At 43.0% G+C, this 57,091-nt stretch overlaps 3 protein-coding genes across 5 annotated transcripts; 2 read left to right on the top strand and 1 right to left on the bottom strand.

The window, feature by feature from the left end:
• Nucleotides 1–4,211: 4,211 nt before the first annotated feature.
• LOC111955672 (triosephosphate isomerase A) lies at nucleotides 4,212–16,136 on the top strand. The gene is made up of 6 exons (XM_023975924.2): nucleotides 4,212–4,458; nucleotides 9,636–9,759; nucleotides 12,248–12,465; nucleotides 13,025–13,110; nucleotides 15,103–15,190; nucleotides 15,550–16,136. Exons 1-6 carry the CDS (start codon nucleotides 4,218–4,220, stop codon nucleotides 15,666–15,668), a joined length of 876 nt encoding a protein of 291 aa, XP_023831692.2. The 5' UTR covers nucleotides 4,212–4,217; the 3' UTR covers nucleotides 15,669–16,136.
• Nucleotides 16,137–17,493: 1,357 nt separating this feature from the next.
• LOC111955666 (gamma-enolase) lies at nucleotides 17,494–38,352 on the bottom strand. Of its 2 annotated transcripts, XM_023975911.1 has the most exons (13): nucleotides 38,267–38,352; nucleotides 35,480–35,669; nucleotides 28,170–28,255; nucleotides 27,876–27,971; nucleotides 27,694–27,752; nucleotides 27,216–27,285; nucleotides 26,921–27,054; nucleotides 26,458–26,680; nucleotides 22,461–22,658; nucleotides 21,840–22,041; nucleotides 20,989–21,097; nucleotides 20,759–20,817; nucleotides 17,494–18,174 (listed from the first exon to the last, which is right to left on the bottom strand). In XM_023975911.1, exons 1-13 carry the CDS (start codon nucleotides 38,274–38,276, stop codon nucleotides 18,105–18,107), a joined length of 1,506 nt encoding a protein of 501 aa, XP_023831679.1. In that variant the 5' UTR covers nucleotides 38,277–38,352; the 3' UTR covers nucleotides 17,494–18,104. The 2 variants fall into 2 exon arrangements, with proteins under 2 accessions (XP_023831679.1, XP_023831680.1); XM_023975912.2 differs by lacking the exons at nucleotides 35,480–35,669; nucleotides 38,267–38,352 and adding an exon at nucleotides 30,445–30,552.
• LOC111955674 (cell division control protein 42 homolog) lies at nucleotides 38,306–53,171 on the top strand. Of its 2 annotated transcripts, none has more exons than XM_023975926.2 (6): nucleotides 38,306–38,394; nucleotides 40,136–40,240; nucleotides 49,526–49,598; nucleotides 50,000–50,109; nucleotides 51,576–51,773; nucleotides 52,099–53,171. In XM_023975926.2, the coding sequence occupies exons 2-6, from the start codon at nucleotides 40,136–40,138 to the stop codon at nucleotides 52,288–52,290; spliced, it is 678 nt and encodes a 225-aa protein (XP_023831694.1). In that variant the 5' UTR covers nucleotides 38,306–38,394; the 3' UTR covers nucleotides 52,291–53,171. The 2 variants fall into 2 exon arrangements, with proteins under 2 accessions (XP_023831694.1, XP_070292596.1); XM_070436495.1 differs by having other exon boundaries at nucleotides 38,377–38,490.
• The last annotated feature ends 3,920 nt before the right edge of the window (nucleotides 53,172–57,091 follow it).

Here is a 57,091-nt window from a genome sequence, read left to right as displayed (position 1 = left end):
CTCTCTCTCTCAGGTGTTCTATCTGGCCATGACAACAGAGTGAGCTGCATTGGGGTACCAGACGATGGCTTGGGTATCTGCACAGGATCCTGGGATAGCTTCCTGAAGATCTGGAACTGAGCTGGTGCTCCAGAGGCGACATTAGGAGAGGGAGAGTGGGGATGGATGGAACTAGAGGCGGAGAGGAGAAGGGGGGAATCACAAGCCTGAGAAATAAGGATGCTCATTTTGGGATTGGGGAGATACCAGGAGGAGGATGTTTGTAACCGCTAGATCTTCCCTTCTCTTGCGCCCTCTTTCTCGGCTATGTATGCAAATGTGGGAGGTGGTGAATGGGACTTCATAGAACATGCTGCATAAATGGCATCGACAACAGCACAAGATGCAGTCCCGCTACATGTACACGAGAGTTTTGAAGTTATGGTTGACACTATCAATATCTAGACAATGACAAACACCAAAAAATAGGATATTTGAAGTCATTATTTGAAATAACAAATGAATTAAAACAAATATGCTCTACTTGTGTCTAAGGTGAGAGTGACAATTACYCGTATAGATTTTTGACAGTAAAAACGTGTGAGACAAATGCAGAAATATAATACACATCAGTAACGATTTAGTATTACGGATACATTTTTATTGTTTTGAGATCTTTGATTAATAAAGCCCGAGGATATTAGCTGAAAGTTGACATGTACATTTATTTACATTTAGGTATTTTATTAGAGTGCATAGTTGATGTACAGTGCTGTTTGGTCATACATATCCGATGTATGTGTCCCACAGGTATATGACTATCGCCATTTTGGACCTATGATGACACATGCTAACCAGCAGCACCCTCTGACTTTGCCCCAAAATGGCTGCAATCACCTATCACCAAGCAAATCCATGATGTAAAAACAAAATCCAACGTCTGTATTATACTTCAGGGAAAAGCGTTGTTGAGGTGTTACATATCAGATACCAATACATTCCCTCCCAACTGCATTTTGTAGCACATTTACACATCTGCAGTATCTCTGTAAAAAGTGGAATGCTTGTTGAAAAACCTTTCTAATAAACATTGACTTCTGCATTAACACCATGTCTGTGTARTTTGCGCTTTGACGGTCAACCATTTCGAGAAAAAGTTTGTCTCAAAGTTTGTCATCTGCAAACCTCTTGCTGGAGGACTTATTGTAACAAACATGCCCGGGGCATTAATCGAGTCCCATCACTGTCCTCCAAGAGTTGCTGAATTTTCTCTTCACTAAAGTCTGGTTGTTGCAAGGTATATGTAGAGCAGGGTTTCCATTATGAAAATGTGGCACCGGCCATTTGACCCGGCAACATTTCAATTTACCGGACCCATGTGCATTTGGTGCGTAACGTGATTAGTGTGTCCACCCATGGTGCTCAGAATGACAGAAATCACATTTAGATTATGATAATTACTCTTAACAGAACAGCCAAGTCGAGGATGCAATGACATGTGTCCTTACTGTGCACTTTGAAGATGTTAGAATCAGTGGAGGCGCCTCAGAGGAGGAAGGGGAGGACCATCCTACTCATTKAATTTCATAAAAATGTTAAAACATTTAAAAGGTTATCCTTTTTAGATAAAACTATACTATATATATTCACGTCAACAAATAATTGATAAAAACACATTGTTTTGCAATGATGGTCTACAGTAGCCTCAACAGCACTCTGTAGGGTAGCACCATGGTGTAGCCGGAGGACAGCTAGTTTCCATCCTCCTCTGGGTACATTAACTTTACTACAAAATCTGGGAGGTTCATGGTTCCCACCCTCTTCCATAGACTTACACAGTAATTATGACAACTTCCGGGGGACATCCTCCAACCTATCAGAGCTCTTGCAGCATGAACTGACGTATTGTTCACCCAATCAAAGGATCAGAGAATGAATCTAGCACTGAAAGCATAAGCTACAGCTAGTTAGCACAGCAGTGCATGAAATGTGGTGAGTAGTTGACTTAAAGAGAGAGTTCTATTAGCTATGTTAACTATGACTTTACTTTAGCTAATATGGTGACAACGACGTAGGCTGTATGTAACGGTTATGATATGGTTTGGCTTGGAAAGTTTTAGAGCTGATGCGTTGTGCATTGAAGTCCACAAGCGAAGGGAAAAGGTGAGAGGAGGAGAGCGCAGAGATGCGAGAACGAATACAACGTGGCTGCTATGAAAGTGAACGGTGTTTATGCGTGATCAGGGATGTATTCATTCTGCCGATTCTGTTGAAAAACGTTTCTAAAATGGAAGCAAACGGAATGAAACGGGGATAAACATACCTGCATTTATACAATAGAAACTCTCATTTGCTACTGTTGGACTAATGATTACGCCCTAGATCAGCTAGATGCAGGCAAGAGTGTGCAAGGAGGTATTGAATGTGTCACTGTCTGTCCATGTGTCACTGTCACCTCCAATTTTTCTCTCGACCTGTGTGCATGTCACGCCCTTACCTTAGAGAGCCTTTTTATTTCTCTATTTGGTTAGGTCGGGGTGTGATTTGGGTGGGCATTATAGTTTTTCTATTTCTTTGTTGGCCGGGTATGGTTCCCAATCAGAGGCAGCTGTCTATCGTTGTCTCTGATTGGGGATCATACTTAGACAGACTTTTTTCTGTAGGGTCATTGAGGTTGGAGGGGGGGGGTTCAGAAGGGATTTGGGGGATGGYGAAGGGTCTATTAGAAGTTAGTAGGGCTCTTTTTTATTTTCTCAGAAGTACTGAGTTAGGTAGGAGGATTTAGAAATGTTGAAAACTGTGATTGACCACACACTCCAGCACATTAGGTGGCGGCATGCACCTTTAACGTTTGTTTGCAGAGCCCCATTATATCATAGAAGAAGAAGAAGAAGCGGAAGAAGAAGAAGACTGGGGTAGGGGTGCTCATGTTGCTGGGGTTCCGAAGTGTCCGGTGCGAGAGATGAAGGTTGAAGTGGCCAGAGTCAGAGTAGTGCAGAGGATGTTGAATGCTGAGGCAGTGAAGAAAGCAGAAGAGGATCTTTTATTATTATTTGTTATTTCACCTTTATTTAACCAGGTAGGTCAGTTGATAACAAGTTCTCATTTACAACTGCGACCTGGCCAAGATAAAGCAAAGCAGTGCGACACAAACAACACAGAGTTACACATGGGATAAACAAACGTACAGTCAATAACACAATAGAAAATCTATATACAGTGTGTGCAAATGTAGTAAGATTGGGGAGGTAAGGCAATAAATAGGCCATAGTGGCAAAATAATTACAATTTAGCAATTAACGACTGGAGTGATAGATGTGCAGAAGATGAATGTGCAAGTTGAGATACTGGTGTGCAAAGGAGCAAAAAATAAATAACAATATGGGGATGAGATAGTTGGGTGGGCTATTTACAGATGAGCTGTCTACAGGTGCAATGATCGGTAAGCTGCTCTGACAGCTGATGCTTAAAGTTAGTGAGGGAGATATAAGACTCCAACTTCAGTGATTTTTTTTCAATTCGTTCCAGTCATTGGCAGCAGAGAACTGGAAGGAAAGGCGGCCAAACAAGGAGTTGGCTTTGGGGATGACTAGTGAAATATACCTGCTGGAGCGCGTGCTACGGGTGGGTGCTGCTATGGTGACCAGTGAGCTGAGATAAGGCGGGGCTTTACCTAGCAAAGACTTATAGATGATGGGTCAAGGGTGGATCAAGGGTGAGGGATCCTATTGAGTAGTAGATTTGTGCCAGCACAGAGGGATAGGGCAACGAGTGAGTTATGCTTCAGTAAGGTTGGCTTCTTAGCGTTCATAGCAATGCTTATCAACTCTACTGAAAAAAATGGAATGTAAATCACAGAGAAAAGATGTTGTGGTGGCAGCTGCAGAGAAGTATTTGGGTATATGAGATTTGACATCAGAAAATGTACAGGGTGTGTTGAGGGGTGGTTTCCCATCCTCCCAGGCCGTTGGCATGGTGCAGAAGCAGATAGAGTACAAGTAATGGAATGAGTGGTGGGTTTTAGTGTGGGTGGTAGCTGGAGAGATGTAGGCTACCTGTTTACATGTAAGTATTTTACTGCAGAAGAGGTGATTTGTATTTTTATGAAATAGTGTTATTTAGGTGTAGGGTTAGTTGTTGGTGCAAGCTTTTCCTTTTAGGAACAGGAATAATTCAATTAAGTTGACTGGCTTCACACTTTAGTACCGTAGGTGGCGGTGTATGCACCTTTAAGTTGGATGCGATCCGCCAACCAATCACAAAGAAGAAGAAAAAGACAGCTTCTGTTTGCTCGCTGTTTGTATCAAAAGCATCACCTCCTAGGCCCGTGTCGTCGTTTTTCTGGTATTATCTACCGCCCAGCCATCATGTCGTCCAGAACATTTTTCGTAGGAGGAAACTGGAAGATGAACGGTGACAAGAAGAGCCTGGGCGACCTCATAACGACCCTGAACACCGCAAGCCTCCACGATGAAACCGGTATACATTTTTTTTTGTCTCAAAGTATCTTGTCTAAAATTAACCCTAATAGGTTGTTTACAGTTCATTCTGACTGATACCAATATCCAATACTTGCATGTAAAGAGTAAATATGAAATGGTTTTTTTAACACTAAGCGTCAAACGACACCATGACATTGTAGTTTCGTGACGTGTATCTTTTGACCGCTCCATCCATGCAGGGTTGTTGGCCTAGACTAGCGCGAGTTGTGCTCATTGGACTGCGCATAGTTTCTCTTATCTGAGTGCATCGATGACACCTGGGCTTTGCATTCCCAATACGCCTGCTTGTCTGCAATGCCTTTTGACTTGAGAGTGACTGGCTAAACACTGGTCCTGAGTCAATTTTACCACAGTCCTAATCATCTGTCACTTGCAAAGAAACCTGATGCTTGGCCAGTGTTTATGGGATAGGCCAGGGTTCCCCAACCGGTGGGCCGAATTTYGCCCGCGGGTGGTTTTTCATGGCCCCCCATGTTTTCAGATTTAAAAAATAAATAAATGTCATTGTTGGACATAAAGACTGTAAAAACTAGAGGTCGACCAATTATGATTTTAACGCCGATACCGATTAATGGACGACCAAAAAAATGCTCATACCGATTAATCGACCAAATATTCTTTTATTTGATATATATTTTTATATATATTTGTATAATGACAATTACAACAATACTGAATGAACAAGGAACACTTTTATTTGAACTTAATCAAATGCATAAATAAAATCTATTTAGTCTCAAATAAATAATGAAACATGTTCAATTTGGTTTAAATAATGCAAAAACACAGTGTTGGAGAAGAAAGTAAAAGAGCAATATGTTGCCATGTAAAAAAAAAGCTAACGTTTAAGTTCCTGTCAGAACATGGAACATATGAAACGGTGGTGGTTTAATTTCCCAGTTAACAGGGTTATAATGCGTGATTCCTTGCCATTTTATTGTTAAAGCCAATGGGTGTTTTGGTTTTAGTTTTTGTCCTGCTTCACCTACTCAACATGCATCTTATTGGCTGGTTTGCGAAGCTTGCTTACGAGGAGGATGTTTCAGTTACGAATCGTCTCAGTGAACAAGCACCAAACCGCGGTAAGTTGTTGGTTGCAAACACTGTACGTCAAAAGTGGGATGTTTCTTATACTCCCATGATATTAAATGTACAAATTTATATAAATTTGTTTGTAAATTTATTCGAACATCACCACAAGATGCATGTTTTTTGGAGAATTATGTGGTTGTGCATTTTTTGTAAAGATTCCCGCCATACTACTAGCAACTTACTGATGTCGGTGGGGGGGGTTTCATATATTTTTGTACAGTGCGGAGTTGCAGAGTTGATTGTGAGCCGTGCATTACATGACGTTGCAATTTTGTGCTGTTACCTTCAGAATAAAACTCCCATGGACTGGTGCTACACGGTTTGGAAATGTCCGTGTCGAGAATTGATTGTACACAACGCAAGCAGATGACTGTTACACCAGTAAAGAATTTTAGTTTAAGTTATGATAGGAATTATGACGCGTCGACTATTTCTCTCATACCATTTGTATTTCATATACTTTGACTATGGATTTCTTATTAGGCACTTTAGTATGCCAGCCTAATCTCGGGATGTATGATAGGCTTGAGTCATATAAAAGCGTTATGTGCGTCAAGCATTGCTAAAGCTGCTGGCAAACACAGTAAAGTGCTGTTTGAATGGAATGCTTACGAGCCTGCTGCTGCCTACCACCGCTCAGTCAGACTGCTCTGCTCTATCAAATATCAAATCATTAGACTTAATTATAATATAAATAAACTCAAAAATACGAGCCTTTGGTCATTAATTGGGTCAAATCCGGAAACGATCATTTCGGCAAAAAAAAAACGTTTATTTTTTCAGTGAAATACGGAACCGTTCTGTATTTTATCGATGGGTGCATCCCTAAGTCTAAATATTGCTGTTACACTTAGTACAACCTTCAATGTTATGTCATAATTATGTACAATCTCTGGCAAATTAATTTACGTCTTTTTTAGGAATATATGACTTCACACAGTTCGCAACGAGCCAGGCGGCCCAAATGCTGCCAAAACCTGACTGCTTGCACGAACGACAAGAGAAGTGACAATATTGCCCAATTATAAGAAATTTCATGTTAGCAGGGCAATATTAACTAAATATGCAGGTTTAAAATATATACTTGTATTGATTGTAAAGAAAGGCATTGATGTTTATGAATTAGGTTTGGTGCAACGACAGTGCTAAAATCATCACCCGTTTGGCGAAGTAGGCTGTGATTCGATGAGAAAATTAACAGGCCACCGCATCGATTATATGTAACGCAGGACACGCTAGATAAACTAGTAATATCAACCCATGTGTAGTTAACTAGTGATTATGTTAAGATTGATTGTTTTTTATAAGATAAGTTTAATGCTAGCTAGCAACTTACCTTGGCTTCTTGCTGCGCTTGCGTAACAGGTAGTCAGCCTGCCACGCAGTCTCCTCGTGGAGTGCAATGTAAGGCAGGTGGTTAGAGCGTTGGACTAGTAACCGAAAGATTGCAAAAACAAATCCCCAAGCTGACATGGTAAAAATGTGTCGTTCTGCCCCTGAACAAGGCAGTTAATGCACCGTTCCTAGGCCTTCATTGAAAATAAGAATGTGTTCTTAATGAACTGACTTGCCTAGTTAAATAAAGGTGTAAAAATAAAAATAAAAAAACGGCCAAATCGGTGTCCAAAAATACCGATTTCCGATTGTTATGAAAACTTGATATCGGCCATTCCGATTAATCGGTCGACCTCTAGTGTGTGTGTGTTCCCAAACAAGGACCAGTTGCGCTCTGAGGCAGCTGATGTTGGTGGGATTTGGAGGATGATGGAGGCAACAGGGGAAAGAGCCTCAGATCCACAAAGTACTTTCCACCAGGTGGCTGATGAGATATGTTGGCACGACTGCTATATTGCATCGCCATCCCAAAGCCCTTGCTTGGAAGTGTACTTCGCCAGACTGCCAAGAACCTTGCCCTGTTCCAGGCRAAGGTGGCGAGACACGGRAGTGATGACACCYTAGGRCTTGTTGATCRCTGRYCCAGACAGGATGCTCTRGCCAGCATTCTTGGGGTCCAACATGTATGCTGCGMTGTGTATGGGCTTCAGGCAGAAGTCTTCATGCTTTTTGATYCATTTCAGAACTGCAGTTTCCTCTGCTTAGAGCAACAGTGAAGTGAGCAGGGCAGTACGGATTTCTTCTCTTACATCTGCAAGCAGAGTTTGAACAGTAGACAGGATGGCATTGTCTCCCTCAATCTGTGCAATGGCTACTGCTATAGGTTTCAGGCTGCTTACCACTCTCTCCCAAAATACATCATCCAGGAGGGTCCTCTTGATGGGGCTGTCTATATTGGCAGASTGTGATAAGGCCATCTCTTGGAGAGACTCCTTCCCCTCCAGGAGACTGTCAAACATGACAACACCACCCCAACGTGTTGCTGGGCAGCTTCAATGTGGTGCTCTTATTCTTCTCACTTTGCTTGGTGAGGTAYACTGCTGCTATAACTTGATGACCCTCCCCATCCTTAACCATTTCCTTGGCTTTCTTGTCGAGTGTATCCATTGTTTTCAGTGCCATGATGTCCTTGAGGAGCAGATTCGGTGCATGAGCAGCACAGCCAATGGGCGTGATGTGAGGGTAGGACTCCTCCACTTTAGACCAAGCAGCCTTGATGTTCGCAGCATTGTCTGTCACCAGTGCAAATACCTTCTGTGGTCCAAAGTCATTGACTGCCTTCAGCTCATCTGCAATGTAGAAACCAGTGTGTCTGTTGTCCCTTGTGTCTGTGCTCTTGTATAATACTGGTTGAGGGGTGGAGATGATGTAGTTAATTATTCCTTGCCCACGAACATTCGACCACCCATCAGAGATGGTTGCAATACAGTCTGCTTTCTCAATGATTTGCTTGACCTTCACTTGAACTCTGAACTCTGCATCCAGCAAATGAGTAGATAAAGCATGTCTGGTTGGAGGGGTGCATGCTGGGCGAAGAACATTAAGAAATCTCTTCCAATACACATTGCCTGAGAGCATCAGAGGTGAACCAGTTGCATACACAGCTTGAGCAAGACATTCATCAGCATTTCTCTGACTACATTCCTCCATTGAGGCAAAAAAACTTCTGATTTCAGGAGGACCGTGAGCTGMTGCTATCGATAAGGTGTCTGATTCATCATTTTCAACTCGAATAGAAGTAGAGGGACTTTTGTCAGAGGTTGCTTGTTGTGAGCGTTGAGGGAACTTTATGCACTTGGCTAGATGATTCTGCATCTTTGTTGCATTCTTCACATATGATTTGGCACAGTATTTGCAAATGTACACAKCGTTTTCTWATACATTCGCTGCAGTGAAATGTCTCCACACATCAGATAGTGCCCGTGGCATTTTCCTGTAAACATTAGGGAAAAAGTTAAAAAATTGTGTGTGTGTACAGATAAATAGTTAAGCAGTTAAATTAAACAACTCCTTTTGTAWGATAAATGTTTTAAAATGAAACATGTATGGTAACAGGTGAATTAACACTCCTCGGTTAGCAAAAACCCACATGGTAGCGAAAACTAACTAGCAGAAATTGTTAACAAGTTAGAAGTTATTTAAACACACTTTGCTGTAGGCTACTATTTAACAAGAAATCATGACATAAAATATATTCACCCCACCCAGTATTGTAATCAAAACTTTCCAGAAAGCATGTAGTCCTGGGCTCAGACAGTGTAGTAGTGTGGGCTCAATAGCATCTCATTAGTGTGTAAGATCTTGAGAATCAGCTGTATATTTGATGGAAGAATGCACTGTGCATGCAGAGGGTTGCAATTCCATTTAATTGGGGATAGTTTAACCAAAATATACCACAAGACCTAGAATTGCCTTAAGTGTATTCCACAAAAAAGGTTCACTGTTATAAGAGAACATTTTAATGAATTTAAGCAAAATACCCGAGCTTAACTTCCCATGGAAAAATTCCAGAAATATACCGGAAGGTTTCCGACCCATTGTAACCCTAGATGTGACAAATACAATTTGATTTGATTTCTTTCTGCTGTTCTCGTAACTCCTCCTACTGTCTCCATCTCTTGTCTCCTCACCCCCACCTTTTTCCCTCTCTCTTATACGCTCACACAGAGGTGGTGTGTGGCGCTCCCACCGTCTACCTCGACTTTGCCCGCTCGAACCTGGATGCCAGGATCGGTGTTGCCGCACAGAACTGCTACAAAGTCGCCAAGGGGGCTTTCACTGGCGAGATCAGGTAAGACTCCACTCTTGCATATGACGACACGTCTTCCACCTTGAGACAGAATCTGTGACGGAAAACTTGTTGAAGATGGCCTCTTTATTGGGCGATTTTTATTTTTGGGTTCTCAGATTGTTCTGGTAATTCTCACATAGGAACTTCATTGGGAGGAAGGATGTTGAACATGTTTTTTTACATTTGTACATTTGTAAAAAAATAAATATATATATATATATATATATATATATAATAATTTCTCATGATGGAATTGGCCTATTTAGACCTATCCATGCGTCCTGTAAGATCCTATGATCAGTGAACCGTACATGTTACAGACAACATCTTGGATTTATTATACTCCTTATAGTGTTAGACATATGGAGTATGTCTAGATTCTGAAATACACATTTTCACATGAATATTTTTAATGTTGGATAAATTAATCTCAAAACGTWAAAAAAAAKAAAAACATTTTGGTTATAACATTCTCTTCAAACACGTCATATTTCCACAGTGGGCTCTCTGGTACTTTTTAATGATATGAAACACTTTATACATAGAAATTGACATTATAGGTCATTAACCACGAGCGCCGACTGTCGGCTAAACAGCCGATTACTCATTTTCACCCTGCTACTTTTTCTACCAGAGATGTGTTTCCATCAAACAGACTTGTTGRGGATAAAAGGCTGTGCGTGAACACGAAGTGCACATAAACATTTTGCCGTTAAATTCCCATGTACCGAKTGAAAAATACCAGTTAAATGGGTTTCCATGGCATTTTCAACTATACTGATGGTTTCGTCACGACAGATGTTGCGTTATGTAGCGAATGTGCCCACTCTGGTCTTGATATGTGCTCTCTAGCCAACAGCTGGCAGATACAGTGAGGGTAGGCTACATACATGATGAGATGATTATGGATATGAGCYAGATCATTTTTATTTGTCAAATYTCAGCCAAGCATGGATCATCATGTCACCAGAATAAGACCCTCGATATTTATTGGAAAGGAGGATCGTGCTCATCACCGTTCACTTTCACCACCCTGTGAAGTTGATCACAATTMATTTKATCTGTAGCCTAATAAACGTTGTTCTTTCCTGAGTTGTAGTGGGAGGACCCTCTTGACTCTAAGTTTACTTCGATATGATGGTTATTACATCAATATTTGCGCATAAAGGCATTTCCACCTCCATTTCTCGCAGAAACAAGACGATCCCACCATGTCTGTTGGCATTTATAAAATTGTACCGACATTTCATGTTTCCATCTGCCCGGTCGTGACTTTTTTCATGCGTCAGGTAATTAATCCGCATGCACACTGAGTGAAGTTGGTTGAATTTACCCAAAAGTCTACTAAAGTGACTTTTGTCCTTGTTGCTTGGCTATTTACATTATTTTGTTCATACACTAGGTTGTTATTCATAATTTGAAGAACAGACATTGTGGCTATTCATATTTTGCAGTAAAACTGTAAATAAGACATTCATCTCAAGAGAAAGGTGCAGTATGTAGGAATTGATCTGCCATTTCCTGGCTGCTAGAATCCTAATAGTTTGCCTAATTTCAGTTTGGGACAAAATCAAGCTGTCATTATGCAGAGAATCATTGTACCATCTAAACTGCTGTGAAATATATTTTCCATAACCAAAGATATTGTATTTTCAGCTGGTGTACAAAACCGCAAGTTAAAGACGCAAAAATGAAAACTTACGAACGGGAAGCATGTAAATGCAGCACTTAGAACACCTCTACTGCTTCTTAGACTTGCTTTCAATGCGAATGACAGATCTATAACTCACGTTTCTATGTGAATTTGGTCTGGTTGCCAAAAAAGTGACATATTGCAGCTTTAAATGTTTAATGTGCTTTTACTTAGAAAATAATCCTGATCATATAGACAAGATCCAAAATAACTACAAATACACTGAATTCCTACATTTCCTGTATTTTAAATGGTAAAGTCATGTCTTCTACACACAATGACACAACTGTTTCCAATCAGGATGTACATTTGTTCACTACTTTTTATATTTGGCTGCTACGCCTGGTGCTAGTCACCCGCAGAGGGAGTTCCCTTTTTGAATCCATTTTCCCATTCACTGTGTTGGTGGTGCTCATAACATTGATCATACCTTCAGGCTTAGCAGAGAGCCCCGCACTGGAAATGTGATGTACCTGTAGAGTGTATTGTCCCAAACAATGCCTTAAAATGAACACAATCAAAACGGGGAGTTGACAATTCTCACATTGAATAAATTAATGTGAAAATTGAATTTCAGAATCAAAAATGGCCACTTTCATCATGATAAAAAAATTAAATAAAAATGGTTTGATACAAATGTAAAATGAATTTCAAACAGCCTTCCTCCAAATTAAGTTTCTGTGAGAATTGCCAGAACAATCTGAGATACCAAAAATGTATTTTGCCCTATTTTCAATTAAATATACTGTTCTACTATTAGTGGATGTATTGAGTCTCCCTCTCTCGCTTCCTCAGCCCTGCGATGATAAAGGACTGTGGCGTGGAGTGGGTGATTCTGGGCCACTCGGAGAGGCGTCATGTGTTCGGGGAGAGCGACGAGCTGATTGGTCAGAAGGTGGCCCACGCCCTGGAGAGTGACCTGGGGGTGATCGCCTGCATCGGAGAGAAGCTGGAGGAGAGGGAGGCTGGAACCACAGAGGACGTGGTGTACGCCCAGACCCAGGCCATCGCAGGTAACAGCTGGGCTCCAACCCTGGGTCTGATGTGCGTCACAGGGCTGTTAGTCCTGTGACTTAACACCGTAATCTTTCTTGTGATACACCACACCAGCACATGATGTACAGTATATACCCATTGTTTTCTCCACTGAATACTTCAGTGGGATTTTTTTTTATGTCCATGGAAGCTCAATTGTATCCCTTCTACCCACTCTAGATTCAGTTAGCCCGCTCTGTATAGCACTGTTGCACACCTTCCAAAAATGTTTCCAAAACCTTCCAATTTCGGTTTAAGTGGAAAATGTTAGTCTCAAAGGCCCTGGATGTTGCCTTGGGMGAATTTTGTGACCGTTATTCAGGAGGCAGTCAAAGGGGTTGGCAGTAGTTCARTAAACGGTGGTGTTGCATGATGGGAACCCTTGCCTGAGACCAAAAAATCCATTCCATTCAATTGGTTTACCTACCACATATTGTTTTATACATTTTAAGGCGATTAGTGGTAGGCCAAACAWACCTTGTCATTATCTACATACAGTGCCATCCATTATCTTGATAATAAGCTGTTGTGTTGTAGACAACGTGAAGGACTGGAGCAAAGTGGTGCTGGCTTACGAGCCCGTGTGGGCCATCGGTACCGGTAAGACAGCCTCACCCGACCAGGTACGACTCATCACCGTTTCATAACAATATTGACTTATTTACATAAAACATGCATACTTTACTGTGTTATTTAAGTTACAAGCCGCTCTGTGGGAAATGCATTTTGTTTTTACCCTCCACACTCAGACCACTTCCAGACAGTCCGTGAAAAATGATTGCTTGAGAAATTGCTCTTTGCTATGAAGCAGTTTTAAAAAAATATATAAATATTTTTTTATTCAAAACAATCACAGTAAAGTACTTAATTGTTAACCAGGAATGATTTGATATTGAGATGGCTGCATTGGAACTTTTTAATCTTTATTTATCCAGGCTAGTCTCAGAGAATCTATTTTTCAAGAGATCTGGTCCAAGAGAGATCTGGTTCAAGTGTGCATGTACCTATTTGCTATACAGGGCATTCAGAAAGTAGTCAGACCCCTTTACTTTTTCCATATTTTGTTACGTTACAGCCGTATTCTAAAATTGATTTAAAGATTTTTTCCCCCCTCAATCTACACACAATACCCTATAATGACAAAGCGAAAACAGTTTTTTAGAAATGTTTGCACGTTTATTTTTTATTTTTTACAAGACTCATCACATTTACATAAGTATTCAGACACTTCACTCAGTACTTTGTTGAAGGACCTTTGGCAGCGGTTACAGCCTCGGGTCTTCTTGGGTATGACGCTACAAGCTTGGCACACCTGTATTTGGGGAGTGTCTTCCTTGTCTGCAGATCCTCTCTAGCTCTGTCAGGTTGGATGGGGGAGTGTCGCTGCACAGCTATTTTCACGTCTCTCCAGAGATGATCGATCGGGTTTAAGTCCGTGCTCTGTCTGGGCCACTCAAGGACATTCAGAGACTTGTCCCAAAGCCACTCATGCGCTGTCTTGGCTGTGTGTTTAGGGTCGTTGTTCTGTTGGAAGGTGAACCTTCAACCCAGTCTGAGCTCTGGAGCAGGTTCTCTCTGTACTTTGCTCTGTTCATCTTTCCCTCAATCCTGACTAGTCTCCCAGTCCCTGCCGCTGAAAAATATCCCCACCTAATGATGCTGCCATCACCATGCTTCACCGTAGGGATGGTGCCAGGTTTCCTCCAGACGTGACGCTTGGCATTCAGGACAGAGTTGACTCTTGATTTCATCAGACCAGAGAATCTTGTTTCTCATGCTCTGAGAGTCCTTTAGGTGCCTTTTGGCAAACTCTAAGCGGGCTGTCATGTGCCTTTTACTGAGGAGTGGCCTCCGTCTGGCCACTCTACCATAAAGGCCTGATTGGTGGTGTGCTGCAGAGATGGTTGTCCTTCTGGAAGGTTCCCATGTCCACAGAGGAACTCTGGAGCTCTGAGTGACAGAAGTTGTGACCAGGGCCCTTCTCCCCCGATTGCTCAGTTTGGCCGGGTGACAAGCTCTGGGAACAGTCTTGGTGGTTCCATTTAAGAATGTTGACGGCCACTGTGCTCTTGGCGACCTTCAATACTGCATTCATTTTTTTGGTACCCTTCCCCAGATCTGTGCCTCGACACAGCTCTACAGAAAATTCCTTCAACCTCATGTCTTGGTTTTTTGCTCTGACGTGGACTGTCAACTGTGGGACCTTATATAGACAGGTGTGTGCCTTTCCAAATCATGTCCAATCAATTTAATTTACCACAGGTGGACTCCAATCAAGTTGTAYAAACATCTCAAGGATGATCAATGGAAACAGGATGCAACTGAGCTCAATTTCGAGTCTCATAGCAAAGGGTCTGAATACTTATGTAAATAGGGTATTTGTTTTTTATGTTGAATAAATGTGCAAAGATTTCTAAACCATTTTTTTTTTTTTGCTTTTGCTTTGTCATTATGAGGTATTGTGTGTAGACTGATGAGGAAAAACATTTATTTAATCAATTTTAGAATAAGGATGTAACGTAACAAAATGTGGAAAAAGTCAAGGGGTCTGAATACTTTCCAAAAACACTGTAAATTCCAGCGTGTGTGTGTGTGAACTTCTCGTCTCGCCCCAGGCCCAGGAGGTGCATGAGAAACTGAGGGAGTGGATCKGGGCCAACGTCTCTGAGGCCGTGGCCGACTCCGTCCGCATCATCTACGGAGGTCAGTAGGGGACACCCTGAACCCAGCGCTGGGAAGCCTATCTTATCAGAGGGTCTTTTCCATTCTCTACAAGGCTGCTGATAGCTAAGAGACAATCCCCAGAGACACTGTTCCTAATGGAAATGTTAACAAGTATGTATTGGGCTGAATAGAGTTGGGGCCAATTAACACTGACAAACAAAATGGAATTTAGAGCATGTATAACACTACTTTGGTAGGTATGTACATTGGTATCTTGATAATATTAGTGTTCCTAAACCTTTGATATACAAGAATTTCATCAAAGTTGTATAATATATGTACACACACATGCTTGTGAGGTTATTTTGTTTAACCAAAGTCCCTCCCGTCTCCTCCAGGCTCAGTTACAGGGGCCAACTGCAAAGAGCTGGGCTCCCAAAACGACGTGGACGGCTTCCTGGTGGGCGGAGCCTCCCTCAAGCCAGAGTTTGTTGAAATCATCAACGCGCGTGCCTAGAGCGCACAAGAGCAACCCAACCTGCTGCTAGTAGTGTCCTGTGACTGTCCCTCTTCCCAGAGTCTCTGCGTGACAATGTCTTACCTGTGTTTTTGTGTCTGTCAACAGGGTACTATTTGACTCGCTTTGTACTACACTGTAGTTTAGGGGCCCGCCACAGTAAAAGTCCCATATTAAGAATTCCAGATTTCTCCATTGGTTGATGCAGATGGTATTCTATGTGTTGAGGATGGGACTTTTTATTATGGAACGGCCCTTTGGATGCAAGTTCCTAACAACTGCTATATCAGTATACATTCTAAAATATATTTTTCGGATATATTAATAAGCACTGCACTTGATGTTCCACACTGGATATGTTTTCACTCACAACTGTAGAGGGACCAGGACTTAGTGTATTGCTAGTGACTGTACAAGTTGCATTAGTCACTAGAAGCACAGTCATGCACGTGCTTGGCTTAGTCCTGCCCTTTCTCTCCTATTGGTTGAAGCACATGTCAGTAACATTTTCCAGCAAAAGACTGTCAAGACCAGCCTTGTGGGTTTAAGACGACTTGAATAAATGGTTTGGTCTGTGCTGTGAACTTGCCTGTGTTCTCCCTCCTTTGAGTCTGTCCTCCGTTTCTGTGGCTTTTTATTGTCATGTCGTCGACCTTGAGGCATTGCATCATTTATTAGAGCCAACTGAAGTCTCTCCAGTTACTGCATGACTCTAGTAGAAATTACTCCTTACATCCACCAAAGGCACACTGGATAATACTTTCTTATAAACAAAATGATTGAAAAGGTGGAACAATCACTCACTATTAAGATGTATTTCTGTTATTTAAACAACAATTAAAAACTTGATGTTTCAGCCATCAATGTCCTTCCTTCATCAGAACCTTTTACAATGATTGCGTTTTGTCTGAACCTCTACTCACCTGGTTGAGCACCCTCCACTTCTTTCCATTCTAAACAATCAGGATTTTAGTGTTTCCCCTATATTCTTTTAGCAGCAGTGTGCTGCTTTTAAGATCAGAGTAACAAGTTACATATCTTCCTCAGAGAGACCTCCAAGGTAACTAGCAAGCTTTCTTGTAATCCTGAAAGTGTAGTCAACCCAATTTTTAAAGGGATACTTTGAGKATTTTGGCTATCTACTTCCCCAGAAAGGTGAACTTGTGGATACCATTTTTATCTCTGCGTTCAGATTTAAGGAAGCTGCTAACTAGTGTTAGCGCAATGACTGGAAGCCTATGGGGAACCACTAGCTGTTCCTGTGGACTTCCAGTCATTGTGCTAACGCTAGTTAGCATTGGCTCATGAAACTACCTCAATGGATGCATTTACACAGGCAGTCCAAACTCCCTTCAAACTGGATGCAGAGACATACAAATGGTAGATAAAAGGCTTCATTGCCAACATCCTGATGTATCCCTTATAGATATATGTAATAATTGTTAGCTAAGATACAGTAACTTTACACTAGCTAAATGGTAACAATATGGTATAATCAATTCACTTGCCAAACATGAAATAGTGTTACAGCAAGTATTTGCCATCTGTTCTGTATTTACATGGGAATGTTGTGTGATAGTGGGAGCATACTGTGGCATCCAGCGCCGTAAATTGAGAACTACACGTACAGCACACAGATGTGCATTGGTTGTAGAACAAGAAAAAGTTTTAACATCAGTAATTTACATTTGTGTGTAGGTAATGATGTAGGAAGAGATTGCCCCCAAAAGCTGATCTGTCATTTTTTTATAACAAAAGGGGGAGGGTTGTAAGCCGATCCTAGATTTGTACAACACTGATATTAATACAAAAAAAGAGAGTGAGGTTGAAACTGTAAATTAGCATCATTTTATTTCAAATTTTTTTCATGACAGGCGTTCTGTCTTTCAACACAGCAATTCTATTGCCAGAGTAACCAAAGGAAAGTAGGCAAAGAGGAAACGGGGACAAGCTTGGAGGAACAGGCCAATTCCTGCAATCATAGCAACACCAGGAGAGTGTGGAAGTAACAAAGAAACAACAAAAACGAGGGATGACTGCAAAGCCAGGAAAGGAAAGTGGAGAAGAGGACGAAGGAGGGAGAGTGCAGTTTTGTGTTATCATGGGTGAATGAGAGCAAACACAACTGCAAAACACAACGTGTATTCTTTTTTTTCTCAGCCTGTAGTTAGTCTGTCCTTGTCAGCCGGAGTGTCGCTTTTTTTGTAAACAGCGTTGTGTGTTTAATTTTCTCTGACACTCATATCTGTCTTTCTTAGGTGCGCTTCAGGCTTCATATCTACACTTGTGTGTCTCTATGTGCATGTTTGTGTGTGTCGGTTGGTCTCTATATCTTTATCTGTCCATCTGTCTTTGTGTCTCAAAGTAACTGTGCATCTCATGTTGCTTAGTGGCTCTGTGCATATGGTTGGTGGCGATGTGTCTGTCTGTCTGGTCTCACAGGGCAGTGGGGTTTCTGAAGTTATAGCCTGCAAAGCGAGCTTGATCCCCCAACTCCTCCTCGATCCTAAAGAGACCAACAGAATGGACAAGGAGGGAAAGAGAAAACAGGTAAATGCATGTGAACTGAATTTGTATCTGACATCTATTTGCTCCAAGGTAAAAGCCCAGGCAATCTGATCCTAGATCTGTGGTTACATACACCTCCACCCGTAACTATTAACCCAGTGATCATCAGGGGTTATAGGAGCTGTTAATAGGGGTCATGCAATCTCATGCAACTCCTAACTGGAACCATTAACCCAGTGGTCAGGGTGTTATAATGGCTGTTAATGGTGCTGTGATTGGGCAAGAGGCCCTCCCTCCCCTGTCCTGCTAAGAGCCCAATGGGATTACACTGAGCGGATCCCAGGTGCTCTCCGTGCTCTGACTGGCTCTCACACATGGGGTGACACTGGCGTGCCGTTAGCATGCGCGTCACAGCAATTAGCTTGGCGACGCTTGTTTAGAATGGGATATGTGGGAATATGCTCTTGGCTACGCTCTTATATGTAGACACAGGACAAGATTCAGTTTACTGTAACTGAGTACTAACCTTYAACCATTGAGGGTGGAAGGTGAAACTGACGTTAGATCAGTGTCTAGGGGCAACGTTGTTCTACTCCTATTCTTACTTTTGGGGATTGTTTACCAGGAGCTTGTTGGTCTCTACATAGTACAGCTATGGTATATGTTCATGCATGCTTGTGTAGCACGTGGGGATGTGTGAAACCTACTCCTCAGTCTGAACTGTCCTGCTTGCGCCGCCTCATTTGAGGCGCTAAGACGCTGGAGGGTCCCGAGTTCGCGCCAGGTATGGGCCGAATCAGGAGGAAGTGGTACTCGCTAAGCAAGCAGCGTGACGTCCTTTACACTTACAGTTGAAGTCGGAGGTTTACATACACTTAGGTTGGAGTCATAAAAACTATTTTCTCATCCACTCCACACGTCTTGTTAACAAACTATAGTTTTGGCAAGTGGGTTAGGACATCTACTTTGTGCATGACACAAGTCATTTTCCCAACAATTGTTTACAGACAGATTATTTCACTTATAATTCACTGTATCACAATTCCAGTGGGTCAGAAGTTTACATACACTAAYTTGACTGTGCCTTTAAACAGCTTGGAAAATTCCAGAAAATTATGTCATGGCTTTAGAAGCTTCTGATAGGCTAATTGATATAATTTGAGTCATTTGGAGGTGTACCTGTGGATGTATTTCAAGGCCTACCTTCAAACTCAGTGCCTCTTTGCTTGACCATCATGGTAAAATCAAAAGAAATCAGCCAAGACCTCAGAAAAAAATATTGTAGACCTCCACAAGTCTGTTCATCCTTGGGAGCAAATTCCAAACGCCCGAAGGTACCATGTTCATCTGTACAAACAATAGTACGCAAGTATGAACACCATGGAACCACGCAGCCGTCATACCGCTCAGGAAGGAGACGCGTTATGTCTCCTAGAGATAAACGTACTTTGGTGCGGAAAGTGCAAATCAATCCCAGAACAACAGCAAAGGACCTTGTGAAGATGCTGGAGGAACGGGCACAAAAGTATCTATATCCACAGTAAAACGAGTCCTATATCGACATAACTTGAAAGGGCGCTCGGCAAGGAAGAAGCCACTGCTCCAAAACCGCCATAAAAAAGCCAGACTACGGTTTGCAACTGCACATGGGGACAAAGATTGTACTTTTTGGAGAAATGTCCTCTGGTCTGATGAAACAAAAACAGAACTGTTAGGCCATAATGACCATCATCATGTTTGGAGGAAAAAGGGGGAGCTTGCAAGCCTAGAACACCATCCCAACCGTGAAGCACAGGGGGTGCAGCATCATGTTGTGGGGGGCTTTGCTGCAGGAGGGACTGGTGCACTTCACAAAACAGATGGCATCATGAGGAAGTAAATTATGTGGATATATTGAAGTAACATCTCAAGACATCAGTCAGGAAGTTAAAGCTTGGTCGCAAATGGGTCTTCCAAATGGACAATGACCCCAAGCATACTTCCAAAGTTGTGGCAAAATGGCTTAAGGACAACAAAGTCAAGGTATTGGAGTGGCAATCACAAAGCCCTGACCTCAATCCCATAGAAAATGTGTGCAGAACTGAAAAAGCGTGTCTGAGCAAGGAGGCCTACAAACCTGACTCAGTTACACCAGCTCTGTCAGGAGGAATGGGCCAAAATTCACACCAACCTTATTGTGGGAAGCTTGTGGAAGGCTACCTGAAACGTTTGACCCAAGTTAAACAATTTAAAGGCAATGCTACCAAATACTAATTGAGTGTATGTAAACTTCTGACCCACTGGGAATGTGATGGAAGAAATAAAAGCTGAAATAAATCATTCTCTCTACTATTATTCTGACAGTTRACATTCTTAAAATAAAGTGGTGATCCTAACTGACCTAAGAAAGGGAATTTCCGACTTCAACTGTACATGCAATAATACACATACAAGTATATTATTATTCCTTTGCGATGCAGTATTTATTATGGAAAAATTATGATTTATGGTTTTGAGGTGCAGTATGCTTTCACAAGAAGCAATATAAGCCACTGAGTACAATTCGGAGGGATAGCTAAAGAGGATCATGTTTGACCACTGACCTCATGAGCTGGTTGTACTTAGCCAGCCTTTCAGATCTACATGGGGCTCCTGTCTTAATCTGAGAGAGAGAGACAGAATTAGAACAGATTTAGTGAAAGCGATACAATGTTGTGGTCAGATTTGTATAATGGTTGGGGTCTTCTGTGTCTGTATGGGACGCTCCGCATGTCTTTTTGAGTGAGTGAGTGAGTGAGTGAGTGAGTGAGTGAGTGAGTGAGTGAGTGTGTACCTGTCCAGTGCAGAGCCCCACCACCAGGTCAGCGATGAAAGTGTCCTCTGTCTCTCCCGAACGGTGACTGACCATCACCCCCCAGCCATTGGCCTGGGCTAGCTTACACCTGAGAGAGAGAGAGAGAAGGTGTCAGGCAGCTATATATAGAGAGGGATAAAGAGAGAGTGAGGGGGATAAAGAGAGAGAGAGAAACAAAGGTGGGGGCTCGGAGACAAAAGAGAGGGAGAGTGTAAGAGTAGAATAAGCATGAGGGTACTAAAAGGAGAATAAAGTAAAAGTATGATTGATGGCTATATTAATACATTTTAATTGAACGACTTTGAATGACTGTTGGCTGTACTTACGGTCAAGATTGATGACAACAGTTATAGATGATAGATAGCTGTAAAATGTCAATGATTGATGGCTATGAGTGTTGTAACATTTGACAAGTATATAGATGGAAGTAAAGTATTGGCTATGTAAATATGGCTGATTGATGATAATACGAATGTAAAAAAAAAAAAGCTCATTATTTTCTTCATTCAATTATCTTTTATTTAAGTAGGTAACTGCCATTGAGATTGACTTCTCTTTTTCAYGGACTTCCAACCTGGCCAAGAGACTTGATGATTYACGGCTACATAAATGTGCATGACTGACGTCACACTTTACTTGAACCCTACCTKCGTCATAAGGGCTACATAACCTTGTTATAGATCATCGTAGTGTTTCTCCTATATATTACCASGTCATCTCTTTTTCAAGGACAGCCTGGCCTAGTGATTGAGATTGACAGATTGGCTTGATGATTGACATCTATATATCAAAGTGATTTATTGACAGGTCATGTGACGTGGGTCTCTTACGCCTGGATAGCTTCAGTGACAGAGCCGATCTGGTTGACTTTGAGCAGTAGGCAGTTGCAGGCCCGCTCCTCGGCAGCCTTCTCTATCCTCTTGGGATTGGTCACCGTCAGGTCGTCCCCGACAACCTGGATGCCCACGGAAGCCGTGAGGCGGGACCAGGCGGCCCAGTCGTCCTGGTCAAACGGGTCCTCGATGGACACCACTACAAAGAGGACAAGGGGAGAAGGGTTTAGTGGAGTGCACACTCAGTTAGGACATGTACTCAGTCGGGGTTTGGAACGGAGGTTTTTCTCTAGGGAGCAAAGCAGTAGACAGCCATASTGTTGTAAGAGGAAATGTGTCGTGGGATCTTTCAACATGAAGGTAGATATGACCTTGAACTTGTAAATGTAGGATCAGCCTGTTACCTCTATAATTGAATTGAATTGAATTGAATGGATCTGAATTGAAACAAATGAATTGAATCAGTCAAGGGACCTCATTGACTTTTTTTTTGTGTTATCCCTAGTTTTTTTTTAAATGATGCACTGTGTGTATTTTTTAGTATCTCAAATAAAATCAATCAAATTCATGTCAGATTGAATTAGGAATCCAAWAGGTGTCAGGTGACTGTTTGCCTACCTGGGTAGTCGTTAACGAAGCCTTGGTAGATTTCTGACAGCTCCTCTCCGCTGATGTGCCTGTCAGCGTCCGGAGGAGACTTGAAGTCCAGGTCGTACTTCCCCTCGCGGTAGAACTCGGACGCCGCCACATCCATCCCGATCACCACCTTATCCGTGAAGCCCGCTTTCTCGATGGCTGTCTTTATCAGCTCCAACGCTGAGGGGAGAGACGGAAAGAGGGAGGGGAGGATGGGAGGAAAGAAAGATAAGTGTTGGGCGGAGATAGAGAACGAGAGAGGAAGGGTGTAAGGGTAGACTCTACCTAGCCTGTGAATCACTCTGTTTCTGCTTTAGCCTACTTGTCTTGTTGCTTGTTTGGTGACATGATACTGCTGTGTTGCTGAATGCAGAAATAGTCAAGTATCCAAGCTAGCGTGGGGTCGAGAGTGAGGCAGAAAGGTTGCAGGAATACATACACGATTCTGTTCTAGATGCTAGAGAGATACTACAGAGCAAAATCTATTCTAAGAGCCTACAGCTGACACTCCTTTAGGCTTTTCACACTTCTTTTTGATCTTGCCAGGGTTTCGACTTCCTGTCACACCTAGCTACTTCAATAGTGGGATAGCGGCATCACTCTTTCCCCAAGGGGCCCAGGAGCAAGGTGGGTTGTTTTTTTTTTTTTTTTCCTCTCGCTCTCTCTTCTCTCTCTCTCTTCTGCTCTCTCTCTCTCTCTCTCTCTCTCTCTCTCTCTCTCTCTCTCTCTCTCTCTCTCTCTCTCTCTCTCTCTCTCTCTCTCTCTCTCTCTCTCTTCTTCTCTCTCTCCTCTCTCTCTCCCTCTCTCTCCCTCTCTCTCGTCTCTCTCTCTCTCTCTCTCTCTCTCTCTCTCTCCTCTCTCTCTCTCTCTCTCTCTCTCTCTCTCTCTCTTCTCTCTCTCCTCTCTCTCTCTCTCACCACACACACACACACACACACAGTTAGTTCAAAGATCATCTGATACACATTGCCTTGGCTGTTGGGAAATGTGAGAAAAGAAAGCCTTGAGGAGGACACGTTGTGACAGACATACAGATGGGCAGACACTGTACCAGAGGCAGGTTGGAAACTCATTAAAGCATACCACCTTAGATTTAGGATTTTATCTCTAACGCCATTTTAGATTTATGGCTGCTGTTGTCCCATAGACATCGCAGCAAAGACTAGATTGTGGGTGAAACGATTTGTCTATTGGTATAAATGCTCATACAGAATGTGGGCAACCAAAAACAGTCCACTATTTTCAGTGCCCCCAACTATGACTGTGGTGGCCACGGAATTTCGTCAGCAGGTGATTGTCAAGGTAATAACTGCCGGTCTCACGATAATTGACCGTTAATTAACATAAACACATTTAGCATCTCCTGGCTTCCACACATAGCCTACAAGCCACTGATGCAYACCTTTGGAACATCTACATTTTAAAAAGTCTAATAAATCCATCTAATATAGCCTACACCTTCACAATAAATCCATTATTTATTTTAGACAGGTCAAAAGAAGCATGATATGAAGGAAATGTAGTCTATTTCAGGAGAACAGAATAGCATAGCAGTTGTCCTTATGTTAGGTCCTCATCTGGCTATGCCAAATGGCTGTGGGCTACATTAGTTCATTTAGCAGACAAGATTTTCTTAGAATTCCATGGCATTATGTTATAGTATGAAGAAGACAATTGAACAAAGCTGAATAAAAGAAAGGATATTTTCTCTAAACGATCTGTGGGAGTGRGCACATGCYACTATTCTGTGTTGAGCGGTTAACAAAGAAATAGGTACTCCTATATGCTTAATTTAGAGTTATTAATGTAACTTTAGTTGTTCTACAAACGTTGGGCTATATGTTTTGATTTGTAATACATTGTAAGGCTGCATGATAAGACTCTAATGATGATTTGAAAAAAGTCACTTGAAAGATATGAGCTCTCAGTCTCATTCACAATTTGACAAGCACTTGATAATGCCTCGAAATTCACGGCAGCTCCCCTTTGTGTGGCCGTTGTGCCCTTGGCCCGGAGTGCTGCGTTGTGCTCTTCTCCCTGAGTGCTGCCCGCTCCGAAGCCCCTCTCACTCACATGGCTCTCCATCATGTGATCGGGTCTTTCTCACAGGCTACAAGTGAAGACAGACACATCGGAGACGCAACTGTGCACATCCTTATCTAATTCCGAGGTGCATATTGAAGATACTGGATGAACTGTCCACATTTACTTTTCATCAGCCAACAAGATGAGGCCTAACGAACAGAAAAAGCACTAGCCTATGTCAATCTACTATCCCCCATAGTACAAAAGTTGACCTATTCTATTCTGTGCGAGTAATAAATATTCCAAACATAGTCTGGGACAGTTGTGGGATGTGATAGATTCCAAATTAATACAACTACTAGCATCCCTCCCCAAAAAATTGGCTTTGTAGCTGACGCAACAGATCAGAGCGTTTAGCTTAAAATGTTGATAAACAGCGGTCTAAGGCACTGCATCTCAGTGCAAGAGGCGTCACTACAGTCCTTGGTTCGAATCCAGGCTGAATCACATCCGGCCGTGATTGGGAGTTCCATAGGGCGGCGCACAATTGGCCCAGCGTCGTCCGAGTTTGGCCMGGGTCATTGTAAATAAGAATTTGTTCTTAACTGACTTGCCTAGTTAAATAAAGGTTAAATAAAATAAAAACATTTGGCTATTTCTTCACATTATAAGCACAGCAATGTGTACACGACAGAAGGCTATAAGCATTAGCAGGAAAACAGCATTTTCAAAATGTGATTACGCATGTAATGCTTTTATTATAGAAGGTGCATTTTTATGGTGAAAATGATCTTCCAAACTTGAAACTCATGAGTTGCGTATGTACGCCAGTWAGGCTCTACACCCCTTATAAAGCAGATWAATGTGCTTCATTTTAAGAAGTTATTTGGCCACTWTATTTGTGATACAAACCTTATCAAAACATATAGGCRTATAGGCTAGGCTACAAGAGGTGTGCGACTATGATTCTAAAAAGTTGCGCAAAAAAAGGGCATTGTCTCTTGCCTTACGCTGGGCATCATTCACTAGTGATAATATATAATTATCACAGTAATTCACAAGTGATAGGCTAATATTGTCACCCATCAGACTATTCTTGATTTAATCTTGTCTTTACATATACTAAATAATATATGTGTGAAATTTGTTTTGATTTAGAATGGACCATTATCATGCACCTATCTCGAAACAGGGGCAGGGGAAAAAATACATCTTAAATGGCGAATGGAGTACTGCTTTTACCTTGGTTAATTTTCATGCCATCTAGGTAGGCTATACTCKTGTTGTAAAGATATGCAATGTGCTTAGTATTAGGAAAGTTGAGAAATAAACATAGTAGGCCTAGCRTATGGAAAGCTGATMGGKTCCTCCTCTTTTTAATAGAGGCCATCACTCTMTTTTCTCGCGCAATTGCATAACCTATAGAAATGTTGCYCAACATGAGCTCATGGGCTCTCATTAAGTGTTTCAATAGATAGTCGATGACATTTGCATTGATGTCAGAGTGATTAGAAAGAAAATAGAGTGCTGAGTACCAGGCAGTTAGCAAGTTTGGWAGGCTACTAATGACCATCAGCAGCYTCAGKGCTTGGAGAAGCCTAATTACCGTGACTAAACGGTGCAACAGCCCTACCCCCAAGAGCATGTATAATTTGAACCCTGGTTAAAGTGTTACCAGAGTCGTGTTCAGTGGGGCACACAGCAAAATGTTTTGAAACAGAAAACAAAAACGTTGTCCATAATGCTTTCTTGTGTTTGGTACGTTATGAACATGACCCAAGATAGAAGCAAAGTGCCATGGATATCCTATGGTTGGATTTGTACCGGAGATATCTTGCTCGGTAATCCAACATCTTAACCATTAAATCAACTATAAAATCCCTGTAGACCGAGGGTGACAACTGGGTTTACAGGTCACAAGACTGTGGTTCTAAATGAACTCTGCTGCACTTACCCTCACTGTTCTCCAGGATATTGGGGGCGAACCCCCCCTCGTCGCCCACGTTGGTAGCGTCCTGGCCGTACTTCTCCTGGATCACCCCCCTGAGRGTGTGGTACAGCTCGGAGCCCACCCGAAGCGCGTCTCTGAAAGACTCCGCCCCGACAGGAAGTACCATGAACTCCTGCATGGCTAGCTTGTTGCCCGCGTGGGAGCCTCCGTTGATCACGTTGAACGCCTGGGAAGGAGATGAGAGGAGACAAAGGGGAATTAGCAGTTAGGCCAATACCCATGTTCAGCAGATACTGGTACAGTTTCTAATTTCCCATATATTTTTCATATACAGTATATTTCCTTTATAACATACATACCATTATGGTAAAACCATTCACACAATGACTGTTTCAGTGTTGAATCYTTGTTATTATGCTACTGCTACACCTTCTCTGATATAACCGTTATATAAGTAGTGTCTTACTGGAACTGGGAGCACCAGKTCTGTGTTTCCCGCCAAGTCAGCGATGTGACGGTACAGGGGGACCTCTTTTTCTGCTGCACCAGCCTTGCAAATGGCCAGGGAGACTCCCAGGATAGCATTAGCACCAAACTGAGCTGTCGACGAGGAAGGAAATGTGACAAATTTCAAAAAGGTCTACCAAAATCCGGGTTCAGACAAAAGCCCATTCTCTCAGTTGATGGTGGACCTGAACTGATTGGGGGATACATCTTGACACATTTGATCTGTTTCTTTGGTAGGAACCCGGGAGACTCACACTTGTTCTCTGTGCCGTCCATTTCAATCATCGTGTTGTCCAGTTGCTCCTGCTCCACAACACTGATACCCTATGGGACACGTCATATTTACACAGTTCCTTTACAAGCATATTAAAACGTTCATTATATTGGTAAGTCATCGAGGACCAATTTTCTAATTCAACAAATGGATGGATGACCCGCGACATATCTGCACACAAGAAATATCTCATATTTGCAGCCACCTATGAGCCAAACCCTCAAAAGTATTACCTCTTGCACACATCATAGATGTAACAYATTTGATTGTATAGAATCAGAGGTACAACATCATTGAGTTGTAAGATGTTCAGCTCATTTCTATATCTACGTTCTATAACCGCAGCCCAATGTCTCTCTCTCTCTCTCTCATCTGCAAATCTATATGCACTCACAAGAAAACATGATCACTGTCATCTAGCTGACAAAACACGTCCAAATCACAGTCCTTCAACTCACCGATGCTATGAGGGCAGGAGCCAGAGTGTCATTGATGTGGCCCACTGCCTTGAGCACACCTAGAGCAGAGAAAGAAGGCAGATAGGAGAGAAAATGGGGACGGAGGGACAAACATCATTCTGTTTACTCAAGCATTAGATATACACGCACGCACGCACGCGCACGCACACACACAAACCAACCTTTGCCCTTGTAGCGGCTCRTGTCTCCATCCCTCAGCTCTAGAGCCTCATAGATGCCTGTGGACGCTCCGCTGGGCACTGCAGCCCTGAAAAGACCTGAGAGAGACAGAAAGAGAAGGAGGGAAATGTAAGAGATGYCAACAGAGAGAGTGACGTTAGGGGGGAATGATCCGGGAAACAGTACGAGGCCTTAGACGGCGACACTCTTAAGAATTTTATTGCAGCTTTTGGCTAATCTTAACGCTCTTTGTACGGTGCGATACTACGCTTGTAGACAGGCTTGAGAGGGGTCACCTTTCTCTGTGCACAGGTCCACCTCCACAGTGGGGTTTCCCCGGGAGTCGAGGATCTCCCTCGCAACGATGCTGACAATCGACATCCTGTGAAAGAGAGAGAGAAAAGGGGAGAGAGAAGGGGGGGAGAAAGAGAGAGAAAGGGGGAGAGAAAGAGAGAGAGAGAAGGGGGGAGAGAAAGAGAGAGAGAGAAGGGGGGAGAGAGAGAGAGAGAAAGAGAGAGATCATAAGTGGCTCTATTTTTACCATTGCATTTGCACATACAGTAAGGAAGTGCATAATGGGAGTGCAAATGGGGTGTGCAGAGAGTGACATTACGGTTGCTATAAACCATCATGATTTATGAAAGAGTTCCCCCATGTGAAGTTGGAAATGAACAGATTTCACAATGCTTCGTGTACCAGGAGGTCAGATGGAGCTATTACCACGGTAAAAGGACCAGACTAAAATATATTCTAAGTCCATGATGCTTAAACATGGCTCACTCACACACTATGTCGCTATCAGGTGTGGAATCGGTGGACGGTCGGTGACTCGAGAGAAACGACGACATGGCTCCGAGTCACTTGGCTCACGACTCCACGAGACACAGGGAATCCGTCACCGCCATTGGTCAAGATTGGACTGTCGGCGCCCACCATGTCGAGCATTACCCATAAATCCACAGGCTAAAAGGCTAGGATTTATGTGTTGGTATGGATGTGGGTACACAGACCCGCGAGCCACTGCGGCTCCTCATGACGAGTGCACATCCCTGCCCTATGCTGTACCATATGATGTCATTATAATGTCCCTTATTAATAGTACTAGGTCTCGAACAGTCTTTGTTGCTAATTGCTCACTTATTTGAATTAACAAAATAACATGGATCCCTACAGAACTGCACAGCTATATAATCTCCGGTCTTTACAGAAAGACTAAAATGTTACAGCAACTGAAATGACAACTGAAATATTGTGCGCTGAATAATAAGCCCTTGTACACTTACAGCTCTATTCCTTGACAACCCCCCTCATTCTGTCAGCCATTACTGTGTAAAAATGTATGAATGTCGCTGGGTGTTTTTCACTGAAATGGTTGTGGTGCAGAAATATATTACACCTACCTTTCAGCCCCGTACTTTTCAGCCACTATGAATGTATTTAACCTTATGTTCTACATTTAAATGCTTGTGATTTAATGGGGCCACAATATGCATAAATCCCTATCCACTTTCAGCCAATCAGCCCCATCCATTATCGTGACACATACATGAATGCAGCTGTAAGTTATATAACCCCTCCCTCCCAGCAGTGTGCAGCATGAGGACACCCATGTCCACACCGCACCACCACCTGAAGATTGCAGCACTCAGCACAAATACCCAGAGAGAGAGAGCGTGATAAGAGGGAGGGAGGGAGGGAGGGAGGGGTGAGGCGATGGGGAGAAAAAGAGATAAATCATCAAATCCCTCCTTTTGGCTGAAGAAGAGAGGAGATTCAGAGATGGAGGGATGGAGGAGGAGGAGAGAGGGATGGTTGGGTAAAAAGGAGAGCAGGAAGGGAGAGAGAGAGGGACGAGGAAGGATCATTTTCGCAGGAGTGGCACCGATTGCAGACACGCCGACACAGACGCATGGAGAGCAGTCTAACGCATGGCACACACACACACACACACACACTTTTGCAGACGCTGACACTATCCCTCTTCCTCACACATTCACTGTACATATATACACACACAAACACACATACTGATACAGACATTCAAGGTTCTCTCCCTCCCCTTCACCGTCTCTCGGGCACACATACACATTCTCTCTCAAACACACACACACAGATGTGTAGAGCTTCTCCTTTCCTCTCCCTGCCTCACACACACACACACAGTAGCTCTAACACAATCACATTTTCTCCATACACACACACAGATCATGCACTGAGGCAACTTCAAAGAACCCAGACACAAATGCTCTAATACAATCTGACACACACGTACACACAGTACACACAAACACACACTCACAGTGAATCAATATAACACCTCGAACCCAGAGCCAGGCAGGGCTGACACATTAGTTAGCATACACAACCGTAATGCCTCACATACAGAACTAAGCAGGAAGCATCATCACCATCATCATCAGCATCATCACCGCGACCTACTCCAACCCAGCACATATCTGCTACTGGGAGGCAATCAATACAAGATGCAGGAATAAAACAGGGGATGACAGCCTGGAGAATGAAAAGAGAGCGGAAGAGGGAGAGAAGAGAATGAGGATTTTCCATCGTTACCTGCCGTTTGTGTGTTCCGCCTAATAGGGAAAGCCAGAAAATACTGGAGACGGATGAGAGAGGGAGAGAAACAGAGAGAGGGAGAGCAGAGACGAGGAAAACAGAGGGTGGGGGTCAAATGTGTGACAGAAGGGGGAGGGGATGACTCAGAAAAAGATGCTGAGAAAAGAGGAGCGAGAGAGGGAAGAGAGTGGGGAGGGTTGATTAATTAGACAGAAAGAGGGATGGAGGAGAGGTGGAAAAACAGGGTGCTGCATTTTGAACTGCATTTCAGCGGTAAAAATAGAGAGGGGAAGGAACAAGTGGTCTGTCTACACCCTTCTCGCTCTCTCTCATCTCTTTCCCTCTCATTTCTCTTTCCCACTCTCATTTCTCTTTCCCACTCTCATCTCTCTTTCCCTCTCTCATCTCTCTTTCCCTCTCTAATCTCTCTTTCCCTCTCTCATCTCTCTTTCCCGCTCTCCTTTCTCTTTCATCTCTCTTCCCCTCTCTCTCATCTCTCTTCCCCTCATCTCTCATCTCTTTCCCTCTCTCTCATCTCTTCCCCTCTTCATCCCTCGCTCTCATCTCTCTTTCCCTCTCTCACTCTCTCCCCCTCTCTCTTCCCTTCCCTCTCTAATCTCTCTTTTCCCTCTCTCATCTCTCTTCTCTTCCCCACTCTCTCATATCTCTCTTTACCTCTTCTAATCTCTCATCTCTCTTTCCCTCTCTCTCATATCTTCCTTTCCCTCTCTCTCATATCTCTCTTTCCCACTCTCATCTCTCTTCCCCTCTCTCTCATATCTCTCTTTCCCTCATATCTCTCTTTCCCTCTCTCATCTCTCTTTCCCACTCTCATCTCTCTCTCTCATCTGTCTCTTTCATGATGCTGTAAAGGCTGTGTAGTCGGTATACAAGGCACCGTTCATATACTGTGCACCATTGCATCATCTATACTAAACACTGGCTCAGCAATGATGCACCTACAGCGTATACCACTTCTTATATATGACTAACTGTATAGGCACTAAACAATGAACGGCAATGTTGCACTGCTACAGCATCAAAGTGGATTTGGAAACATTGAATGTATTCCCCATTCTATAGCATATATCAAAATTACTACTACTTTCTTGTTGTTTGAAAAATGTTTGTAAACTGTAAGAGAACAAATACACGTAAGAAATACCAACACATTTCAAATGTATTTTGCTTTAAGATGTGCTTATATGCAAAACCATCCATGAAAAGTAAGGCCCTTAAAAATGGCAATTTGTTGATTACTGGAAGAGTTTAATGTTTTAGGACTGCTTGATGGTTATACAGATAGACAGGCGGTGTGGGTTAAACAGCGTTTGTGTACACATTTATTTATTTATCTTTAGTATTTTTTTTAAATGAACCTTTATTTAACAAGGCAAGACAGTTAAGAACAAATTCTTATTTACAATGGCGGCCTACCCCGGCCGATTGTCCGCCGCCCTATGGGACTCCCAATCCCGGCCGGATGTGATACAGCCTGGAATCGAACCAGGGACTGTAGTGACGCCTCTTGCACTGAGATGCAGTGCCTTAGACCGCTGCACCACACGGGAGCACATGCGTGTGTGCGCATTCCTGTGTATGTGCATTTGTGTGTGTGTGCATTCCTGTGCATGCATGTACGTGTGTGTGTGTGTGGTGTGGTGTGGGTGTGTATGCCTAGACAGAGGAGTGAGAGATCTATAATTCTATAATTAAATGGCCAAGTAAAAATGGGATTATCTTTGGAATACAACAACAACAATGTCCTTGACACCCATCTCACTCAGAAAGAGAAAGAGAGAGAGAGAACTATACAGGGAAAGTGCCTCTATCCAACTGCTATTTTAATCATGGTTGATTGACAACATTTCCTCCGCCCTCTGGTCACACGTCTGGTTCTCTAACCTCTGTTTCAGTCCACACAGCTGCTCCTGTCCCATCCTCCTTCCTCTCATTTCCTCTTTTCCAATGTTTGTGTGGGGAGTGTGAATGTGAGGGTGGGGTTGTTCTGTATGTGTGTGTGTGTGTGTGTCTGTGTTATTTGTGAGGAGGGAGGGAGACAGAGGAGGTGCAGATGTCAGGGGAGGCACAGAGGTGTATGGGAGGCCAGTGGACAGAGAGCCAGTGTGTCAGTAAGGGGAGTATGGACTCCTCTCCTAGGGCAGTGTGTGTGTGTGTGTGTGTGTGTGTGTGTGTGTGTGTGTGTGTGTGTGTGTGTGTGTGAGATAATGCATTGGTGTTAACGCTCTAGCTTCTAACCATCCTCTATCGTTTCCAGATTCATGTCGAGATTCATGGACACATTACTTTCTATAGGCGGATGCTGGATGACGAGGGGGGTGTGCCAACAGCTGTTCAGTGTGTAGGCTATGCATGGGTAGCTTTGTTTGCAGGTGTATCGAAAAATGTGTGGACTGCAGAATTCCTATACTACCTAATTTATCAGATACACTACACTAGCTCCACATTGTCCAGATGTCTTATGTCCTTCTCGTTTGTTTTCTGCCTTGAACTGTGCCTTCATATCAGGGGTCTAAAGCGCCTTCCTGCTCCTCCTGTCTCTGTATCCTTCGTTGTGATCTGGAAATTGGATTGATAAAAGCAATATGGTGGATGTGGTCTATGAGCCAATGGCTGTCGCTTGTCTAGTTCTTTTAAATCAGTTCAGATATACAGTGCCTTCGGGAAAGTATTCAGACCCCTTGACTTTTTCCACATGTTGTTACGTTACAGCCTTATTCTATAATTGATTGAATAGTCCCCCCCCCCCTCATCAATCGAAATCAAATCAAAGTTTATCTGTCACATGCGCCGAATACAACAGGTGTAGACCTTACAGTGAAATGCTTACTTAATGAGCCCTTAACCAACAGTGCAGTTAAGAAAAATAAGTGTTAAGTAAAAAATAGATAAGTAAAAAATAAAAGTAACAAATAATAAAAGAGCAGCAGTAAAATAACAGTAGCCGGAGGCTATTACAGGGGTTAATAAACCGAGAGTAGCAGCAGCGTAAAAGGGGGGGGGGGGGGGGGGGAAATGCAAGTAGTCTGGGTAGCCATGCTTGATTAGATGTTCAGCAGTCTTATGGCTTGGTGGTAGAACGTGTTAAGAAGCCTTTGGACCTAGACTTGGCGCTCTGGTACCGCTTGCCGTGCGGTAGCAGAGAAACAGTCTATGACTAGGGTGGCTGGAGTCTTTGACAATTTGTAGGGCCTTCCTCTGACACTGCCTGGTATAGAGGTCCGGATGGCAGGAAGCTTGGCGCCCAGTGATGTACTGGGCCGTACGCACTACCCTCTGTAGTGCCCTGCGGTCGGAGGCCGAGCAGTGCCATAACAGGCAGTGATGCAACCAGTCAGGATGCTCTCGATGGTGCAGCTGTAGAACTTTGAGGATAGGCTTTGTTGAAAGCTTCACGACTGTCTTGGTGTTTGTCTACACACAATACCCCATAAGGACAAAGCAAGAACAGGTTTGTAGAAAATTTTGCTAATTTATAAAAAATAAAAAAAATGAAATATCACATTTACATAGGTATTCAGACCCTTTACGCAGTACTTTGTTGAAGCACCTTTGGCAACAATTACAGCCTTGAGTCTTCTTGGTATGACGCTACAAGCTTAGCACACCTGTATTTGGGAGTTTCTCCCATTCCTCTCTGCAGATTCTCTCAAGCTCTGTCAAGTTGGATGGGATGTTGCTGCACAGCTATTTTAGTTCTCTCCAGTGATATTCGATCAGGTTCAAGTCGGGCACTGGCTGGGCCACCCAAGGACATTCAGAGACTTCCGAAGCCACTCCTGCATTGTCTTGGCTGTGTACTTAGGGTCGTTGTCCTGTTGGAAGGTGAATTTTCGGCCCAAGCCTGACGTCCTGAGCGCTCTGGAGCAGGTTTTCATCAAGGATCTCTCTGTACTTTGCTCCGTTCATCTTTCACTCGATCCTGACTAGTCTCCAGTCCATGCCGCTGAAAAACATCCCCACAGCATGATGCTGCCACCACCATGCTTCACCGTACGGATGGTGCCAGGTTTCCTCCAGACGTGACGTTTGGCATTCAGGCCAAAGAGTTCAACCTTGGTTTCATCAGACCAGAGAATCTTGTTGTTTGAATGTGGTTTCTCATGGTCAGAGTCCTGTATGTGCTTTTTGGCAATCTTCAAGCGGGCTGTCATGTGCCTTTTACTGAAGAGTGGCCACTCTACCATAAAGGCCTGATTGGTGGAGTGCTGTAGAGATGGTTGTCCTTCTGGACGGTTCTCCCATCTCCAACAGAGGAACTCTGGAGCTCTGTCAGAGTGACCATCGGATTCTTGGTCACCTCCCTGACCAAGGCCCTTCTCCCCCGATTGCTCAGTTTGGCCAGGCGACCAGCTCTTTTTCCATTTAAGAACGATGGAGGCCACTGTGTCCTTGGGGACCTTCAATGCTGCAGAAATGTTTTGGTACCCTTCCCCAGATCTGTGCCTCGAGACAATCCTGTCTCGGAGCGCTACGGACAATTCCTTCAACATAATGGCTTGGTTTTTGCTCTGACATGCACTGTCAATGGTGGGACCTTATATAGACAGGTGTGTGCCTTTCCAAATCATGTCCAATCAATTGAATTTACCACACGTAGATTCCAATCAAGTTGTAGAAACATCTCAAGGGTGATCAATGGAAACAGGATGCAACTGAGCTCAATTTCAATTCTCATAGCAAATGGTCCTAATACTTTTGTAAATAAGGTATTTATATTTTTTATTTGTAATACATTTGCAAAAAAAATCTAAAAACTTATTTTCACTTTGTCATAATGGGGTATTGTGTGTAGATTGCTAAGGATTTTTTTATTTCATCAATTTTATAATAAGGCTGTAACGTAACAAAATGTGGAAAAGGACAAGGGGTCTGAATACTTTCTGAAGTATTAAAAGTATCTGAAGTAGTTTTTTCACTGTAGGAAAGGTGACAAGAAGAGCTTTGGACACCACTTTAGAGACTATTGACTATTGGACGGAGTGTGTAGTCTGGAGACTGTTGTACCCACCCTTTGCTGTTACCACACAGCTTCCCATACTTCAGTGCCCTCTTGTGGTCATCTTCCCATTGCTGCCTGAGCGAGTCCAACCTAATGTGGCGTCCCTGTATGTCAGCAATCCTGTATGGGTTGGCGTGGGTAGCCTCAAGGTTAGAAAGTCGGGCCAGTAGCCGAAGGCTTGCCGGTTTGAATCCTAGGGCTAGGAAGAAAAAAGTGGAGAGAGAAAGAGAGAGAGAGATGGCATTTAGACCTCAGGTGCCACTTTCTGCCAATGTGCCCTTGAGAAAATGCACAATAAAGATCTATTCTATAATGCATCAAGAGTTCTGAATGTTATGGTACGTACAGGACAAGTATCAGGCTTCATGTCCAATCGGGTCATCATGCTCAAGATGGCGCCGACAGAGGGGGCTGCCTTGCTTCTAGTCCTTTGCAGTATTTTGCTTTTTTTAATGTATTATTTACGTATGTGGCAGGGTCTACAGACAATCACAGACTACAAAAGGAAAACCAGCCACGTCATTGACACCGACGTCTTGCTTCCAGACAAACTAAACACCTTTTTTGCCCGCTTTGAGGATAATACAGTGCCACCAACGCGGCCTGCTACCCAGGACTGTGGGCTCTCTTTCCCCGTGGCCGACATGAGTAAGACATTTAAACGTGTTACTCGCAAGGCTGCCGGCCCAGATGGCATCCCTAGCCGCGTCCTCAGAGCATGCGCAGACCAATCTCTTCCTATCTCAGTCTGTTGTCCCCACATGCTTCAAGATGGCCACCATTGTTCCTATACCCAACAATGCAAAGGTAACTGAACAAAATGACTATCACTCACTTCTGTCATCATTTAGTGCTTTTAGAGACTAGTCAAGGATCATATCACCTCCACCTTACCTGTCATCCTAGACCCACTAGTCCACAGACTTTGCAATCGTCATCACACTACACGCTGTCCTATCCCATCTGGACAATAGGAATACCTATGTAAGAATGCTGTTCATTGCATAGGTCAGCATTCAACACCATAGTACCCTCCAAGCTCATCATTAAGCTTGAGGCCCTGGGTCTCAACCCCGCCCTGTGCAATTGGGTCTTGGACTTTCTGACGGGCCGCCGCCAGGTGGTGAAGGTAGGAAACAACATCTCCACTTCGCTGATCCTCAACACTGGGGCCCCACAAGGGTGCYTGCTCAGCCCCTTCCTGTACTCCCTCTTCACCCACGACTGTGTGGCCATGCACGCCTCCAACTCAATCATCAAAATTGCAGATGACACAACAGTAGTGGGCTTGATTACCAACAACGACGAGTCAGCCTACAAAGGAGATGATCGTGGACTTCAGGAAACAGCAGAGGAACCACCCCCCTATCCACACCAACGGGACAGCAGTGGAGAAGGTGGAAAGTTAAGTTACTCTGCGTACGCAACAGCGCCTCTTGAACCTCAGGAAGCTGAAAAAAGTGGCTTGTCACCTAAAACCCTCACAAACTTTTACAGATGCACAATTGAGAGCATCCTGTCGGGCTGTATCACCGCTTGGTACGTCAACTGCACCACCCACAACCGCAGGGCTCTCCAGAGGGTGGTGCGGTCTGCATAACACATCACCAGGGGCAAACTACCTGCCCTCCAGGACACCTACTGCACCCGATGTCACAGGAAGGCCAAAAAGATAATCAAGGACAACAACCACCCGAGCCACTGCCTGTTCACCCCGCTACCATCCAGAAGGCGAGGTCAGTACAGGTGCATCACAGCTCGGACCGAGAGACTGAAAAACAATCTCAAGGCCATCAGACTGATAAACAGCCATCACTAAACACAGAGATGCTGCTGCCTACATACAAACTTGAAATCATTGGCAACTTTAATAAATGGAACACTAGTCACTTTAATAATGCCACTTTAATAATGTTTACTTATCTTGCATTATTCATCTCATATGTATATACTGTATTCTATTCCATCTTAGCCTATGCCGCTCTATCATTACTCATCCATATATTTATATATTCTTATTCCATTCCTTTACTTAGATTTGTTGTGGAATTGTTAGATATTACTTGTTAGATATTACTGCACTGTCGGAACTAGAAGCAGAAGCATTTCGCTACACTCGCAATAACATCTGCCAATCATGTGTATGTGACCAATAAAATTTGATGGTCCAATAGTTAAGAAGAAAATGACTACTTTTTAAAATGGAGATAGCCTCAAAGGCCACTGCCCATGCTGTCACGGATGCTATAATGTCACAGATACAAAAATGCGTCCTCTATCTATCTCTATGATCTATCTCTATGGGAGATCCAAACTACTTGTGTGGGTGTGGCCTAGCGTTTGGCCGGAACAAGGAATCTGGATTGCCAGGCAAGCGATCCTCCCTATAATTCACTATGCTCACAAGTAGCCCACTGTTTAAAAAAAAAATAGTTATTCACTCCTGCTAGAATAGCATTCAGTAGTGCTTACTCGTCTCACCTAGCTCAAATTTCCTGTGGCATGACTCAGTTCCTGGCTTGCTCTGAACCTGAACGTTTACAGACTCTCAATGTGCACTGATCAGTAAATCAATACCGCAGATTGATTAATTATGTTTAGTGAAAAACGTTTTGCCAATGTCAACCCCTCTCCATTGAAGATCACCTACCTGCCCTAATAAAAGATATTCAAGGTTGTCTCACCACTTGCCAAGGACAATATATGTAGTCTCTTTGGAGGATGTCTCTCTTTGGCTCTAGATTTTCTTATATAACTAAGCGGGAGGGTAGATAAAAAGGTAGAATATATACTCACTTAATGCCATATGATGAGCCACAGATGAACCTCAAGAATATTGGAGGCTGTGTTGTATGAAACGCCCCCTTTACAGTGATCATGTGTATGAACCCCGGATGTGACAACGCCTGTGTTGGATTGATACGGTAGCGAAACTTTTGCAATCTAAGTCTGATTTGAGATAAATCGTGAAATGTATGTTATGTAGAAAGAGTACATATTTACATTTGGAACAACTTAGTGTATGTATTTATTTTTAAACAACCGCATTAGCAGTTGACACCTAGCTAACCAGCTTGCTAAAGTTAGCTGCTAAGGACGTCAGCTAGCTTTTGTTTGTTGTTTTTACTAGTTAACGTTACGTGCTAAGTGTCTACATAGCAGCTTGGGAAAATAGCATTCGTTTTTGTTTACTTTACTTCGTTGTTTTTTTTTAATGACACGGCACTGAAAATGATTGAGGCGAAACGGTTTTACAGGCCTCGTCTGGGATTTAGCTAGCTAACTAGCAAGCTAATGTTAGCCTAGCGACCTATGATAGGTAACGTTAGCCAGATATAAAACGCTCTGTTTAGTCGTTTTGGCAAGCTCTAGTTGAGATTTAGTATGATTAAAAACTTTACATGTGTTTTCTCCTTTTTTTATTTTCTAGTTCGCTTGCTACCTTCAACTTACATCGAACTTTGTATGCGGAAGTGACAGCCTGCAACCTTAACGTTAACTGGCTAACAGTAGCTAGTAAGCAATTAGCAAGGTTTGAAAGGGCTACAAAAAAGTTGGTTAGTAAGTTAGCTATAATTGTGCCCATATTATCCATGCATGTTATGGTATAGTACATTTAAAAAAATTAGGAAATAACTTGCTTCTTTAACGTTAGAGGTTGGCTAGCCTAATCCCCACAGTGTTTGCTTGCCTGCAATCCTCGTGTGATAGTTAACGTTAAGTCTGATATATTGTCACATTTGTTTGTTTCGTCTGTTTTTGTTGGACAGCATTTAGAACTAGCGTTGTTGTTAATTACTTATGTCATACCCACAACTGTCAAATCACAGGACCCTCATTGATGAAATGGTGATGTAAATAAGAGATACTCTATATAATGACGAGATGGTGTTGTCTCTGCTCTAAGAGCCAATTTATGCTTGATCTGAAAGTGTGGTCGGCTGAGCCGTATGGGTGGTGTGACGCAATTCCTGGGCCTCTGGAGGCACTCTGTTCCGCATCGCCTTGGCCTCTCAAATTGTGTAACAATGCGGAGGGCTCGGTATTGCTCCGCATTGACATGATTAGGTGAGGGCGGGAGGTCCTGTATCAATACAAAGTCACTTCCTTGACAACAGCTCTGCGCTGCTCCATGACGCGCAAAAAATATGTTTGCCCTGTCTTCTGCAGAGGCCGCATTAAAGTAAATGCTATACGGCCACTGCAGAAAGCGTATTGACCATGTAGCGCATTTAACAATGTGAGTCGTTGCTCAGCAACATACTGGTCACAGGGCCTTGTGCTGTTAACGGTGTATTACTGTCTGACAGCCCACTGTGTGCACTTGAGCGATCTAGATGGTTGGAATTCTTATCACTTGTTATTCACAAACACACAGTTGGGTCTGTGGCCAATGAGTCATACAATTGTGGTGTCTGCTCTCACTCTTGTGCCCACCCTCTCATGGTGTGTATTATCTTGCCTCTGTCTCTCTCTCTCAATATCTTTTATACTTAGTGAGATAAACCAATGACACATACCTCTTCTCTAAATTATGACTACAGCTACCAAAAAGACAGTTCATTTGCAGATTTTCTTTCTTCCCCGATTGGTCTGAAGTTTCACCAGCATCAATCAGTACATTCAACCCTGTTTCTGTCTGTCTGTCTCCCTCCATCCATCCAGATGCAGACCATAAAGTGTGTGGTAGTGGGTGACGGTGCAGTGGGAAAGACCTGCCTGTTGATCTCCTACACCACCAACAAGTTCCCCTCTGAATACGTCCCCACGGTGAGTGGCACTGATTGGAGTGTTGTCAAGAAAGGTCTTTGAGTGGGACATGGCCAGGTGTCAGGGTTTGTCAAGTGTCTAGGCTAGGGGGTATGCAGCAGGAGCCGCTGCAGTTTGTGCCGTTTGTTCCAGACCATTTCTAACACATTTCTGTTTCAACTAATCAAATTTAAACCGCTATTGAATGAATCCTGTGTGTTTAGTGCTGGGCAGGAACAAAAGCCTCCACACACTGTCTGTAATTCTTGATCTGTGCAGAATCTCACATATAGAATGGGTTTTGATAAGAGAATGTATTTGTTTTGTAGCTGAAAAWAGGAACCCTTTGATGAAGAGCCAGACTCTTATGGAAGTGGTTATGGACCAAAAAGCAGTCGGGCTACAAGCCTTTTCACCTTGTTCTACTATTTGCCAAATAGGGATGAAAATAGAAAACTCAGTCCAACTGATGGGCAACTTTGATGGGGGTGGGGGCCACAAAACTCTGAACTCCTCATGAGGGGCTACAGTTGCTTGCAGTTCTGCATACCCACATCATAACTCCCCCCCACACCACACACACACGGCGAGCAAAATATTTTATTGCCCCTCTTGACAGCAGAGAGGCATTTTTTACGTTTTAAAGTTCATTTCATGCAATTCTACACATTTAACCATGGGGTGTAGAGAAAATGTTGCTATTTTAAAGCAAGTTTGTTGCAATTCTACACATTATGCCATGGGGCAGAGAGAATATTTAGCAATTTTATAACTCATTTCATGCAATTCTGCTCATTTTTCCTTTGTGTGGAGAGATGTTTGCAGTTTTTAATATTAGTGAGACTAACAAAATTAATGGGGGCCCACGGCTGGTAATTCAACCATGGTAACAAGTTTAGATTGCTGGCCGCTAAACTAACTTAGTAATCGAAAACATTTTAGTCAGTCAATTAGCACATATCAGCTATCAGTGACTGACATAACAAGATAAACTGCTGATGCACAAACAAATTTAGAAATTGCACCTTGTGTATTCTACTATTCTAACTCTCAACATTAAGTTGAAACTTCGACTAAGCCCTCCCCCCTAAATTTTTTTATTTGGGATGGGATGGGGGGATTTATCCGAGGGCCTTCATAAAGGGGGCCGCCAGTTGTCCATCCCTTAGGTAACCTTATCCTATAGCTCACTGACTTGGGACTGTACTGGGGTGCTGCAGACAGTGTGTGATGAGTAGCTATTTCTATCACGCCCATCTCTCTCTCAGTAATCAGTAATCAGCCCAGTGCTGTACCAGAGCCTGGCAGAGAGAGTCTGTCGACTCAGTCCTCTATGTCCAGTCAGGTCCAACTGGGTGTGTTCATGTTGGCCTGTAAAACAGACCCAATTGTCTCCGGGACGTTTCGCCGTCCTTCTGTACTCACTACAGTGCACTCTTCTCATAAGAATCACGTGGCAATTTACGTTTTMTAATTATAAGCAGATGACTCAAAATACTCAAACAATGCTACTGGTTGATTTGGTAGGTATTGAAATACTCTGACACATCTTACATGTACAGAAATAGGCTGAGATTACCTACAATGGCCTAGTGTATTCTTATATTAGATGCATGTAGTGCATTCTTAGAACCTTTCATTTATTGGTGAATACAGTCCTTGTACTACTGCATTTGGGAGTTGAAACATCTGAATATGGGTGTAGTGTGGACAGTCACCCTTGTAGAGGCAGTTACCTTTTTTTTTTTTACCCACCATTCTCAATGGTATTAGGCCTGGCTCTGTCCAAACACATTATCGTCATGGTGATCAGAGATGTGTTTCTGACTTTGCTTGGTTGCTCTTCAATGTGTGCTGCCTGCCGCGCCTTTCCACTGCATGCCCCAACGCCTCACTGTTTTTATGTCTAGACTTGAACTGCCCTAAAAAGCGCGGCCTCCCATGGTTTCTCAACCCAATAACGGATAAACAGACCAATGGTGTGTGGCAGACTGAAGTCCATGGTTGCATCTTAATAGTCGAAAGGGTCTTCCTCGCCTCCTCGCTTTCGTCTTTCAGCGCTGGTGTATAAAAATACATGAGAGGTGAAAGAAATAAGCCTATGATAGATTGCTTTCACCTCTCCAATTCTTTCATATTCAGGCAGTATTCAATAGTGTTGTCACGATACCACAAATTTGACTTCGATTCCAGGTTCAGTATCACGATAATCAATACCATCACGATACTCGATACCAAAACGATACCACAGCAAAAAGAGACGGCATATTAGCCAAAGTGCACCGATGGAAAAACAATCTGTTTTCTTTCCATTTGGGACTTATTTTATTGTACTGATCAACAACATTGGCATAAAAGAAGCGATCTCTTATTTTATCAAAGTGTGCTCTTTAAGACCTAATGACATCATTCACACACACAGTGAGATAGACGTGACTGAGGCGAGGAAGACGAAGTGAATGGGTAAATAGTTTTTTTATTTTAGTTTTTTTACGTCGTCCGGTGCCCTGGATCGGCAAGGTTTGCTCATTTCGACCATCCCATTGATCCTGAGGAGAAATCTCCACCAACCCGGGGCACCGYGCCATGCAAAACAAACTTCCCCAATGAATAACGTTTTTGGGATATGACTGTATGGTTTTTGGTGACAATCAGCTTTGAAATAAGCATATTGTGTGTTATGGTTTACGTATTATCACAAACAAAGTTCTAGGGTAGTGAATTGATGTGAGCTTCAGCTGTAAGCTAGCAAGAAAAGTTGCCCTACATAGCTGGAAGCTACCGGTATCTTCTTGCGTTGTGAAATGTTCTAGCCTGGAATGAACTTTGTTTTGCGAACAGTAATTAACAGTTGCAACGTTTCTACATGCCGTGTTGCATTATTGAAGTGTGTTAACTTCTGTGCAGCAAGAGTGTGGAGCTAACATGATGCAGCCCAGACTCCCAGTGAGTGCAGGGATTCCTCAGGACAGGCTAGAGCTAGCAATGACTAAGTGGAGCAGGCACGGTGCGCTCGCGCTAGAAGGTGACATCAGCTTCGCTGATAGACAGACTTGATCCTCTCTCAATCAGTAGACGACTTGTGACACATTTGATAGAAGTACCGAACCGCTTTTCATGTTCTAGTATCAAAAAAAGTACAAAAGTTTCGGTATACAGTGCATCACTAGTGTTCAATCATATTCAGTGCAGTTAAAGGAAAGGCGACAAGGAGAGGAAGACATGTTAGACCATTGAGATGCACCCCAACTCTAGCAAGCATGACTTGTGGGTAGGGCTGTAAGGGTACACATATTCCTACCGAACCGTTCGGTACCGGGACCTCTGTTCGGTACGCACTGTGAACCCGAATGAATGCATTCCAAATTAAAATATATATTTTTAAACTCTAGGTTATGCCTATGCTACGTTGTATGCCATTGCCTTGTGAGTAAATCTGAGCGGGGAAAATGTATGGAATTCCATTTTAAACTACTACAGCCTATGCGCACGTTGTATTTCAAATTTTAATCTTAATTTCAAACTATCCTCTGAGGTGTAGCCGGGAACTCTGTAGATGGCAAGTGGTGGGATCCATTAACCAGAATTTAAATCTGCAGTTTAGGAACATTTTGGCTTCACAGTCAACTACAACGGCGATGGACAGAGAGTTGTGGATAAAAAGTTAATATTATGTTCTCCACTGCTCAACGAGAATAGCCTATGCAGAGTGGCGTGTGTAGCTTGCGTTTGTCGGCCACTCACAAGTCATCAAAGCGCCAAGTCATAGAGCCTCCATGTTTGGCAAAGCAAGTTAGGAGATGATCTAATCAATGGAAGATGGAATTAGTTTAAATGAGAAGTATATGCTATAATGTGTTATTTGTAACTAACTGTAGGACAGGAAGAAAGCGCATGCAGACTCAATTAGCTTAGCTAGCTCTTAGCTAGCTATTTTAGCCAACTAGCTTCTCTCGGTTTGATGCAGTCGAGAGGTACTACGTAATTATATTGGATGATAAATAACCTAGCTATGACAAGCTAGAAGTTGGCCTACTAGCGCAAGTCGGCTCGGTTGGTTGCTGCCTCTCCCTCCTTCCTTGATCCCGTTTCACTTGATCACAAGACACACACCGCAAGGCCTGTCCTCCGCCTACTCTCCTTCATGCTGTATCAGCTCTGGTTAATAAAATAGCTTACAGGTGGACTTTTCTGCTGCTTCCCTCACTCTGATCCGACCACGTCTATACAGAACTGGTCATACTCGGGTCTGTTTGGAAAAGGTCTCTGTATTGAAAAATATATTTATGCATATTTGTCATGGTGAGAAAGCCCCAGGTCCATTTCGGAACGTGTCCAACTTTTTAGACCTCTGCTTGAAGGCCAAAAGACAATGCCAGGAACATTGTGAATGATGTCACAGAAACTGTGCCACAAATAGAGTGCTTTTGAATTTTGTGTATTTTGTTAACTAAAGTAACTGTTGGAATTTCATTGTTCCGCTTTACCGAACCGTGTCTCCAAAACAGCAACACTTACGGAACCATGGGTTTGGTGAACCATWACACCCCTACTTGTGGGTGCATCTCAATGGTCTGAAATAGCTTCCTCTCCTTGTCGCCCGGTGAGGCTCAAACTCAAGTGTAAGAATGGACTAGGATGAGGCCTGAGATGAAACAGGGAGTGATGAAACAGGGAGTGGACAGCCAGGGAAGAAGGTAAATTGGTGGTTTAGAGACTACACAAGGCAGGAATGTCAGGAATCTCCCACCCAAATTGAGGGAATGTCCCTCAAGCTCCACACTACAAAGACAAACATGTACACTAAAGTAATAGTAGTTAACACTGTTATTCATTCCCAGGTGACAGCCATAAGACTCCTTTCAAATAGAACACCTAAAAATGGCAGCAGTGATTTAGTGTTTCACGCGAGTCTACATTTTCCAAAGCAATGTCAAGAACTCCCTACAGCAATTTGTCACTTTCTGGAACCCACCTATGTAATGGTGGGAGAAACACCGGTTGGGTTAAAGAGACAATGTCTTTTGAGCACAGGGTTACCATTTTCCTTCAAAGTTTTCTGACCTACAAAAAAGCTTGAAAATGATACCGCCCGTGAACCTGCCCTACGGTAGTCACTGTCTACGCAGTATTGTGCGACGGAGACCAAAAAACGAGAAATGGCAATGCAATTCAGCACGAAGCATAGTGGTTTCATCATCACATTATAGATGAGCTGAGTCAGACAGTTCCTCATTCTTACTGAACAGTATGTGGCTTCTTTGTCTCTACGGGGAGGCACCTTAAGAGGAACGAGAACGCTGTGAAACATTCTGATACCCTACGTACGCAACACAAACATGCTACGCAAAATGGCATTATTGCGTGAAGTTATGAATGACTGGGCTGCACGAGTCTACGTAGTTTCTCTACGCAATACAATTTTGTGTAGCTACTTCTAGTTCTTCCATGCGTACATGTGGTATAAATCAGGGCTTACTTAGTTMACGACATGGTTCCCTTTGACCACCTAACATTCTAAGTACCATACACTGTTCTGTCAAGGGAACCAAAGTGAGGGGTTTTCATGTGTATGTATGTACATACAGTTGACGTCGGAAGTTTACATACACCTTAGCCAAATACATTTAAACTCAGTTTTTCACAATTCCTAACATTCAATCGTAGTAAAAATTCCCCGTCRTAGGTCAGTTAGGATCACCACTTGATTTTAAGAATGTGAAATGTCAGAGTAATAGTAGAGAGAATGATTTATTTCAGCTTTTATTTCTTTCATCACATTCCCAGTGAATCAGAAGTTTACATAAACACAATGCTAACAGATACTAATTGAGTGTAACTTGGGTCAAACGTTTCAGGTAGCCTTCCACAAGCTTCCCACAATAAGTTGGGTGAATTTTGGCCCATTCCTRCTGACAGAGCTGGTGTAACTGAGTCAGGTTTGTAGGCCTCCTTGAACGCACACACTTTTTCAGTTCTGCCCACAAATTTTCTATGGGATTGAGGTCAGGGCTTTGTGATGGCCACCCCAATACCTTGACTTTGTTGTTCTTAAGCCATTTTGCCACAACTTTGGAAGTATGCTTGGGGTCATTGTCCATTTGGAAGACCCATTTGCGACCAAGCTGACTGATGTCTTGAGATGTTGCTTCAATATATCCACATAATTGTCCTTCCTCATGATGCCATCTCTTTAGTGAAGTGCACCAGTCCCTACTGCAGCAAAGCACCCCCACAACATGATGCTGCCACCACTGCGCTTCACGGTTGGGATGGTGTTCTTCGGCTTGCAAGCATTCCCCTTTTTCCTCCAAACATAACAATGGTCATTATGGCCAAACAGTTCTATTTTTTTTTTATCAGACCAGAGGACATTTCTCCAAAAAGTACGATCTTTGTCCCCATGTGCAGTTGCAAACCGTAGTCTGGCTTTTTTATGGCGGTTTTGGAGCAGTTGCTTCTTCCTTGTTGAGCGGCCTTTCAGGTTATATCGTTATAGGACTCGTTTTACTGTGGATATAGATACTTTTGTACCGGTTTCCTCCAGTATCTTCAGAAGGTCCTTTGCTGCTGTTCTGGGATTGATTTGCACTTTTCGCACCAAAGTACGTTCATCTCTAGGAGACAGAACGCGTTTCCTTCCTGAGCGGTATGACGGCTGCGTGGTCCCATGGTGTTTATACTTGCGAGCTGTTCTTTGTACAGATGAACGTGGTACCTTCAGGCGTTTGGAAATTGCTCCCAAGGTAGAACCAGACTTGTGGAGGTCTACAATTCTTTTTCTGAGGTCTTGGCTGATTTCTTTTGATTTTCCAATGATGTCATGCAAAGAGGCACTGAGTTTGAAGGTAGGCCTTGAAATACATCCACAGGTACACCTCCAATTTACTCAAATTATGTCAATTAGCCTATCAGAAGCTTCTAAAGCCATGACATAATTTTCTGGAATTTTCCAAGCAGGTTTAAAGGCACAGTCAACTTAGTGTATGTAAACTTGTGACCCACTGGAATTGTGATACAGTGGATTATAAGTGAAATAATCTACCTGTAAACAATTGTTGGAAAAGTTATTTGTGTCATGCACAAAGTAGATGTCTTAAACGACTTGCCAAAACTATACTTTGTTAACAAGAAATTTGTGGAGTGGTTGAAAAACGAGTTTTAATGACTCCAACCTAAGTGTATGTAAACTTCCGACTTCAAGTGTGTGTGTGTGGGGTGGGATATAGGTTATGAAACTGAACCTAGCCGCAGCATAACCATATTCCTCTTTACATACCTGTACCATATAGATTCAGTGGTTGTAAAGATGGGGAGAGGTCTGTCCGTAATAAAGACGTGCTCTGCTTTTTGACACCACACTCTACAAAGCAAGTCCTGCAGGCTCTAGTTTTGTCTTAATGTAATTATTGTCCAGTCKTATGGTCAAGTGCAACAAAGAAAGACCTAGTTAAGCTGCAGCTGGCCCAGAACGTCTTGCTCTTCATTGTAATCAGAGGGTTAATATAAATACTACGCATGCCAGTCTCTCTTGGCTGAGAGTTGAGGAAAGACTGACTGRGTGACTTCCTGTTTTTATAAGAAACATTCATGTGTTGGAAATTCCTAATTGTTTGTATAGTCAACTTACACACAGCACTGACACACACACACACTTACCCACCAGACATGCCACCAGGGGTCTTTTCAAAGTCCCCAGGCCCAGAACAAATTCAAGGAAACGTATTGTAAGTGAACAGCAAACCTGTTTCAAAAAAATACTAATAAAGTAACACCTCACGGCACAACGCCTCTCCCCCATGTGACCTACTTGTGTGTGTGTGTGTATTTGTAACTGATGGATGCACGCACACACACACACACACACACAACCATCGCTCATCCATATATTTATATGTACATATTCTTATTCATTATTTTACACGTGTGTGTGTGTGTGTGTGTATAAGGTAGTTGTTGTGAAATTGTTAGATTACTTGTTAGATATTGCTGCTCGGTCGGAACTAGAAGCACAAGCATTTCGCTACACTCGCATTAACATCTGCTAACCATGTGTATGTGACCAATACAATTTGATTTGATGTAAACCAAACCAACACACATCACACTACATGTAAATGTATTTAAATTGTAAAGTCTTTTGTCTGTAATCAAATTGAAATGGTCACACACCAGTGTTTAGCAGATGTTATTGCAGGTGTAGCGAAATGCGTGTGTATCTATCTCCAACAGTGCAGTGATATCTAACGAGTAATATCTAACAATTTCACAACAACACACACAAATCTGAAGTAAAGGGATGGTAATGTATTTTTCGTTATGTGTCGGACCCCAGTAAGACTAGCTGTCGCCATTGGAGTCAGCTAATGGAGATCCTAATCAATCAAATGATGTAGGCCTACTGTGAGTCCAACCATCTGATAGGTGTGGCATATCAAGAAGCTGATTTAAAACAGCATGATCATTACACAGGTGCATCTTGTCCTGGGGACAATAAAAAMACACTATAAAATGTGCAGTTTTGTCACACAACACAATTCCACAGATGTCTCAAGTTTTGAGGGAGTGTGCAATTGGCATGCTGACTACAGGAATGTCCACCAGAGCTGTTGCCAGATAATTGAATGTTCATTTCTCTACCATAAGCCACCTTCAACGTCTTTTTAGAGAATTTGAAAGTATGTCCAACTGGCCCTCACAACCGCAGACCATGTCTAACCATGTCAGCCTAGMACCTCCACATCCAGCTTCTTCACCTGCGGGATCGTCTGAGACCAGCCACCCGGACAGCTGATGAAACTGTGGGTTTGCACAACCGATGAATTTCGGCACAAACTATCAGAAACCGTCTCAGGGAAGCTCATCTGCGTGCTCATTGTCTTGACCTGACTGCAGTTTGACGTCGTAACCAACTTCAGTGGGCAAATGCTCACCWTCGATGGCCACTGGCACGCTGGAGAGTTGTGCTCTTCAATGGTTTCAACTGTACCGGGCACATGGCAGACAGCATGTATTGTGTCATGTGCACAAGCGGTTTGCTAATGTCAACGTTGTGAACAGAGTYCCTGATGTTGGGGTTATGGTATGGGCAGGCGTAAGCTACGGACAACAAACACAATTGCATTTTATCGATGGCAATTTGAATGCACCGAGATACTGTGACTAGATCTTGAGGCCCATTGTCGTGCCATTCATCTGCCTCCATCAGCATGATATAATTTTTCACTGGAAAATAAAATAAATAAATCAAAACTCAACATGTTATGAAATCCCTAATGATTGATCCTCTATCTGTCTCTTCCTCAGGTGTTTGATAACTATGCAGTGACAGTGATGATCGGAGGGGAGCCCTACACTCTGGGGCTGTTCGATACAGCAGGTAAAACAAAATGGCCGCTCTCTCTATCTCTCTCTACGTGAGCGCTTCCTAACTACAGTGTCTTGAGCCTCGACTTGTAATACCTTCTTCTCACTCACCATGGTCTGCCTGTTTTACTTTCACATGGTGCTTACGGATCGTGTTTCTCTCCAGGCATCTAAGCATTTAACATTGCATGGGTAACTAGCCTATGTAGTTATAGCATTTACCATCGTGTCTAAACAAGTTTTTGTGTTTGTGGGTTAGTCTGCTTGTGTTAGTCCACCAAGCTCAAATATAAACTAGATCATGTAGAGTCCATTGTGTAGTTGTCTTATTTAGACTTTGTCTTGCATATGAAAGGTATCCTTGACGTAAAATCCTAATTATTTTTGCCGTCTTCTCTCTGTCGCCCTCCCCAGGTCAGGAGGACTATGACAGACTGCGACCACTCAGCTACCCTCAGACAGATGTCTTCCTGGTGTGCTTCTCTGTCGTATCACCTTCCTCTTTTGAGAACGTCCGTGAGAAGGTGTGTGTGGAATACAACTTTATTGTCCATTTGCTAGAACATTAATTAGTTTTGTTTTCTGCCTTTCCAAACACCCCCAAAACACAACACACACACTTGTGACTTGTGTTTTCAAGCCCATGTCTTTACACCTAGGTTTCTCTGTAAACATAGCATTGTGTGTGTTTTGTTAGTTGGGGTTAATGTTCTTTTTCTCCCCTTTGCCTTGATGACAGCTTTGTGCACTCTTGGCATTTTCTCAACCAGCTTCATGAGGTAGTCACCTGGAATGCTTTTCCAACCGTCTTGAAGGAGTTCCCATATYTGCGGAGTATTTGTTGGCTGCTTTTCCTTCACTCTGCAGTCCAACTCATCCCAAACCATCTCAATTGGGGTGAGGTCGGGTGATTGTGGAAGCCAGGTCATCTGATGCAGCACTCAGTCAATCTCCTTCTTGGTCAAATAGCCCTTACACAGCCTGGAGGTGTGTTGGGTCATTGTCCTGTTGAAAAACAAATGATAGTCCCACTAAGCGCAAAACCAGATGGGATGGCGTATCGCTYCAGAATGCTGTYGTAMCCATGCTGGTTAAGTGTGCCTTGAATTCTAAATAAATCATCGACAGTGTCACTAGCAAAGTACCATCACATCACCTCCTCCATGCTTCAAGGTGGGAACCACACATGCGGAGATCATCCGTTCACCAACTCCGCGTCTCACAAAGACACAGCGGGTCTTTGCAGTAATTCCAAGGCCTGATTCACGTAGTCTCCTCGGAACAGTTGATGTTGATATATGTCTTTTACTTGAACTCTGTGAAGAATTTATTTATTAGGGCTGCAATCTGAGGTGCAGTTAATTGCCGATTTCTAAGGCTGGTAACTCTAATGAACTTATCCTCTGCAGCAGAGGTAACTCTGGGTCTTCCTTTCCTGTGGCGGTCCTCATGAGAGCCAGTTTCATCAGTGCTTGATGGTTTTTGCGACTGCACTTGAAGAAACTCAAAGTTCTTGACATTTTTTAGATTGACCTTCATGTGTCATACTGTCATTTTTCTTGGTTTTATTTGAGCTGTTCTTMCCATAATTTGGACTTCATATTTTACCAAATATGGCTGTCTTCTGTATACCACCTCTTCCTTGTCACAACACAACTGATTGGCTCAAACACATTAAGAAGGAAAGAAATTCCACAAATTAACTTTTAACAAGGCACACCTGTTAATTTAAATGCATTCCAGGTGACTACCTCATGAAGCTGTTTGAGAGAATGCCAAGAGTGTGCAAAGGGTGGCTACTTTGAAGAATCTCAAATATAAAATATATTTTGATTTGTTCAACACTTTATTGGTTACTACATGATAGGTGTGTTCAAACTTTTGACTGGTACTGTATATAACATGAAACCCTCCCATACTCAATGGACATAATATATCCCCGGATCAAAACCTGGGTGTCATCCTAATATGCCCCCCTCCTCTCCCACAGTGGGTCCCAGAGATCTCCCACCATTGTCCGCGTACACCCTTCCTGCTGGTGGGCACCCAGATGGACCTGAGAGACGACAGCAACACAGTGGAGAAGCTGGCTAAGAACAAGCAGCGGCCCCTGGCCCCTGAGAGCGGAGACAAGCTGTGCCGGGACCTCCGGGCCGTCAAATACGTCGAGTGCTCCGCCCTCACCCAGGTGTGTGTGTGTGTGTGTGTGTGTGTGTGTGTGTGTGTACACACATGTGGGCAAGAGACACAATCTCTATCTACTAAGTCTCTGGCCCTCATTCAGGTAAACAGGAAACGCTGGGTGTAAGTGACTTGAATGGTTTCTGAAAAGTAACTTCCTCTCACTCTGTCGACCTCTGTCCTTCGTTGTCTTGATGTCATACTTTCTCACTAGGAACTACTAGCGGATGATGGCGACTGTCGACAGCCTTTCATAGTGCAACTGTGGACATTGTGAAACTAGAATAGTGGATCAATGAGTAAATTGACTTCTCTCTCTCTCTCTCTCTCAGCGAGGTCTGAAGAACGTGTTTGACGAGGCCATCTTGGCCGCGCTGGAGCCGCCAGAGACCAAGCCCAAGAAACGCTGCGCCACTCTTAAAAAATTTAAATTGGGCCAAAGAGCCAGGGGAAAGACCGGACGGGGGGGGGGAAAGAGACAGGCGGACACAGAGAACAGACAGACAAAGCTGGGAGGGTTGTAGAGGGAGAAAGAGAGGACGAGTGAGACATTTGTTTAATAGTGCCTTCAGCGATACAGGTGGGGAGGGGCGACGTTGCATGGTAGGTAACAAACAGAGACCTAGAAATACATCCTAATATGTAATAGAATGTATATCTATGTTTCTTGTAACAAGCTGATCAATTCTCTTCCAGACCAGTATAGTCCTTCTTAAAAGGAGACCGACAGAGCAATATAGGGAAGAGACAAGGTTTTGAAACCTCTATTGCCTTAAAGTTACAGTACAAACAAAATAAGTTAGACAAAAGGAGGAGGAGACAGTGTGGAGTTTATTTTGTGTTTGATAATACTTAAAAACTGACTGAAAATGTGCTTAATCTGAGCAATCTAGACGCACACACACACGCCCAGTGCTTTACTCCCTTCAACCCACAACTTGAACTCTTCTTCTTCACCACTATCTGCCATCACTGCTCCCATGGAAACTACAAGCGCTTTTTATTCCTCTTGGTTTTCACTGCCCCTAACATGAACTGAATTTCCACCTACTTCTTTTTTGACATTTATTGTTTTTGGAGATGATGGTATATTAACGACGATAATAAGAGTATTATTTTCTTGCCTCTTTATTTCCGGGATACCCCTAGTGGTTAGCGGTTTGGACACTTGAATTGTTTTTAAAATATATTTTCTTATTTTTTTTATGGTTGTGTGCCAATGTGTTGAGTGTCACTGGTTTCATTTGACATAACAATCATAATATGCCTCTAATGACTACYTAGCTGGTTGTGATGTTAGTAGTAATAACAGCTAATAGCAATAATGGTTATAGTAACAGTAATAGCTGTATTGAAGCATCATCATCCAGTTGTTTGAAATAAATAAAAAATAACTTGAAAATGGTCTCTAACTTTGAACTGTTCTCAATTTCCCCATAAAGCATACTATAATTAAGCAATTAGGCCCGAGGGGGTGTGGTATATGGCCAATATACCACGGCTAAGGGCTGTTCTTATCCACGACGCAACACGGAGTGCTAGGACACAGCCCTTAGCCGTTGTATATTGGCCATATATCACAAAACCCAGAGGTGCCTTATTGCTATTATAAGCTGGTTACCAATGTAATTAGAGCAGTAAAAATAAATGTTTTGTCATACCCATGGTATACAGTCTGATATACCACGGCTTCCAGCCAATCAGCATTCAGGGCTCGACCCCACCCAGTTTATAATATAATATTTGTACAGTGCTTTCTGAAAGTATTCAGACCCCTTGACTTTTCTACATTTTGTTACATTACAGCCTTATTCTAAAATTGATTAAATATTTAAAATATCTGCAATCTACACACAATAKCCCATAATGACAAAGCAAAAACTGMTTTTTAGACATTCTTGCAAATGTATTAGAAATAGTAAACAGATACCTTATTTACATAAGTATTCAGATCCTTTGCTATGAGACCCGAAATTGAGCTCAGGTGCATCCTGTTTCCATGGATCATCCTTGATGTTTCTACAACTTCATTGGAGTCTACCTGTTGTCCAATCCATTGCATTTACATGATTTCGAAAGGCACACCTGTCTATATAAGGTCCTATATAAGGTCCCACAGTTGATAGTGCATGTCAGAGCAAAAACCAAGCCATGAGGTTGAAGGAATTGTCCGTAGAGCTCCAAGACAGGATTGTTTTGAGCCACAGATCTGGGGAAGGGTACGAACAAATTTCTGCAGCATTGAAGGTCCCAAAGAACACAGTGGCCTCCATCATTCTTAAATGGAAGAAGTTTGGAATCACCAAGACTCTTCCTAGAGCTGGCTGCCTGGCCAAACTGAGCAATGGGGGAGAAGGGCCTTGGACAGGGAGGTGACCAAGAACCCGATGGTCACTCTGACAAATCTCCAGAGTTCCTCTGTGGAGATGGAAGAACCTTCCAGAAGGACAACCATCTCTGCAGCACTCCACCAATCTGGCCTTTATGGTAGAGTGGCCAGACAGAAGCCACTCCTCAGTAAAAGGCACATGACATCCCGCTTGGAGTTTGCCAAAAGGCACCCAAAGGACTTTCAGACAATGAGAAACAACATTCTCTGGTCTGATGAAACCAAGATTGAACTCTTTGGCCTGAATGCCAAGCGTCACATCTGGAGGAAACCTGGCACCATCCCTACGGTGAAGCATGGGGGTAGCAGCATCATGCTGTGGGGATGTTTTTAAGCGGCAGGGACTGGGAGACTAGTCAGGATCGAGGGGAAAATGAACGYAGCAAATTACAGAGAGATCCTTGACGAAAACCGTCTCTATAACGCTCAGGACCTCAGACTGGGGTGAAGTTCACCTTCCAATAGGACAACGACCCTAAGGTCTCTGAATGTCCTTGAGTTGCCCAGCCWGAGCCCGGACTTGACCCCGATCGAACATCTCTGGAGAGACCTGAAAATAGCTGTGCAGCGGCGCTCTCCTCCAACCTGACAGCGCTTGAGAGGATCTGCAGAGAYGAATGGGAGAAACTCCCCAAATACAGGTGTGCCGAGCTTTTACCGTCATACCCAAGAAGACTCGAGGCTGTAATTGTTGCCAAAGGTGCTTCAACAAAGTTCTGAGTAAAGGGTCTGAATAATTATGTAAATGTGATAGTTAAGTTTCTTATTTTTTATACATTTGCAAAAAATATCTAAAAAGCTGTTTGTGCTTTGTCATTATGGGYTATTGTGTGTAGATTGAAAACCATTTAATCAATTTTAGAATAAGGCTGTAACGTAACAAAATGTGGAAAAAGTCAATGGGTCTAGATACTTTCAGAAAGCACTGTATATACACTACTTTTGTCCTTCTGGACAGAGTTCTTCTGTCCGGTGTCCGGTGTCTGTGTTATTTTGCCCATCTTAATCTTTTCTTTTTATTGGCCAGTCTGAGAGATGGCTTTTTCTTTGCAACTCTGCCTAGAAGGCCAGGATCCCGGAGTCGCCTCTTCACTGTTGATGTTGAGACTGGTGTTTTGCTGGTACAATTTAATGAAGCTGCCAGTTGAGGACTTGTGAGGCGTCTGTTTCTCAAACTAGACACTCTAATGTACCTGTCCTCTTACTCAGCTGTGCACTGGGGCCTCCCACTCCTCTTTCTATTCTGGCTATTCCAGTTTGCGCTGTTCTGTGAAGGGAGTAGTACACAGCGTTGTACTAGATCTTCAATTTCTCGCATGGAATAGCCTTCATTTCTCAGAACAAGAATASACTGACGAGTTTCAGAAGAAAGGTCTTTGTTTCTGGCCATTTTGAGCCTGTAATCAAATCAAATCAAAGTTTATTTGTCACCTGCGCCGAATACAACAGGTGTAGTCCTTACAGTGAAATGCTTACTTACAGGCTCTAACCAATAGTGTGAAAAAAAGGTATGTGTGTGTGTGTAGGTAAGTAAAGAAATAAAACAACAGTAAAAAGACATTRGAAAATAAGAGTAGCAAGGCTATATACAGACACCGGTTAGTCAGGCTTATTGAGGTAGTATGTACATGTAGGTATGGTTAAAGTGACTATGCATATATGATGAACAGAGAGTAGCAGTAGCGTAAAAAGAGAGGTTGGCGGGTGGTGGGACACAATGCAGATAGCCCAGTTAGCCAATGTGCGGGAGCACTGGTTGGTCGGGCCAATTGAGGTAGTATGTACATGGATGTATAGTTAAAGTGAACCCACAAATGCTGATGCTCCAGATACTCAACTAGTCTAAAGATGGCCAGTTTTATTGCTTATTTTATCGAACGCTTCTGTTAGGGCCTTTTCTCCATATTTCGCTTTTTTCTTGTATTCTAATTGACATCATTTGAGTCAATTGGAGGTGTACCTGTGGATGTATTTCAAGGACTCCTTCAACTCAGTGCCTTATTGTGTTGACATCATGGGAAAATCAAATGACAATCAGCCAAGACCTCAGAAAGAAAATTGTAGACCTCCACAAGTCTGGTTCATCATTTCCAAACGCCTGGAGGTACCACTTCATCTGTACAAACAATAGTACGCAAGTACCAAGGTGTCCTCTGGTCTGATGAAACAAAAATAGAACTGTTTGGCCATAATGACCATCGTTATGTTTGGTGGAAAAGGGGGAGGCTTGCAAGCCGAAGAACACCATCCCAACCATGAAGCACTGGGGTGGCGCATCATGTTGTGGGGGTGCTTTGCTGCAGGAGGGACTGGTGCACTTCACAAAATAGATGGCATCATGAGGTAGGAAACTTATGTGGCCTATATTGAAGCAACATCTCAAGACATCAGTCAGGAAGTTAAAGCTTGGTACAAATGGGTCTTCCAAATGGACAATGCACCCAACATACTTCGAAAGTTGTGGCAAAAAATTTCTTCAGGACAACAAAGTCAGGGTATGGGTGGCCATCACAAAGCCCTGACCTCAATCCCATAGAATATTTGTGGGCATAAAGAAACTGCAAAAGTGTGCGAGCAAGGGAGGCCTACAAACCTGACTCAGTTACACCAGCTCTGTCAGGAGGAATGGGCCAAAATTCACCCAACTTATTGTGGGAAGCTTTAACCAAGCTTTAACTTCCTGACTGATGTTGCTTCAATATATCCCATAATTTTTCCTCGCCCTCATGATGCCATCTACAGTCGTGGCCAAAAGTTTTGAGAATGACACAAATATTATGGCCAAAATTCACCCAACTTATTGTGAAGCTTGTGGCAGGCGACTCGAAACGTTTGAGCCAAGTTAAACAATTTAAAGGCAATGCTACCAAATACTAATTGAGTGTTTGTAAACTTCTGACCACTGGGAATGTGATGGAAAGAAAATCTAAAATAAA

This window comes from Salvelinus sp. IW2-2015, linkage group LG31, assembly GCF_002910315.2.
Source record: "Salvelinus sp. IW2-2015 linkage group LG31, ASM291031v2, whole genome shotgun sequence".
NCBI lineage: Eukaryota > Metazoa > Chordata > Actinopteri > Salmoniformes > Salmonidae > Salvelinus > Salvelinus sp. IW2-2015.
The sequence above is the reverse complement of the archived record's forward strand: the minus strand, read 5'-3'. Positions and strand labels throughout refer to the sequence as shown.

Excerpts from the sequence above, each read along its gene's own strand:
- LOC111955674 (XM_070436495.1), top strand. The coding sequence starts at position 38,446 with ATGTTATGTAGAAAGAGTACATATTTACATTTGGAACAACTTAGT. Across the intron at positions 38,491-40,135 it reads TACATTTGGAACAACTTAGT|ATGCAGACCATAAAGTGTGT; the intron begins GTATGTATTTAT and ends CCATCCATCCAG. Across the intron at positions 51,774-52,098 it reads AGTGCTCCGCCCTCACCCAG|CGAGGTCTGAAGAACGTGTT; the intron begins GTGTGTGTGTGT and ends TCTCTCTCTCAG.